At 44.1% G+C, this 72,089-nt stretch overlaps 2 protein-coding genes across 2 annotated transcripts; one reads left to right on the top strand and one right to left on the bottom strand.

The window, feature by feature from the left end:
* Positions 1 to 1,047: 1,047 nt before the first annotated feature.
* LOC110505824 (synaptosomal-associated protein 23) lies at positions 1,048 to 21,006 on the bottom strand. Its single transcript, XM_021585279.3, has 8 exons — positions 20,495 to 21,006; positions 15,847 to 15,961; positions 8,650 to 8,691; positions 6,915 to 6,963; positions 6,617 to 6,734; positions 3,529 to 3,696; positions 2,225 to 2,369; positions 1,048 to 1,861 (listed from the first exon to the last, which is right to left on the bottom strand). The coding sequence occupies exons 2-8, from the start codon at positions 15,901 to 15,903 to the stop codon at positions 1,799 to 1,801; spliced, it is 642 nt and encodes a 213-aa protein (XP_021440954.2). The 5' UTR covers positions 15,904 to 15,961; positions 20,495 to 21,006; the 3' UTR covers positions 1,048 to 1,798.
* Positions 21,007 to 31,714: 10,708 nt separating this feature from the next.
* rin3 (Ras and Rab interactor 3) lies at positions 31,715 to 56,069 on the top strand. Its single transcript, XM_036962474.2, has 14 exons — positions 31,715 to 32,296; positions 40,363 to 41,677; positions 41,927 to 42,041; positions 44,125 to 44,197; positions 44,553 to 44,644; positions 45,675 to 46,843; positions 47,085 to 47,248; positions 47,459 to 47,613; positions 50,236 to 50,432; positions 50,567 to 50,678; positions 51,006 to 51,140; positions 51,288 to 51,451; positions 52,330 to 52,463; positions 53,228 to 56,069. The coding sequence occupies exons 1-14, from the start codon at positions 32,253 to 32,255 to the stop codon at positions 53,535 to 53,537; spliced, it is 4,179 nt and encodes a 1,392-aa protein (XP_036818369.2). The 5' UTR covers positions 31,715 to 32,252; the 3' UTR covers positions 53,538 to 56,069.
* Positions 56,070 to 72,089: the final 16,020 nt, after the last annotated feature.

Here is a 72,089-nt window from a genome sequence, read left to right as displayed (position 1 = left end):
GATGCAGTTGCTGAATTGACATTACAGTTGGTAACCCTGAAATGTTATTTCACTCTGGTGTTGAAGCAACAGACTCTAGACAGAAGTATAACATAGCTAGCATAAACTACTAATATTATGACAATCTAGATTAGTCCAAATGTCACTTTGGTTAATGTCCAGCCTTAGATCACAGTTTCTTTCAGTCTAAACCAAAACATACCTGAATGCAGAACAACAACACTTAACATAGTTTTTTCTTACAAATATTTAATGAAGAAACATATGGGACATTTCTGGATGAATAAGAGGATAAATTGAATCATAGCGTGGAAGATCCACCATAGAGATCTAAATTCAAAAGTAATTGCCGATTGAGCCGACATATGCAGTGTTTGCCGAGACTGCATTTACGGTAAACGCGGGAAAATTACGCTAAAGCGCCGGTCTTCGACGTAACGGATTGAATCCATGCCTACATTACTGACAGACAGAAGAGATGATTTGGGGACCAGGCTGTTAAAACACAGGAATCTTTCCAAGACAAAGGCACTTAACGTCTCTCAGGTGAAAACGTGGCAGTTCAAATAGAAAGGAGTGAAATAACAATGAGGGGGAGGTACAGCATCTGATCCACTGGTGGCAGAGAGGTAGCCTGGTCCCAGATCGGTTTGTATTCTTGACAACTCCATTGCTCATTCATTGTCAAGCCAATGAGGGTCAAGAGCAGAGATTCCATCCAAACCGCGGTAGGTCAGCCTTATTGTGCGCTTGACATAAAAATATTTAAAAAATGAGGTTAAAACATTGCCTTTAAATGTGCATAGTTGACAAAGCATGATCGAATTGAATCCCAGCCAAAGAGTTGACATGATAGCACAAACTGACTGGCACTCAGGCTAGCAGAGGTAAATCTAACAGTGACACGATCTTTGGTTAATGATTAGTTGTTACTCTAAGGAAAACATGTTTTCATCATTCAGTGTGTTATAGCTGGAACCCAGGCCATACAAACCCATTCAAGAAGTTTGTTAAGTATAAAACAGATATTAGATCGTTCAAACATTATTTCAATTCAAAGGGTATAGGTCCTAACTTTATTCACAAGTCATTTGTACTTTATAAGAATAATTAAATATGCACATTTCAAACAATAACAGTAGTTACAAGAGCCAAATGACATGATATGAAGAGCTGTTGTCTCATAACTTTTCCCTGCATATGCCTGAGGTGCATACAGCTGCTGTGACACCCCATGACCACCAGGGGGCTACAGATGGTGAGAATCTGATGTTCCAGGTCATATTTTCGGCAGCCACACTGCACATATTAGGGGACAGCTCAAAAATAATGGCTGGAATGAGTGGATGGAATGGCATCAAGCACATTGAAACCATGTGTTTGATACTATCCCATTACTATGAGCCATCCTCCTCTCAACAGCCTCCACTGCTTATCAGGGACTGAATTAATATATATAAACCATCTTACATCAGCACTCCTACTCAGAGGCTTTCTGAATATGGGCACAGATCTCACAACGCCTGAAAAAGTGATTCACTGTGTCACATATTTGGGATGGGACCCAGGCAAGGAACTTTGAACTAGTCATAAAAAGGTAGAAGAGAGTGTTGTGTGAGCATATTTACATCATTACAGAAAAGGCACGAGTGGTAGGTGTTGGTTCATGGGTTTTGTCCTGGTTGATTTACTTTGTTCTCAAGGAGAGAGAGAGAGAGAGAGAGTGTGTTTATGTACATGGAAGCTGAGGCAGAGATTCAAGGTGGATGATTTGAAAATCGGGAGCAGGTACGTAGGTCTACTTGAGGAGCTTGTTGGCTCGCTGGTTGGCTTCATCGATACGTGCTTTGTTTCTGTCCGCCTGAGGGGGGGGAGACAACACACACACCAGGTGAGTGGTGGCTCAATATCAACATGACTCTTTCTTAGTGAAACAGAAGGCCGTCTGACAGTAGAGCCCTATGTTAGGCATCCTCGTGTACGGTACACAAGACAAATATACTGTACCACACCCAAGAAAAAGCTACTGGTCACAAAGACCTTCGTCAGAGCATACTAGAAGCACAAGCATTTCGCTACACTCACATTAACATCTGCTAACCATGTGTATGTGACAAATAAAATTTGATTTGATTTAGTATAAGCCCCACAACATGGTATCATAAGCTCTAGGAGTGTAAGGCAGTGTATGGAGAACACAAGCCCAGCCATGACGACAACCCACCTTTTCTGTGATGCAGTCGATGTGTTTGTTCTGCTTGTCTAGCTCAGAGCCCATGTCACTGGCCATGTTCTTCAGGTTCCCTATGATGCTGCCCACCTGATCCAGGTTCTCCTCCATCTCATCCTCCCGAGCATCGTTGGTAATCCTGGGGGAGTTAAGGGGCCACATGATCGCACATATCTACTATTCTCACACAGTGTCAAAACACAATCATGAGACTATTTGCCCTTGCTTGATAACCCTAACCGTGTGGTGTTTTCAGATCTGAAAGGACTGGGTAAGTAGAAGCTATGTTGTGGAGTTTCCACCACATTCCCTCCACCTTACAGATCTGAAAGGACTGGGTAAGTAGAAGCTATGTTGTGGAGTTTCCACCACATTCCCTCCACCTTACAGATCTGAAAGGACTGGGTAAGTAGAAGCTATGTTGTGGAGTTTCCACCACATTCCCTCCACCTTACAGATCTGAAAGGACTGGGTAAGTAGAAGCTATGTTGTGGAGTTTCCACCACATTCCCTCCACCTTACAGATCTGAAAGGACTGGGTAAGTAGAAGCTATGTTGTGGAGTTTCCACCACATTCCCTCCACCTTACAGATCTGAAAGGACTGGGTAAGTAGAAGCTATGTTGTGGAGTTTCCACCACATTCCCTCCACCTTACAGATCTGAAAGGACTGGGTAAGTAGAAGCTATGTTGTGGAGTTTCCACCACATTCCCTCCACCTTACAGATCTGAAAGGACTGGGTAAGTAGAAGCTATGTTGTGGAGTTTCCACCACATTCCCTCCACCTTACAGATCTGAAAGGACTGGGTAAGTAGAAGCTATGTTGTGGAGTTTCCACCACATTCCCTCCACCTTACAGATCTGAAAGGACTGGGTAAGTAGAAGCTATGTTGTGGAGTTTCCACCACATTCCCTCCACCTTACAGATCTGAAAGGACTGGGTAAGTAGAAGCTATGTTGTGGAGTTTCCACCACATTCCCTCCACCTTACAGATCTGAAAGGACTGGGTAAGTAGAAGCTATGTTGTGGAGTTTCCACCACATTCCCTCCACCTTACAGATCTGAAAGGACTGGGTAAGTAGAAGCTATGTTGTGGTGTTTCCACCACATTCCCTCCACCTTACAGATCTGAAAGGACTGGGTAAGTAGAAGCTATGTTGTGGAGTTTCCACCACATTCCCTCCACCTTACAGATCTGCAAACATTTTAAAAAAGGGCAAAGGGAGCAAAAGCAAGTTGGATCAATCTGATCGTTTGTAACTAGGTGTGTATTATACAGTTGACTGGCTTCACCCACCTCTTGATGTAGGGTCCAGAGCCCCCCATGGGCTGCTGCTGGTTGGCTTTTCCGTTATGAATGCCCGGGGGTTGCCTGGACACCACCGAGCCATCCCCTCCCTCTCCTGTACCATCACCTGTTCCCCAGGTACGCTTGTACTTGGAATCATGCTCTATGGATGTCACCCTGAGGGAGAATCAAGTCGGTCCGTTAAATCATTAGTCAGTCCATCATTCAAGTCAATCAATTCAGTCCGTCAATCAGGGGACAACTTCAGGGGAAGAGAGCTTCCACCGGTGCCACGTAGCACCTTCGTAGACAAGGTGACGGGTGGTAACTTTACAAACAAATGCTCAATCATGGCATCACGGGCCATTAAGATTAAGGGTATCATTCTAAATTGAAAAAAAGGGTGTATTTTGTGTTTTTTATTTCACCTTTATTTAACCAGGTAGCTAGTTGAGAACAAGTTCTCATTTGCAACTGCGACCTGGCCAAGATAAAGCATAGCAGTGTGAACAGACAACACAGAGTTAGTTACACATGGAGTAAACAATAAACAAGTCAATAACATAGTAGAAAAAAATAATCTATATACATTGTGTGCAAAATGCATGAGGAGGTAGGCGAATAATTACAATTTTGCAGATTAACACTGGAGTGATAAATGATCAGATGAACATGTGCAGGTAGAGATACTGGTGTGCAAAAGAGCAGAAAAGTAAACAAATATAAACAGTATGGGGATGAGGTAGGTAAATTGGGTTGGGTGGGCTATATACCGATGGACTATGTACAGCTGCAGCGATCGGTTAGCTGCTCAGATAGCAGATGTTTAAAGTTGGTGAGGGAGATAAGTCTCCAACTTCAGATTTTTGCAATTCGTTCCAGTCACAGGCAGCAGAGAACTGGAATGAAAGGCGGCCAAATGAGGTTTTGGCTTTAGGGATGATCAGTGAGATCCACCTGCAGCGCGTGCTACGGGTGGGTGTTGCCATCGTGACCAGTGAACTGAGATAAGGTGGAGCTTTACCTAGCATAGACTTGTAGATGACCTGGAGCCAGTGGGTCTGGCGACGAACATGTAGCGAGGGCCAGCCAACTAGAGCATACAGGTTGCAGTGGTGGGTGGTATAAGGTGCTTTAGTAACAAAACGGATGGCACTGTGATAAACTGCATCCAGTTTGTTGAGTAGAGTATTGGAAGCTATTTTGTAGGTGACATCGCCGAAGTCGAGGATCGGTAGGATAGTCAGTTTTACTAGGGTAAGTTTTGCGGCGTGAGTGAAGGAGGCTTGGTTGCGAAATAGATGATGAGTTGGAGCGCAGAATTATTTATTTATTTCACCTTTATTTAACCAGGTAGGCAAGTTGAGAACAAGTTCTCATTTACAATTGCGACCTGTCCAAGATAAAGCAAAGCAGTTCGACACATACAGAGTTACAAATGGAGTAAAACAAACATACAGTCAATGTTACAGTAGAAAAATAAGTCTATATACAATGTGAGCAAATGAGGTGAGATAAGGGAGGTAAAGGCAAAAAAAGGCCATGGTGGCAAAGTAAATACAATATAGCAAGTAAAACACTGGAATGGTAGATTTGCAGTGGAAGAATGTGCAAAGTAGAAATAAAAATAATGGGGTGCAAAGGAGCAAAATAAATAAATACAGTAGGGGAAGAGGTAGTTGTTTGGGCTAAATTATAGATGGGCTATGTACAGGTGCAGTTATCTGTGAGCTGCTCTGACAGCTGGTGCTTAAAGCTAGTGAGGGAGAAGTGTTTTCCAGTTTGAGTTTTTGTAGTTCATTCCAGTCATTGCCAGCAGAGAACTGGAAGGAGAGGCGGCCAAAGGAAGAATTGGTTTTGGGGGTGACCAGAGAGATATACCTGCTGGAGCGCGTGCTACAGGTGGGAGCTGCTATGGTGACCAGCAGCCAAGAAGTGCTCAGTATATGTGGGAACTCCTTCAAGACTGTTGTAAAAGCATTCCAGGTGATGCTGGTTGAGAGAATACCAAGAGTGTGCAAAGCTGTCATCAAGGCAAAGGGTGGCTACCTTGAAAAATCTCAAATATATTTTGATTTGCTTAACACTTCTTTGGTTACTAAATGGTTCCATGTGTTATTTCATAGTTTTGATGTCTTCGCTATTATTATACAATGTAGAAGATAGTAAAAATAAACCCTAGAATGAGTAGGTGTGTCCATCATTTTCACTGGTCCGGATGTACTACTAAATCTCATTGATAAATTATTAGATACACAAGTTTTTGAAATAGATAGGTCACTATAATTCTAGGGCCACCCGCGAGTGATGGTCACATGGGAACTGTTGGAATACCCGCCCAACATAATATAATAATAACATAATAATTGAATTGTTTCCACAAGGTCATGTGAGGTGAAATGTTTTTTTTAAATTTTCATTTAATTTTACCCCCTTTTCGTGGTATCCAATAGTTACTATCTTGTCTCATCGCTACAAATCCCGTACGGGCTCGGGAGAGACGAAGGTCGAAAGCCACGCGTCCTTGGAAACACAACCCAACCAAGCCGCATTGCTTCTTAACACATTGGCTTCCGGGTTGGATACGCGCTGTGTCGGAGGAAACACCGTGCACCTGGCGACCAGGTTAGCGTGCACTGCGCCGGGCCGCCACAGGAGTCGCTAGTGCGCAATAAGACAAGGATATCCCTAGCGGCCAAACCCTCCCTAACCCGGAGGAAGCTAGGCTAATTGTGGGTCGCCCCATGGACCTCCCGGTCGCGGCCGGCTGTGACAGAGCCTGGGCTCGAATCTGTCTGGTGGAACAGCTAGCACTGCGATGCGGTGCCTTAGACCACAGCGCCAACCGGGAGGCCCATGAGCACGTTGTTTTGACCTCATGTCACTAAAGCGGTAAATTGGAAGCATAAACAGAGAGCGGGCCTTCTTGTTCTTTACAAGATAGAAATGTAAACATTCTAAGAAACAGAATCAACATTACAAGAACAAAGTACAACACAGAAAGTCACATGACTCATTTCCAGAAGTGAGAGAGAGAAAAAAAAACTGACGTGCTACGCTTGTGTTATAGTTTGGTGGTAAGAGGGGTGTCCAGTACCTGTCACAGGGGCAGACACAGAGGCCACAGCACTTGGACAGGTCAGTCAGGTTCTTCTCAGCCTTCCTCATGTCCTCGTTGATCTGGTCCATACCCTCCTCTGTACGTCTCAGTTGCTCTGTCATGCAACCAGGACAAAACAGCAAAGACCCATCTCAGGGAAATGAAACACTAAAACCATATTAATTGATTTATTTAAACCAAGTTACAAAACTGGTTTTAACAATAAGATGTTCTGTAAAAAAAAAAAAAGATGTCATTCTTAAGAGCTGGTGCTCTGTAGTGAACTCCGACTCACCTCCCTGTTGGTCCAGCATGTCGATGGTGTTGACACCAGTCTCCCTGGTCTGAACACAGGTCAAGCACCACATTAGGAATTCAAAGACCACAATGCAGCTAACTTCAGCAACACAGAAATATGCTGAAGTAAAATATAAAACACAACATGTAAAGTGTTGGTCCCATGAGCTGAAATAAAACATCCCAGACCTTTTCCAAACACACAAAAGAAATCTCAAAAATTTTGTGCACAAATTTGTTTACATCCCTGTTAGTGAGGATTTCTCCTTTGCCAAGATAATCCATCCACCTGACAGGCATATCAAGAAGCTGATTGAACAGCATGATCACTACACAGGGGCGGCAGGGTAGCCTAGTGGTTAGAGTGTTGGACTAGTAACCGGAAGGTTGCGAGTTCAAACCCCCGAGCTGACAAGGTACAAATCTGTCGTTCTGCCCCTGAACAGGCAGTTAACCCACTGTTCCCAGGCCGTCATTGAAAATAAGAATTTGTTCTTAACTGACTTGCCTGGTTAAATAAAGGTAAAATAAAAATAAATAAAAAGGTGCACCTTGTGCTGGGGACAATAAAAGGCCACTAAAATGTGCAGTTGTCTCCCACCACAATGCTACAAATCTCAAGTTGAGGGAGTGTGCAATTGGCATGCTGACTGCAGGAATGTCCAACAGAGCTGTTGCCAGTGAATTTCTCTACCATAAGCCACCACCACCCTCATTTTAGAGAATTTGGCTTGTACGTACAACCAGCCTCACAACCACGTGTAACCATGCCAGCCCAGGACCTCCACATCCGGCTTCTTCACCTGCGGGATCGTCTGAGACGAGCCACCCGGACATCTGATGGGATGTGCAAATCCACAGTTTCAAGGTTTCTGACAGTTTGTGCAGAAATTCATCTCAGAGAAGCTAATCTGCGTGCTCTTTGTCCTCAAGAGTCTTGACCTGACTGTAGTTTGATGTCGTAACCAAATTCACAGGGGACAAAGACACAACTTCGATGGCCACTGGCACGCTGGAGAAGTGTGCTCTTCATGGATCAATCACAGTTTCAACTGTACCGGACAGATAGCAGACAGCGTGTATGGTGAAGTTTGGGCGAGTGGTTTGCTGATGTCAACGTTGTGAACAGAGAACCCCACCGCCACCATGGGGCAATGTATGGGCAGGCATTAGCTACGAACAATGAACACAATTGCATTTTATCGACAGCAATTTGAATGCACAGCGATACTGTGACGAGGCCCAGTGTTGTGCCATTCCTCCGCCACCATCACCTCACGTTCCAGAATGAAAATGCACGGCTCCATATCGCAAGGATCTGTACACAATTCCTGGAAGCTGAAAATGTCCCAGTTCTTCCATGGTATACATACTCACCAGACATGTCACCCATTGAGCATGTTTGGGATGTGCTGGATCGTCGCACAGCCATTGAAGAGTGGGACAACATTCCACAGGCCCCAGTCAACAGCTTGATCCTGCTGCAGACCAGATACTGACTGGTTCTGATCCACAGGCCTTACCTTTCATGCATTTGTATTCCCAGTCATGTGAAATCCATAGCTTAGGGCTTAATTCATTTACTTAAATTGACTGATTTCCTTACATGAACTAACTCCGTGAAATATTTGAAATTGCTAAAATATTTTTGTTCAGTGCACTTCTTTCTGTATGTATTGACAGAGGGCTTGTGTTGGGCTAGACTGTTAGAGCAATAACAACGTTTGTCTCACCTCCTCGGCCATCTGTAGCATCCGCCTGGTGCACTCCAAGGACTGTAGAGGACAAAATAGACACAATAAGGTCTTATTGTAAGGTACCACTAGGTAATAGGCTCAGCCAGAAGAGGACTGCCTGGTTCCTCTCTAGGCTTCTTCCTAGGTTCCTGTTTTTCTAGAGTTTTTCCCTGTGATTCTACATCTGCATTGTTTGCTCTTTTGGGAGTTTTAGGCTGTGTTAAAAACTTATTGACAACTGTTGATGTAAAAAAGTGCTTTATAAAATATATAAAATACATTTGATTGATAGCGCAATAGAGTGTTACTTAGCCTGTAGAACATGACAGCTGAACAGACACAAATGATAGACACCTTACAGAGTCCTTTATCCTTGTTTTGATTGAGTCTTTCAGGGGTACAGACATACACGAAAAAAAGGCTCTAGACTAGAGCCTAGGTAATTTGAAATGCTTCTTGGGTAGTACTCAATTCCCAGGACAGGCGCAAAGCCTATTGTGAATTGTTCTAATTTTAAAATCTGTTAGGTGAGCCCGACACATGGTTCTCTATTTAACAGGCCCACAGAGACTCAGATCTTAAGTAGTTGACATATGGCTGAACTGTGCCTGGTCAGGTAGATTAACCATCTCCCACAGAGCAGCAGCACCGTCCCACAGAGCAGCAGCACAGACCCATAGAGCAGCAGCACAGTCCCACAGAGCAGCAGCACAGACCCACAGAGCAGCAGCACAGACCCACAGAGCAGCAGCACAGTCCCACAGAGCAACAGCACCATCCCACAGAGCAGCAGCACAGACCCATAGAGCAGCAGCACAGACCCATAGAGCAGCAGCACAGTCCCACAGAGCAGCAGCACAGACCCATAGAGCAGCAGCACAGTCCCACAGAGCAGCAGCACAGACCCACAGAGCAGCAGCACAGACCCACAGAGCAGCAGTACAGTCCCACAGAGCAGCAGCACAGACCCACAGAGCAGCAGCACAGTCCCACAGAGCAACAGCACCATCCCACAGAGCAGCAGCACAGACCCATAGAGCAGCAGCACAGACCCATAGAGCAGCAGCACAGTCCCACAGAGCAGCAGCACAGACCCATAGAGCAGCAGCACAGTCCCACAGAGCAGCAGCACAGACCCACAGAGCAGCATCACAGACCCACAGAGCAGCAGTACAGTCCCACAGAGCAGCAGCACAGACCCACAGAGCAGCAGCACAGACCCACAGAGCAGCAGCACAGTCCCACAGAGCAGCAGCACAGTCCCACAGAGCAACAGCACCATCCCACAGAGCAGCAGCACAGTCCCACAGAGCAGCAGCACAGTCCCACAGAGCAACAGCACCATCCCACAGAGCAACAGCACCGTCCCACAGAGCAGCAGCACAGTCCCACAGAGCAGCAGCACCAGGTCACATGACAACGTTATGATGGAATGCAGTCAGTGCAGGCGAGTCAGGTGAGACGCCCTATTAATAACATGACTGAAAGGCGTAGCCTACAGCAGAGAAGGTAGAGGGGGAAATGATTACTCGGGGCATGACGACGTAATCAGCATGAACTGTTATACCATATCACCTCAACATAGAGTTGAAAATGATTAACCCCCTCGGACACATTTCTAAGCCTGCTTTGTGTCCGAACCATTCATACCCATCTCTATCTGTGTGTGTGAAGGGTTCCTCCCAGGATCATTTAAGGTGGTTCTGATTATTGAGGGGGGTGTCCCAGAGGGGGGCTGTGCTCCCGTTTGGGTTGAACACCTGTAACTGACTGTTCCTAAAATCTAGAGCCTTAAATGATAATCACCATTTTTCAAATGGTCAACCGAACAGGGACCATGAGAGCCAGGCAAGAGTCATTCACAGTGAGTGTGTCACCAGGTCTTGAATTTCATGAATCCCCCCCCCCAAGAGATGCCCAATCCAAATCCACCAGGGCACCACAAGGCCATTAACCAAAATAGACCATTAAGTTGATTCCAAAAATCAAAACAACCAAAACAACCAGCAATTGAATCAACACATGCTAGAAATATGGTACTGTTAACAGTTGATGTTACTCTTCAATAACACAGACCCCAAAGCATATCGGGGGGGGGGGGGGGGGGGGGGGGAGAGAACAAATCATGATGGGTGGTAGATGGTAGCTGCATGCTCCCCTGTCCTCATTGATTCTGAACAAAGTAACAGGATGTCATTTAACCCCCCACCCTTTCCTGTGGTTGACCAATTAGAGGTCCTTGCAGTACAACTGGGTCAATGGCCAAATAAGTTCTGCTCCTGACTCAACATGCAGACGATTCAGGACTGACAGCTTTACAGACCAATGGAAATAGTTGTTTTTCAGTTCATCGTTAATTCTAGTCCTCTAGTCCCCTGCATTGTTTATTTATCGTCGACATATTATTACAGTCCCAAATACTAAACTTTTCACTACTTCAATACATTTGGACTATGTAAAAAAGTGCTGTAATTTCTAAAACGATTCACCCGATATGGGTGAACATAGCCTCAAATGAAAGCTGACAGGCGGCACTAACCGCAGCGTCATTCTATCTTTTCAAATTCAAAGTGCTGGACTACAGAGCCAAATTAAGAAGAAAAAACACAGTACCAGTCAAAAGTAGATTCAATTTGATTTGTATTCGTCACATGCGCCAAATACAACAGCTGTACAGACAGTTTGTTAACAAGACATTTGTGGAGTGGTTGAAAAACGAGTTTTAATGACGCCAACCTAAGCGTATGTAAACTTCCCACTTCAACTGTATCATACAGTGCATTCAGAAAGTATTCTGACCCCTTGACTTTCCACATTGTTAATGTGGACCCCATCAATCTACACACAATACCCCATAATGACAAATCAAAAACAGTTTTTAAAAAATACACACTGCTCAAAAAAATAAAGGGAACACTAACACATCCTAGATCTGAATGAATTAAATATTCTTATTAAATACTTTCTTTACATAGTTGAATGTGCTGACAACAAAATCACACACAAATTATCAATGGAAATAAAATTTATCAACCCATGGAGGTCTGGATTTGGAGTCACACTCAAAATTAAAGTGGAAAAACCACACTACAGGCTGATCCAACTTTGATGTAATGTCCTTAAAACAAGTCAAAATGGAGGCTCAGTAGTGTCTGTGGCCTCCACGTGCCTGTATGACCTCCCTACAATGCCTGGGCATGCTCCTGATGAGGTGGCGGATGGTCTCCTGAGGGATCTCCTCCCAGACCTGGACTAAAGCATCTGCCAACTCCTGGACAGTCTGTGGTGCAACGTGGCGTTGGTGGATGGAGCGAGACATGATGTCCCAGATGTGCTCAAATGGATTCAGGTCTGGGGAACGGGCGGGCCAGTCCATAGCATCAATGCCTTCCTCTTGCAGGAACTGCTGACACACTCCAGCCACATGAGTGTCTAGCATTGTCTTGCATTAGGAGGAACCCAGGGCCAACTGCACCAGCATATGGTCTCACAAGGGGTGATCTCATCTCGGTACATAATGGCAGTCAGGCTACCTCTGGTGAGCACATGGAGGGCTGTGCGGCTCCCCAAAGAAATGCCACCCCACACCATGACTGACCCACCGCCAAACCAGTCATGCTGGAGGATGTTGCAGGCAGCAGAACGTTCTCCACGGCGTCTCCAGACTCTGTCACATGTGCTCAGTGTGAACCTGCTTTCATCTGTGAAGAGCACAGGGCGCCAGTGGCGAATTTGCCAATCTTGGTGTTCTCTGGCAAATGCCAAACTGCATGGTGTTGGGCTGTAAGCACAACCCCCACCTGTGGACATCGGGCCCTCATACCACCCTCATGGAGTCTGTTTCTGACCGTTTGAGCAGACACATGCACATTTGTGACCTGCTGGAGGTCATTTTGCAGGGCTCTGGCAGTGCTCCTCCTGTTCCTCCTTGCACAAAGGCGGAGGTAGCGGTCCTGCTGCTGGGTTGTTGCCCTCCTACGGCCTCCTCCACGTCTCCTGATGTACTGGCCTGTCTCCTGGTAGCACCTCCATGCTCTGGACACTACGCTGACAGACACAGCAAACCTTCTTGCCACAGCTCGCATTGATGTGCCACCCTGGATGAGCTGCACTTCCTGAGCCTCTTGTGTGGGTTGTAGACTCCGTCTCATGCTACCACTAGAGTGAAAGCACCGCCAGCATTCAAAAGTGACCAAAACATCAGCCAGGAAGCATAGGAACTGAGAAGTGGAACTGCAGAACCACTCCTTTATTGGGGGGTGTCTTGCTAATTGCTTATAATTTCCACCTGTTGTCTATTCCATTTGCACAACAGCATGTGAAATGTATTGTCAATCAGTGTTGCTTCCTAGGTGGACAGTTTGATTTCACAGAAGTGTGATTGACTTGGAGTTACATTGTGTGTTTAAGTGTTCCCTTTATTTTTTTGAGCAGTGTATGTATGTATGTATGTATGTATGTATGTATGTATGTATGTATGTATGTATGTATGTATGTATGTATGTATGTATGTATATATATATATATATATATATATATATATATATATATTTTGTTTTACATAATTATTCAGACCCTTTACTCTGTACTTTGTTGGAGCACCTTTGGCAGCGATTCTTCTTGGGCAAGCTTGGCACATCGGTATTTGGGGGGTTTCTCCCATTCTTCTCTGCAGATTCTCTCAAGCTCTGTCAGGTTGGATGGGGAGCGTCGCTGCACAGCTATTTTCATGTCTCAAGAGATGTTCGATCGGGTTCAAGTCCGGGCTCTGGCTGGGCCACTCAAGGACATTGAGACTTGTCCTGAAGCCACTCTTATGTTGTCATGGCTGTGTGCTTAGGGTCGTTGTCCTGTTGGAAGGTGAACCTTCGCCCCAGTCTGAGGTCCTGAGTGCTCTGGAGCAGGCTTTCATCAAGGATCTCTGTGCTTTGCTCCGTTCATCTTCTCGATCCTGACTAGTCTCCCCACAGCATGATGCTGCCACCACCATGCTTCACTGTAGGGATGGTGCCCGTTTACCTCCAGTTGTGACGCTTGGCATTCAGGCCAAAGAGTTACATTTTGGTTTCAACAGACCAGATAATCTTGTTTCTCATGGTCTGAGAGTCCTTTAGGTGCCTTTTGGCAAAACTTCAGCGGGCTGTCATGTGCCTTTTACTGAAGAGTGGCTTCCGTCTGGCCACTCTACCATAAAGGCCTGATTTGCTGAGTGCTGCAGAGATGGTTCTCCTTCCTAAAGTTTATCCCATCTCCACAGAGGAACTCTAGAGCTCTGTCAGAATGACCATTGGGTTTTTGGTCACCTTCCTGACCAAGGTCCTTCTCCCCCTATTGCTCAGTTCGGCCGGGCGAACAGTTCTAGGAAGTCTATCAATATTTTAAGTTAAACGTTCTCATCGGTTGCATCAGATGCAACTGTACATAAAAAATGTGTATGAATTTGGGTTCTATCATCCTACAACTATCCCAGAGTCTGTTTGGAATATTTCTCACACAGAACGACAAGCCACAAGGTGGCACAGCCCCCCTCAGATTATTTGGGGAGAACCCTGATGTGTGGTACATTAGGCAGGTTACTATGACAGTTTACCCCATGCCATGTTGGACTAAACCCAGTACATAGGTATCAGTCGGTCAAGTCAGGCAGCAAGGAGAGAAAGAGACAGACAAACAGGTAGGTAAGAGATACAGATAAATCAAAATGGCGGGGGTCACTGTCATTTCAATCTGTTTTCATTGGGAAACCAGTGTTTCTAAGGGACTTGCTTGCAGTTCCTACCGCTTCCACCAGTCTTTAGAAATTGGTTGAGGTTTTTCCTTTGTGTAATGAAGAAGTACGGCCATCTTGAATGAGAGTCACTTGAAGTGGACTGTCTGAGAGAGGCACGTGACCAGAAAAGTAGTGTCAGTTTGTTTTCTTTTTGTATTGAACACAGATCATCCCGTCTTCAATTTTATCGATGATTTACGTTTAAAAATACCTAAAGTTGTATTACAAAAGTAGTTTGAAATGTTTTGGCAATGTTTACAGGTAACTTTTGAGATATTTTGAAGTGACGTTGGAACGCGCCAAATAAATTGACATTTTGGATATATATGGATGGAATTAATCGAACAAAAGGACCATTTGTGATGTTTATGGGACATATTGGAGTGCCAACAAAAGAAGCTCGTCAAAGGTAAGGCATGATTTATATTTTATTTCTGCGTTTTGTGTCGCGCCTGCAGGGTTGAAATATGCTACTCTCTCATTGTTTGCTGTTGTGCTATCATCAGATAATAGCATCTTATGCTTTCGCCGAAAAGCCTTTTTGAAATCTGACATTTTGGCTGGATTCACAACGAGTGTAGCTTTAGTTTGCTATCTTGCATGTGTGATTTAATGAACGTTTGATTTTTATAGTAATTTATTGGAATTTGGCGCTCTGCATTTTCCCTGGCTTTTGGCCAAGTGGGACGCAAGCGTCCCAGAGAGATTAACAGAACAGTACACAAACTTAGATCTGAATAAATTATTTTCTTAGATGTGCTCAGCAAAGCGTAAGATACAGTGCCTTGCGAAAGTATTCGGCCCCCTTGAACTTTGCAACCTTTTGCCACATTTCAGGCTTCAAACATAATGGCCAAGTCAAAGTCCAGACCTGAATCCAATCGAGAATCTGTGGAAAGAACTGAAAACTGCTGTTCACAAATGCTCTCCATCCAACCTCACTGAGCTCGAGCTGTTTTGCAAAGAGGAATGGGAAAAAATGTCAGTCTCTCGATGTGCAAAACTGATAGAGACATACCCCAAGCGACTTACAGCTGTAATCGCAGCAAAAGGTGGCGCTACAAAGTATTAACTTAAGGGGGCTGAATAATTTTGCACGCCCAATTTTTCAGTTTTTGATTTGTTAAAAAAGTTTGAAATATCCAATAAATGTTGTTCCACTTCATGATTGTGTCCCACTTGTTGTTGATTCTTCACAAAAAAATACAGTTTTATATATTTATGTTTGAAGCCTGAAATGTGGCAAAAGGTCGCAAAGTTCAAGGGGGGCGAATACTTTCGCAAGGCACTGTATTTTCCCCCATCAACGTGTTACTGCTTCTCTATAGGAGTTGACACAGGAGCGAAGCTAATACTGCCACATAACACTTCCCCCATTCCCAGCATTCCTATAGTGTCTCCATGGATACGGGTGGCAGCTGTACCTCATCGGTCACTTGGTTGGCCCTCACGGTGATCTCTTCCGCTGACATATCCGCCATTTTACTGCTGTCGAAGTTGGAGGCTCCTCCTGTCACACCAAGCTCTACACTCTGAGGCCTGGGGGAGAGAGGGGTGGCCGGATAGAAGGGCCGAGAGAGAAGGGTTCAAGGGGAGAGAAGGGTTCATAAGTTAAGTTTCAAGAATACAGATATCCATTTGAACATGACTGAAAGGTACCATTGAACTTTGCGGACAGAATCAACATACTATGTAACTTTACAAAAAAACAATGGTTCAACTTTCGTCTCAACAAAGTGGGAAAATTAGATTCCTTTCCTGGCAGCAGAGGGGTCTATGGGGTTTGAATGTTGTGTGGAAAAGGAAACAAAAAAAGTTGACCGACGGACAAATGAGCAGCATTTTTCTGTGCCTACAGACAGCAGTAGGCTAGTTCCTTGTCAGTACCATAATGGCTTGGTGTCATTATGCAGACAGCACGGTTACAATGAGGAGGCTGGTGATAAGGAGAGGCTGATAGAGAAATGAAGATGTGTTTGAAACATCATTAACATGCCAGTCAGGAACACACAGCACTGAATGATGAAACGCTTGGTGTGGACAAGCTGCACCAGATTCTCCACCATGACAGAGTGTTTTTAGACACGTTTCAGTGTGTCCAATATCTAAAACTAGCATACGGCTTAGAATGTAGTGATGGGGGCAAACAATTATACAGTTTGTCAACTATTTACCGTCAAAAATGTAGCCTAAGTCCCAATATTATTCATATTTCTCCAGTTGGCTGTACCTGCACCAAAACTCCAGTATTTTTCCTCCACAGCTTGTTCGCCATCTCCTTTTTAAACGAGAAGCCAATTTGTTTTACACTTATTTCCATAACTGATCAAAACTCGTTTTCTCATGGCTCTCTCTAGTCCCTCTGCAGTAGACATATGGTGAGCAATACGTTCGAAACATCATATCGCAATAAACTCACAGTATTGAATATTTAAGTTGTGTATATTGTTTAATTTGATGAAATTATTTTATTTCAAGTAATCATCTCTATAGAGCTGCTGCCTATGCGGTCTGACAAAAGTCACTATTTTAGTAGTTCAAAGTATACTAACCAAAATATAAAATGTAACAATTTCAAAGATCGATGTCCTTATATGAATTGTACAGTTAATTGAAAGAACTGTATTAGGTCCTAATCTATGGATTTCACATGACTGGGCAGGACTGCAGCCATGGGTGGTCCTGGGAAGATATAGGACCAGCCACTGGGGAGCCAGGCCCACCCACTGGGGAGCCAGGCCCACAAAAGAGCTTGAAAAACAGACAGAATGCTGTTTAACCTCTTGAGACTAGGGGGAAGTATTTTGATGTTTGGATAAAAAACGTACCCATGAAACTGCCCATTTCTCAGGCCCAGAAGCTAGAATATGCATATAATTGGCAGATTAGGATAGAAAACACTAAAGTTTCCAAAACTGTCAAAATATTGTCTGTGAGTATAATAGAACTGATATTGCAGGCGAAAACCTGAGGAAAATCCAACCAGGAAGTGCTGTTTTTCTGAAACCTCTGTTCCATTGCATGCCTTCCCTCAATTTAAAGGGATATCAACCAGATTCCTTTCCCTATGGCTTCCACATGGTGTGAACAGTCTTTAGGCATAGTTTCAGGCTTTTATTCTGAAAAATGAGCGAGAATGATCACATTGCGTCAGTGGATAGCTGTGTGTCTGTAGCTGTGTGTCTGTGTGTGTGTGTGTGTGTGTGGGGGGGGGGATAAATGAACTCTAGACCAACTTTACTCCACACACAGAGACACAAAGCTCTCCCCCGCCCTCCATTTGGCAAATTGCCATAGTTCTATCCTCCCGATTCCAGCTTACAAGCAAAAACTAAAGCAGGATGTACCAGTGACTCACTCAATACGGAAGTGGTCAGATGATACGCTACAGGACTGTTTTGCTAGCACAGACTGGAATATGTTCCAGGATTCATCCAATGACATTGAGTATACCACCTCAGTCACCCACCTTCATCAATAAGTGCAATGACAACGTCGTCCCCACAGTGACCATCCCAACCAGAAGACATGGATTACAGGCAACATCCGCACCGAGCTAAAGCCTAAAGCTGCCGCTTTCACAGAGCGGGACACCAATCTGGACGCTTATAAGAATTCCTGCTATGCCCACAGACGAACCATCAAAACAGGCAATGCAGCAATATAGGAGTAAGATTGAATCAGACTACATCAGATGTGGCTGGGTTTGCAAGCTAGTTTGGACTACAAAAGAGAAACCCAGCCGTGAGTTACCCAGTGTTGTGAGCCTACCAGGCGGCCTAATGACTTTTGTGCTTGCGTCATGGCAAGCAACACTGAAGCATGCATGAGAGCCTCAGCTGTTCCGGTCAACTGTGTAATCACGCTCTCTGTAGCTGATGTGAGCAAGACCATTAAACAGGTCAACATTCACAACGCCGCGGGGCCAGACGTATTTCCAGGACGTGTGCTCAGAGGAAGCACGGACCAACAGGCAAGTGTCTCCTCTGACGTTTTTAGCAGATGACCATAGTCCCTGTGCCCAGGAAAGCAAAAGTAACCTGCCTAAATGACTACCTCCCTATAGCACTCATGTCAGTAGCCATGAAGTGCTTTGAAAGGCTGGCCATGGCTCACATCAACACTATTATCCCACAAACATTCCAATTCGCATACCGCCCCAACAGATCCACTGATAATGTCATCTCAATCGCACTCAACACTGCCCTTTCCCACCTGGACAATAGGAACACCTATGTGAGAATGCTGTTCATTGACTACAGCTCAGCTGTACCAACACAGTCGTGAAGAGAGTACACAAAACCTATTCACCCTCAGGAGACTGAAAAGATTTAGCATGGGTCCTCAGAACTGAATGTGTTCAACTGAAGTGCGTTTTCCGCATTTAATCCAACCCCTCAGAGGGCCCGGGGAACCGCCTTGCTCAGGGGCAGAACGACAGATTTTTACCTTGTCAGCCTGTATATAGCCTCGCTATTGTTATTTTACTGCTGCTCTTTAATTATTCTGTTACTTTTTTGGTGTGGGGGGGGGGGGGGGTGTATTTTTCTTACAACTGCATTGTTGGTTAAGGGCTTGTAAGTAAGCATTTCACTGTAAGGTCTACCTACATCTGTTGTATTCGTCGCATGTGACAAATACAATTTGATAATGAAATTGTGTATGGATTTTTGTATGTTTTCCAGATACATGGATCAAGAGGGACAACACCTTTACAACCAGTTCCTGATGTCAGTCCCTGATGGCAAGGCAGACACCGTCATTGCCGCCATCAAGGAGATGCTCCATCAAAAAGATACCAACAGAGAAATTGTACGGCCTGGGCACTGATGCGGTTGCAGTGATGACTGGTAAGGACTACAAAGCTTTAGAATTAACTTATTTAAAAAAATATATATATATATACAGCATGTCTGGAGATAAATTGGATGCGCGCTGTGTTAAAATAAGCAGTGCGGCTTGGTTGGGTTGTGTTTCGGAGGACGCGTGGCTTTCGACCTTTGTCTCCCCGAGCCGGTATGGGAGTTGTAGCGATGAGACAAGATAGTAACTACTAACAATTGGATACCACGAAAAGGGTGAGAAAAGGGGGTCATTATTAAAAAAAAAAAAAGCTGTGTCGTTGGCTAGCTCCTTAACAGTGTATTGATGAGAGCGCACATGTTCTATGCCATGGATGTATCCAAATAAATTACACTAGAAAACAGCTTAAACACCGACTGGGTCGCGTCTCTGGCAACCCAACCAATAGAACGAATGACCAGCCAGCTTGGGTAGCACCCCAATACTTATGTCGGGACTATATCTTGTGGTAGGATGAAATAGTATGAATAAATCATCCAAAATAACGTTAATGAAAATTTGTCAATCATTATTTGTTATATGTTGGTAACCCGTTGTATAAACGTGATAATGACCTCGAAGCCGGTGTTTGGAGGATATGTTGGCAAAGTTTGCCAGGCCTCGACTTGATCTCGGGCCTAACACCCGTGCCAATATCCTACAAACCCGGCTTCGAGGGCATTATCACTTCAATACCACAGCCTTTCGTGCCTTACTGCTTAAATACATAACCCTCAAAGTGGCTGTGCCGACATTGTATGAGTTAGCTAAGTAGCTGGATATGCTGGACGTCAGTTGGCAAGAAGTTTACAAGTTCAGTAGCGAACTCGTTTATTGTAACAAGAGCGAGCAAGGTGATCGCAGACAGACTAACAACACCCAACCAATGAGTTGTTAGCTAGCCTAGATAGCTGGCGAAGTTAAACTAAAATTGGTGAAAAAGTTGTCGAGGGTAACCTGTAATACAGAACTGAGTTGCAATACCTTGAAAACATTGTTAACAAAGTTTACTTGCACTGGACTAACTTAGTTATTTCGTATGACGTAAATAAAAAGTTATTCCTGTAAAGTTTTTTTGTACTGTTGGCTAGCTCAAGGTGCCACTATGCGAGCAGTGGACGCTAGTTCCTCTTCAACACAACTCAGTCGCATAAAACTCCCCGTCAGATGATAATTTGACTGATGAACACATACTGAAAGACGGTTGTCTTCTGAATGACAGCTACTTACTGCTAAGCTTCTCAAATAGAAAGGACTCCTCTTTTTGGTTATCTGTACGTGATATTTGCAATTTCTGAAATTCCTTTAGATGGTGTCGACGAAGCGCATATCCTGTTTCCACAAGTGGAGGAAAGCGATTTTGCGCATGCGTTGGAGCGCACCTAAAACAACAGCGTTTCTGTAGCCTTCTTCCCACACAGCAGAAGTTGTGGTTATTGTTTTGACCTTTGATCACAAGTTGATTATATACCAAATAAATCTTATATTCCTGTCAGTTGAACTTAATATGAAACATCAATTTTCTAAAAAAAATTGTCAGTCAACTAATTTCTACCACTTCTCTCAAAAAATATATATACTTTTGAGCCCTTATGAACGAAGCCTTAATGCGTTGGCATTTGTATTTCGGAATGCCAAGGAAATGAATGCATTTTTAATCAAGTTCCTCCTTCTGTTCTTCAAGAGTGCATTGATGGGAAAAGTAAGTAAGTGGTGAGCTATCTCATGAATTAATATGATGTATTTAGGTGAGTGGACACCTGCAGGGTGGGCAACTCCAGTCCTCGAGGGCCTGATTGGTTAAAATATGTAATAATTAAGTAAGCTTTATGCAACATATTTTTGTGTGAACCCGTTACACCTCTTTGTTTGTCTGAAATCTAAGAAAACCCCACCATACATAAAAAAAAAAAACATTTGTGGTGGCTGTTATCCTCATTGTTTTTCTTCCAGTCCCACACACCACCCATATTCAAAGAGCACCGTATACCAAAAGTCCCCATGGCCTTATAGATTTTATCCATTTGAGTGCACATAGTTTTTTTTACTCTAATATTCTTCTCTATATATTTCCCATATTGCAATTCTTTCTGGAAAATCTATCCCTGGCCTTTTGCTCTATTTAAAAACCTGCACATTTGATTTTATTTACTGTAGTGGCGCAGTGGTCTAAAACACTGCATCTCAGTGCAAGAGGTGTCACAGTACCTGGTAAGAAGGCTACATCACATTCGGTTGTGATTGGGAGTTCCGTAGGGCGGTGCACAATTGGCCGAGTGTTGGCCGGGGTAGGCCATCATTGTAAATAAGAGTTTGTTCTTAACTGACTTGCTGCCTAGTTAAATAAAAACAAAAGTACTGTTGGCTACTTACCTACATAACCCATTAGAGGGTGCTAAATGACCTTATAACGAACCTGGTAAGCACATTGCTCTTTCTGGTGGTGGGTAACAAATGGAATGCCTTTAAGTTGCCCTTAAAAGGATTGATTACCTGTATTGGAGAAACACTGAATATCATTCACGGTTGTGAATTAGGTAGAGTAAACTGATAGTTCAGGTATAGGCTATATGTTATTAATTGCAAATGTTTGCCACTGTCAGTCTTCATTAAAAGTTGAATCAAAACATGAAAGGAATGACAGATGAACTGCATTCCATGACTAACAACAAAAACAACTTTTCATGTTCAACTTCGAGAAGCCATTCTACCCGGTTTGGCTGTTCCATAGAAAGCAGTAGTTATAGATTATATGTTACTTGTTACTTCTTGATAATTACTGAGTCATTATATTCACTCTATTATGTCATGCTTAATAATGCCAGCCAGCCAGTCACAGAACTCGTGATTCTACAATCACCAAACCTTTAGACAGCAGTATTCTCATCCTGTTCTGCTGAGTCCTGCTGCTGAGTGCATTCATTTGGCACCAAATGGAAGAAAAGGGACTAAAACAGTGAGGGACTACCTGGACATGTCCAATAAGAATAGTGTATTTTAATTTTCTGTTGCACAACATTTTAAAACATTTGCCATTGCACTGTAAAAAAAAAATATATATATTGTACAATTGTAAGGTTACCAGCTGCAATAGGATTGTGAGTTTGGTCAACATTTTTACACAACATTTTTGTTGAGCAAAGGCACAATCCTATTGCAGCTGGTTGCCACACATTTAACTTATATTTTATTTTACAGTGTGCATGCACTACTGAATACAATCCTGACCACAGGGTGACTCTGGGTGGGGCTTCAGGCTTGACTTTCCGCTGAACACGTAGTAGAGAAGTACAGTCAGGAGTGGAAAGTTTAAGCTCAACACTAATAGTTTGGAATGGGAGTTGGCTGTGAGAGTTTGAGGGATGTGAGCTGTTGATGTGATTTTTTTTTCTCTCTCTCTTTACAGTTCTGTATTCCTTTTCTCATGGCCTTCGTGACCAGATCAGCTGATGGTGTGTGTGTCTATGCGTCACAGGAGTTTGGTGGAACCTTTTTTGGGGAGAACGGGCTCGTTCTAATGACTGGAGCAGAATAGATGGAATGGTAACAAATACATCAAACACATGGTTTCCAGGTGTTTGATGCTATTCCATTTGCTTTGTTCCGGACATTATTATGAGCCCCCCCTCCCCCCTCACCAGCCTCCTGTGGTGTGCGTGTTCTTGATAACTACTCCACACACTGTAACAATGGGAGTTAATACACTAAGTAGCTTCCATCGTCTGGCAGGGTCTCTGTTACTCCCCTATCATGGATTAGGGCAATATATCAGGCTTAATTTACGGTAAGGTGCTCTATTTCTGTACAACTTGAGTGTTAGGGCCGGGGGAAAATAGTGCACCTATGTGTTTGCTGTCTACAGAGTTGTTGCACAATCATAGTAGCGGGAAGTAGTTTTGGGGGTGGGGGTGCTGTGATTTTTTTTGCAGAAGGGGTGGGGATGCGCTGAAGAAGTTTATATCAGTCTGCTAATACAGGACTAGTAAAGGCCCAGTGCATCACTTTTCTGCATTTTCTGCATTATTTAATGTATTTGAATGTATTTGAGAGTTTACCAGCATTTGTAATTTGAGTCTGATAATTATCTGTACAAAACAGTTAATCTGATAATACCTGTGGAATATAAAAATACTTGCTTGATATGTTTTTCTTTAAATACTTTTCAAATACAATTAATTTCTATATGAAAACTGAAAGGATATATTAATTACTTTTTAGTAGACACTCTTATCCAGAACAGCTTACAGTAGTGAGTGCACAATGATTCATACTTTTTTGTACTGGTCACCTGTGGGAATCAAACCCACAACACTAGCGTTGCAAGTACTATGCTCTACCAACTGAGCCATCACCACATCACATTCGATCACATCACCACATCATCATCACATCACCACATCATCACATCACCACATCCCCATCACATCACATCATCACATCACATCATCACATCATCACAAACTACCTGACGTCTCAATGTGCTCTTACTGTTACTGTTTTGTGCCTTGTTTTGTAAAGTCTACAGGTACAGGTACAAACCTAGATGACCTCCTTCATACTTTTTTGTACTGGTCACCTGTGGGAATCAAACCCACAACACTAGCGTTGCAAGTACTATGCTCTACCAACTGAGTCATCACCACATCACATTCGATCACATCACCACATCATCATCACATCACATCATCACATCACCACATCCCCATCACATCATCACATCACATCATCACAAACTACCTGACGTCTCAATGTGCTCTATTACTGTTTTGTGCCTTGTTTTGTAAAGTCTACAGGTACAAACCTAGACCTCCCTAATCATTTATATTAAGTGGTTTGTAAGGATGGTAAATTAATACTGCACAAAAAGTGGTTGTTTTCCATGTTATTGATTTAAGATAAATATTCCATTTGATGTGGATGTTTTGAGTCTTTGCCCATAACTTCGCACCTTTTTATGTAAATGTTTGAGTACAGCATTTGGATCTTTCTGGATTCCATTAGTATGAAAATCGGAAAGAAAGGCACAGGGCAAAAACTCTTATAATTCCAACAATTAAATCCTGCAATTAAATCTTAATTACATTTTGTTGTTGTTGTTGCCAGCACTACAGACTTCTATATAGGTCCACTATTTTTTATTTATTTAAATTTTACCCCTTTTTCGTGGTATCCAATTGTTGTAGTAGCTACTATCTTGTCTCATTGCTACAACTCCCGTACGGGCTCGGGAGAGACGAAGGTTGAATCCGATACACAACCCAACCAGCCGTACTGCTTCTTAACACAGCGCGCATCCAACCCGGAAGCCAGCCGCACCAATGTGTCGGAGGCTACATGCACCTGGCAACCTTGGGCGCACTGCACCCGGCCCGCCACAGGAGTCGCTGGTGCGCGATGAGACCCCTACCGACCAATCCCTCCCTAACCCGGACGAAGCTAGGCCAATTGTGCGTCGCCCCACGGACCTCCCGGTCGCGGCCAGTTACGACAGAGCCTGGGCGCGAACCCAGGGACTCTGATGGCACAGCTGGTGCTGCAGTACAGCCCTTAACCACTGCGCCACCCGGGAGGTCGACTATTACTAGTAAAGGACCAGTGCACTACTTTTGTGTTCCCCAATGTTTTTGTTAAAATAATGTTTTTCTTTCTTCAATTCAGGGGGTGCTGTAGCTACTACACAATAAGTATAGTATGTCTCACACACTCTTACCTATCTTTCACACTATCTTTCCTTCTCCCATTTTCTCTCTGTCTTTGTATCTCTGTTTCTGTGTGGATGTCTCAATAAAGAGTGTCAAAAGTCAAGGTCCCCCTTTCTCTCTCTCTCTCGCTCTCTCAAATCCACTGCCCAGCAGGGGTCACACACTCCACTAACAGGAAGCACCTGCTTTGTTACGCTTGGTTGCTTTAGATAAACAAAGAGAGGAAAAGCATTTGTGCAGATTTCGTTTAGATTTTCAATGACTGCTCACTCAAACAGCCAAAGTAATTGCACTGGCTGAAACTCCAAAAAGGTCCATACAATTATTCTATGAAGATTCAAATACAATACTTCTATGGGCAGGTTTGTTGAGAAGTGGGGATTGAGATGAGGAGTGTAGACTGGGTAGCTCGCATCCAAAATGAACTATGGTGTGAAACGGAGCGAATAGAGTAAAATTGAACAATTCAGTTTGAAGGGGGGTAAGAATGCCATTGTGCAGTGTTCACTAGTGAAACCGACCACATGCTATAGAACCCTACATTCCCCGGGTCTGGGTTTGAGGGGAGAGTAAAGCTGGTTCTGGATCTGTTTAAGCACCAAAGGGACTATATGGGGAGGAGGTTAACAGCTAAAACATACATTATTCTTCATACAAACCCAGATCAAGACGTAACACTGTAAAAAAACACATTATTCTACATATGAACCCAGATCAAGACATCATTTATTTTTAGTCTCCAGACTCCTTCCAGAGAAAAGAAGACGGGACCGTTGCGGAACTACGTGTGCATGAAGGAGAGACAGAGAGAACTACTGAGTGTGTGAGAGAGAGAGCACTACCAAGTGTGTGTGTGTGTGTGTGTGTGAGAGAGAGAGAAGAACACTAGACAATATGGAACACAAAGCTTTTACTATCTCATACTGGATAACAACAGGGTTGGAGGTCATCTGCCATTGGTCTAAAGAGCAGGATCCCAGACTTCATCAAAGAAATTGGAAATATAGACATTGTCATCCTACAAGAAACATGGTATAAAGGAGACGAACCCACTGGTTGCCCTCTAGGTTACAGATAGCTGGTAGTCCCATCCACCAAACTACCAGGTGAAACAGGGAAGCGTCTCAGGGGGTATGCTAATTCGGTATATAGCTAACCCACTTTATTAAATTAGTCCAAACAGGAACATTTTACATCTGGCTAGAAATGAATAAGGAAATTATCTCAACAGAGAAAAATGTCTTCATGTGTGCTACCTAAATCAAATCATATTTATTTACAAAGCCTTTCTTACATCAGCTGATATCTCAAAGTGCTGTACAGAAACCCAGCCTAAATCCCCAAACAGCAAGCAATGCAGGTGTAGAAGCACGGTGGCTAGGAAAAACTCCTTAGAAAGGCCAAAACCTAGGAAGAAACCTGAGAGGAAACAGGCTCTGAGGGGTAGCCAGTCCTCTTGTCTGTGCCGGGTGGAGATTAAAACAACATGGCCAAGATGTTCAAATGTTCATAAATGACCAGCATGGTCAAATAATAATAATCACAGTAGTTGTCGAGGGTGCAGCAAGTCAGCACCTCAGGAGTAAATGTCAGTTGGCTTTTCATAGCCGGTCATTAAGAGTATCTCTACCGCTCCTGCTCTCTCTAGAGAGTTGAAAACAGCAGGTCTGGGACAGGTAGCACGTCCGGTGAACAGGTCAGGGTTCCATAGCCGCAAGCAGAACAGTTGAAACTGGAGCAGCAGCAAGGCCAGGTGGACTGGGGACAGCAAGGAGTCATCATGCCAGGTAGTCCTGAGGCATGGTCCTAGGGCTCAGGTCCTCCGAGAGAGAGAAAGAAAGAGAGAATTAGAGAGAGAGCATACTTAATTTCACACAGGACACCGGATAAGACAGGAGAAGTACTCCAGATATAACAGACTCGCCCTAGCCCCTCGACACATAAACTACTGCAGCATAAATACTGGAGGCTGAGACAGGAGAGGTCAGGAAACACTGTGGCCCCATCCAATGATACCCCCGTACAGGGCCAAACAGGCAGCATATAACCCCACCCACTTTGCCAAAGCACAGCCCCCACACCACTAGAGAGATATCGTCAACCACCAACTTACCATCCTGAGACAAGGCCGAGTATAGCCCACAAAGATCTCCGCCATGGCACAACCCAAGGGGGAAGATCACGTCAGTGACTCAACCCACTCAAGTGACGCACCCCTCCTAGGGACGGCATGGAAGAGCACCAGTAAGCCAGTGACTCTGCCCCTGTAATAGGGATAAAGGCAAAGAATCCCAGTGGAGAGAGGGGAACCGGCCAGGCAGAGACAGCAAGGGCGGTTTGTTGCTCCAGAGCCGTTGCTCCATATACTGTACCTATATCCCCCCAATAAAATCCCCATACTTTAACAATGATAGCTTCTCCATCCTAGAGGGGGAGATCAACAATCTCCAGGCCCAGGGACATGTACTACTCTGTGGCAACCTAAATACCAGAACTGGACAAGAACCTGACACCATCAGCACACAGAGGGACAAACACCTGCCTGCAGGTGACAACATTCCCTCCCCCATATTCCCCTCTAGACAAACTACAACAAAAACAGGTCACAACTCCTGCAGCTCTGTCGGACGCTAGGTATGTACATAGTCAATGGTAGGCTTCGAGGGGACTCCTATGGTAGGTACACCTATAGCTCATCTCTTGGCAGTAGTACTGTAGACTACTTTATCACTGACCTCAACCCAGAGTCTCTTGGAGCGTTCACAGTCAGTCGACTGACACCCCTATCAGATCACACCAAAATCATATTCTACTTGAACAGAGCTTTGCTCAATCATGAGCAATCATGAGCCATCAAAGGAACTGAATAATATTAAGAAATGGTATAGATGGAAGGAAAGTAATGTGGAAATCTACAAAATATATATTAGGCAACAACAAATTTAATACCTCCTAGACAATTTCCTGGACAAAATGTTTCTCTGTAATAGTGAAGATGTAAACTTGGCAGTAGAAAACCTAAACAGTATATAAAATATTTGTTTTTCAAGTAGACAATCTAAGAAAGATTAACAACAATGACAAATTGTTTGATGAAGAATGCAAAAACCTAAGAAAGAAATGGAGAAACCTATCCAACCAATAAAATAGAGACCCAGAAAACCAAACGCCTTGACAATGGTGAATCACTAAAACAATACAGAAATACACTACGGAAAAAGAAGGAACAGCACATCAGAAATCAGCTCAATGTAATTGAAGAATCCATAGATTCTAACCACTTCTGGGAAAATGGAAAAACTCTAAACAAACAACAACAAAGAGTTATTTATCCAAAATGGAGATGTATGGATAAACCACTTCTCTAATCTTTTTGGCTCCATAACAAAGAACAAACAGCAAAACATATACCTGATCAATTACAAATCTTAGAATCAACTATTAAAGACTACCAAAGACTACCAGGACCCACTGGATTCTCCAATTACATCCAATGAACTTCAGGACAAAATACAAACCCTCCAACCCAAAAAGGCCTGTGGGGTTGATGGCATCCTAAATGAAATGATAAAATATACAGACCACAAATTCCAATTGGCTATACTTAAACTCTTTAACATCATCCTCAACTCTAGCATATTTCCCAATATTTGGAACCAAAGACTGATCACCCCAATCCATAAAAGTGGAGACAAATTTAACCCCAATATCTACCGTGGGATTTGCGTCAACAGCAACCTTGGGAAAATCCTCTGCGTTATCATTAACAGCAGACCCATACATTTCCTCAGTGAAAACAATGCACTCAGCAAATGTCAAATTTGATTTTTACCAAATGACTGTACGGCAGAGCACTTATTGACCTTGCAGACCCTAATTGGCAAACAAACAGGCCAAAACAAAGGCAAAGTCTTTTCATGGTTTGTGGGGTGAGACAGGGCTGTGGGGTGAGACAGGGTTTGTGATGTTTCCACAGGGCTGTGGGGTGAGACAGGGACGTAGCTTAAGCCCCATCCTCTTCAACATATATATCAATGAATTGGCGAGGGTACTAGAATGGTCTGCAGCACCCGGCTTCAACCTACTAGAATCTGAAGTCAAATGTCTACTGTTTGCTAATGATTGTGGATTTCAGGAAACAGCAGAGGGAGCACCCCCCTATCTACATCGACGGGACAGTAGTGGAGAGGGTAGTAAGTTTTAAGTTCCTCGGCGTACACATCACAGACAAACTGAATTGGACCACCCACACAGACAACGTTGTGAAGAAGGCGCAGCAGTGCCTCTTCAACCTCAGGAGTCTGAAGAAATTCGGCTTGTCACCAAAAGCACTCCCAAACTTCTACAGATGCACAATCGAGAGCATCCTGTTGGGCTGTATCACAGGGTATAGGTACGGCAACTGCTCCGCCCACAATCGTAAGGCTCTCCAGAGGGCAGTGAGGTCTGCACAATGCATCACCGGGTGCAAACTACCTGCCCTCCAGGACACCTACACCACCCGATGTCACAGGAAGGCCATAAAGATCATCAAGGACAACAACCATCCGAGCCACTGCCTGCTCACCCCGCTATCATCCAGAAGGCGAGGTCAGAACAGGTGCATCAAAGCAGGGACCGAGAGACTGAAAAACAGCTTCTATCTCAAGGCCATCAGACAGTTAAACAGCCACCACCAACATTGAGTAGCTGCTGACAACATACTAACTCAACTCCAGCTCACTTTAATAATGGAAAATGATGTAAAAAATGTATCACTAGCCACTTTAAACAATGCCACTTAATATAATGTTTACATACCCAACATTACTCATCTCATATGTATATTTATATACTGTACTCTATATCATCTACGGCATCTTGCCATCTTTATGTAATACATGTATCACTAGCCACTATAAACTATGCCACTTTTATGTTTACATACCCTACATTACTCATCTCATATGTATATACTGTACTCGATACCATCTACTGCATCTTGCCTATGCCGCTCTGTACCATCACTCATTCATATATCTTTTTGTACATATTCTTTATCCCTTCACACTTGTGTGTATAAGGTAGTAGTTGTGGAATTGTTAGGTTAGATTACACGTTGGTTATTACTGCATTGTCGGAACTAGAAGCACAAGCATTTCGCTACACTCGCATTAACATCTGCTAACCATGTGTGTGACAAATTCAATTAGATTTGATTTGATTTGATCTGGTGCTTCTCTCCCCAACCAAGGAGGGCCTACAGCAGCATCTATACCTTCTGCACAGATTCTGTCAGACCTGGGCCCTGACAGTAAATCCCAGTAAGACAAAATGAATGATGTTCCAAAAAAGGTCTAGTTTCTAGGACCACGAATACGAATTCCATCTAGACACCATTGCCCTAGAGCACACAAAAAAATATACATACCCCGGCCTAAACATCAGCGCCACAGGTAACTTTCACAAAGCTGTGAACGATCTGAGAGACAAGGTAAGGGCCTTCTACAACATCGAAAGGAACATACAATTCTGGCAAAATATACTTGAATCAGTTATAGAACACATTGCCCTATATGGGTGTGAGGTCTGGGGTCCACTCCCCAACCAATTATTCACAAAATGGGACAAACACCAAACTGAGACTCTGCATGCAGAATTCTGCAAAAATATCTTCTGTGTACAACATAAAACAACAAATAATGCAGGCAGAGCACCCGCTAATGATCAAAATCCAGAAAAGAGACGTTAAATTCTTCAACCACCTAAAAGAAAGCGATTCCCAAACCTTCCACAACAAAGCCATCGCCTACAGAGAGATGAACCTGGAGAAGAGTCCCCTAAGCAAGCTGGTCTTGGGGCTCTGTTCACAAACACAAACAGACCCCACAGAGCCCCAGGACAGCAACACAATTAGACCAAACCAAATCATGAGAAAACAAAAAAATAATTACTTGACACATTGGAAAGAATTAACAAAAAACCTGAGCAAACTAGAATCCTATTTGGATCTAAACAGAGAGTACACAGTGGCATAATACCTGACCACTGTGACTGACCCAAACTTAAGGAAAGCTTTGACTATGTATAGACTCAGTGAGCATAGCCTTGCTATTGAGAAAGGCTGCAGTAGGCAGACCTGGAGAGAAGACAAGCTATGTTCACACTGCCCACAAAATTAGGTGGAAACTGAGATGCACTTTCTAACCTCCTGCCAAATGTATGACCATATTAGAGGTACATATTTCCCTCAGACTACACAGATCCACAAAGAATTAGAAAAACAAACCCAATTTTGATCAACTCCCATATCTACTGGGTGAAATACCACAGTGTGCCGCCACAGCAGCAATATTTGTGACCTGTTGCACAAGAAAAGGGCAACCAGTGAAGAACAAACACCATTGTAAATACAACCCATATTTATATTTATTTATTTTCCCTTTTGTACTTTAACCATTTGCACATCTTTACAACACTGTATATATATATATAGATAATATGACATTTGAAATGTCTTTATTCTTTACACTCTTCTGTGAGTGTAATGTTTACTGTTCATTTGTATTGTTTATTTCACTTTTGTATATTATCTACTTCACTTGCTTGGGTAATGTTAACATATGTTTCCCATGCCAATGAAGCCCCTTGAATTGAATTGAATTGAGAGAGAGAGAGAGAGAGAGAGAGAGGAGGGAGAGAGAGAGAATAACTGCCAAGTGTGTTAGTGAGAGAGAGAGAGAGAGAGAGAGAGAGAGAGAGAGAGAGAATAACTGCCAAGTGTGTTAGAGAGAGAGAGAGAGAGAAAGAATAACTACCAAGTGTGTTAGTGAGAGAGAGAAGTGGGACAAGAAGAGGAGAAAGAGAGGGAGGGTTTGAACCGTTTTTTTAGGAGATCTGTGATCTTCTTGGCAGACCTGAAGGCTAGCTGTGTGAAGGGGGAAGGAGTGGAGGAGAGGAGGGCGGCAGGCTGACCACACTGGTCTACCTCTTCCTGAAAGCAACTCCGCTCAGAGAGACAGGAAGTAGAGACACAGAAAGAGGGGAGGGGGAAAGAAAGAGTCACAGAGAGAGAGAATACTTTTCCTGTCACCAAACTTTTTGAAAACTGCGGGACTAGAGTGTGAAAAATAAAGATAGAGAGAAACACAGTGTGAGATAGAAAAAGGAGATTGAGAACAAATCCAAGGACATGGAGGAGTTCTCAGGCTACCATCATGGATTGTTCCAGTGGAGTTGTGTGTGACTGACAGAGGGGGTTGCTTTGAAGACGGACATTAGGAAAGAGTTTGAGTCCGAACGACAGAATGATAAAAACAGCTGTTCTCTCTCAGGAGACCGCATCTACTGGGTATGAAGAAACAAACTCTGTACCAACCATAGAAATATAATATCTAGAATGGGCTTAGAGCCTCTAACTGTTCCACGCCAGCGGTGGCAGAAAATATTTTTGTATCTCAGATTGTTATGAAAATTCTCACATAGAAACTTAATAGGGAGGAAGAATGTTTTAAATGTTTTTTTTACATTTGTATCACAAACCGTTTTTGAGAAAAATCATTATGAAAGTGGCCATTTTAGGTCCTTTTTAGACACATGTCTCCTGTAAGACCCTATGATCTGTCAACCGTACATGATACAGACATAGGGTCTGACAGTATAATGACTCCAAGATGTTGTCTGTATCATGTACGGTTGACAGATCATAGGATCTGACAGTATAATGACTCCAAGACGTTGTCTGTATCATGTACGGTTGACAGATCATAGGATCTGACAGTATAATGACTCCAAGACGTTGTCTGTATCATGTACGGTTGACAGATCATAGGATCTGACAGTATAATGACTCCAAGACGTTGTCTGTATCATGTACGGTTGACAGATCATAGGATCTGACAGTATAATGACTCCAAGACGTTGTCTGTATCATGTACAGTTGACAGATCATAGGATCTGACAGGAGACATGTGTCTAAAAAGGACCTAAAATGGCCACTTTCATAATGATTTTTCTCAAAAATGGTTTGTGACACAAATATAAAAAGCATGTCCAACATCCTTCCTCCTAATGAAGTTTACATGTGAGAATTTCCAGATCAACCTGAGATACCGAAAAGATTTCCTTCTCCCACTGTCATGGAATTGTCCGTTAGTTCTGTGGCTCTAACTCTGTACTAAAAGGTCAGTTGGGTCTGGTATGTAAAAACAAACAACTGGACAGGAGTTTAGTCTGTGTAACTCTGGGCTCAAGGTCTCTAAACCAAAGATAAGGCCTTCTACTTCAGCAACCTTTTTTGATTATATTCTTTATTTTTTTTAACAATCCTAACTTTTGCAAGCTTATGCCAAACATAACTCACCCTTGGCAAGATGATAGTTCCAAAGCAAACAGTATTAATCTTGCACGAGCCATGGTTTGTGTGAGCCGGAAGGGATCACAAGAGCCAATCTTCTGTTTCTGTAGTGAGACGTGAGTCAGCTTGTTGTACACTGAGTATACAAACATTAAAAACAGCTGCTTTTTCCATGACATAGACTGACCAGTTGAATCCAGGTGAAAGCTATGATCCCTTATTCATGTCACTTGTTAAATCCACTTCAATCAATGTAGATGCAGGGGAGGAGGCAGGAAAAATATTTTAAAATCTTGAGACAATTGAGACATGGATTGTGTATGTGTGCCATTCAGAGGGTGAATGGGCAAGACAATAAATGTAAGTGCCTTTGAACGGGGTCTGGTAGTAGGTGCCAGGCGCACCGGTTTGTGTCAAGAACTTCAACGCTGCTGGGTTTTTTATGCTCAACAGTTTCCTGTGTGTATCAAGAATGGTCCACCACCCAAAGGACATCCAGCCAACTTGACACAACTGTGGGAAGCTTTGGAGTCAACATGGGCCAGTATCCCTGTGGAACGCTTTCAACACCTTGTCATTGCCTCAATGAAGGGGGGTGGGGGGTGGGGGTGGGAGGGATGCAACTCAGTATTAGGAAAGTATTCTTACTGTTTAGTATACTCAGTGTATATCTACACCCCCTGGATGCTAATCTATCACAGGGCCTTACACCCAATCTATCTCCCTACTGCTGAGTGCCAAACAGGGATACACCAGGTCCCATTTTTACAGTCTTTGGTATGACTCGGCCGCGGATCCAACTCCCATCCTTCCAAACTCAGGGAGGCCATTGACTTGGTCTTCAGAGTAAATAGTATATTTACCCCCAAGCTATATTGCACAGAAAATGTCAAATTGGGTTGAGATCCCCCTGCCAGGACTGGGTAGAAATGAAAGCAAGGAGAAAGCAGCTTCAGAGGAAAATCGATTTTTAGATCAACTGAATCTGCTGAGAATGGGGGAAAATGTTCCAAACTGGAAAGGAATGAGACCGGTATATATGATGGAGGGCCCTGTGTTTTGGGATGTCACATCACATGGCCTTGATTTTTACCTTCATCTGAAGCCTTTTCCAGAAATGAGGATGGTGGTGGATCATCTGACACAAAAACAAAAGGGGACAGTTTGTTGAAAAGGCTTTAAATAGAGGTCCAGGTCAGGTGACAATCCAGGTCAGGTGACATAATTATCCAAAACACATGGCCCTACATATGAGTCATGGTTTACAAGCTTTTTCATGATCTCTCTCTCTCTCTCTCTCTCTCTCTCTCTCTCTCTCTCTCTCACTCTCTCTGTGTCTCTCTCTCTCTCTCTTTCTTTCTCTCTCTCTCCCTGTCTCTCTCTCTCTTTCTTTCTCTCTCTCTCTCCCTCTCTCTCTCTCTCTCTCTCTCTCTCTCTCTCTCCCCGTCTCTCTCTCTCTCTCTCCATCTCTCTCTCTCTCTCTTTCTTTCTCTCTCTCGCCCCGTATCTCTCTCTCTCTCTTTCTTTCTCTCCCTCTCTGTCTCTCTCTCTTTCTTTCTCTCTCTCTCCCCGTCTCTCTCTCTCTCTCTCCCTTTCTTTCTCTCCCTCTCTGTCTCTCTCTCTCTTTCTTTATCTTTCCCTCTCTCTCTCCCTCTCTCTCTCTCTCCATCTCTCTCTCTCTCTCCCTCCCTCTCTCTCGCTCTCTCTCTCTCTCGCTCTCTCTCCATCTCCCCCTCTCTCTCTCTCTCTCTCTCGCTCTCTCTCCTTCTCTCTCCCTCTCTCTTTCTCTCTCCCTCTCTCTTTCTCTCTCTCTCCCTCTCTCTCTCTCTCTCTCTCTCTCTTTCTCTCTATCTATCCCTCACTATCTTTCTCTCAGTTCAATTAAATTCAAATTAGCTTTATTGGCTTGACGTAACAATGTACATTTTGCCAAAGGTTACTTTGAATATTTACAAAATGAAAAATAATGAGAATCCAAATTGTAAATGGGACAGTAGTAACAATAATAACCAAGGGTCAAAATAACCATACATTGAACAATAACAATAAGCATACAATAGAGGACATGTGCTGGTTGATTGGTCTGTCAGACCAATAGGCATTTAACCTCTGAATTGTGGAGACTAACACCAGGGGCTGAGGATTTTTCTAGAATAGTGGCCAATTCGTTGATGTAAATATTTAAGCGTGCAGGGCTCAGATACATTGCAACCCTTGCAAAGGCCCCGCCCCTGGTTAAAGAATTCTGTTATTTTCTTGCCAATTTTAATACTGCACGTATTGCCAGTATACATTGATTTAATTATGTCATATGTTTTACCCCCTACTCCACTTTCAATAACTTTGTAGAACAGTCCTGTGTGCCAAATAGAATCAAATGCTTTTTGGAAGTCGACAAAGCAAGCGTATATGTAACGGTTTCCCTCCTCTTCTGACGAGGAGTATGAAGGATCGGACCAATGTTCATGTTATTTATTGGAACAGAAACACTAAACAAAATAACAAAGAGAGTGCCATGAAAACGAAACAGTCCTGTAAAGGTGCAGCAACACAAAACAGAAAACAACTACCCACAACCCATAGTAGGAAAACAGGCTGCCTAAGTATGGTTCTCAATCAGGGACAACGATAAACAGCTGCTTCTGATTGGGAACCATACCAGGCCAAACACAGAAATACAAAAACATAGAACAACACATAGAATGCCCACCCCAACTCACGCCCTTACCAAACTAAAATAGAGACATAAAAAAGGAACTAAGGTCCCAGGACGTGACAGTATATTTTGGTATTATTTTGGTGAGCATGTTTATCTATCAGGGTGTGTAGGGTGTAAATACGATCAGTCGTGCAATGTTTTGGTATAAATCCAATTGGACTTTTACTCAAGACATTGTGCTTATTAAGGAAGTTTAGAACTCTTACATTTATAATACTACAAAAAAACTTCCACTGGTTACTGTTCACACAAATGCCTCTGTAATTGTTAGGGTCAAATTTGTCTCAGTTTTTTAAAGACTGGGTTTATGAGTCCTTGATTCCAGATTTCAGGGAAATAACCTACACTCAGGATCAAATTAAACAGTTTTAATATAGCCAATTGACATTTTGCACTAGTGAGTTTGAGCATCTCATTTAGGATGCCATCAGGTCCACATGCTTTTTAGATTTGAGGGCCTGAAGTTTCTTAGAGAGCTCCTGGTCAGTAATAGTTTAGTTTCTTATAGAGCTCCTGGTCAGTAATAGTTTAGTTTCTTATAGAGCTCCTGGTCAGTAATAGTTTAGTTTCTTATAGAGCTCCTGGTCAGTAATTGGGGAGTCCAATGGATTTTGATTGTCCCTTATAGCTTTTTCTAATCCATTCAACTTCTCATGAATCAGACATTGTTCTGCGTTTGTGTCAGTTTGAATGGTGTTGTAGAGTGTTTTAAAATGGGTTGTCCATATGTCACCATTTTGTATCGCTAATTCCTCTAGATTTTTTTTTATTTTTAGGTTTTCCCAATTTTGAAAGAGAAGTTGTTTGTGTTTATGTACTCCTCAATTATTGTCAGCTGCTTGCTGTTGTACTGTGCTTTTTTGGTTCTGAGTGTTACGTTTATAGAGTTGTAAAAGTCTCACAGTAATGAAGGCGTAATTCACCATTATTTGGGTTCTGTGCTTTTGGTTGGAGGTGTTCTAAGTTTGTTCCTTATAATTTTACAATCTGCATCAAACCAGTTGTCATCTGTGGTTTTTTAGTTTAGTTTTTTTAAATTTAATTTCAATTGTGCTTCTTTTGCCATTTGCCTGAATATATAGTTGATGTTTTTTTTACTGTTAGATTGATGCCTTCTTTACTGTGAGTGAATGTGGTATCCAGAAAGTTATCTAAGAGTGTCTGGATATTTTGGTTCCAGGTTGCTTTCTGGTTTTCTTCTGTGCTGTTTTGGGCCCATCTGTATGAATGTCTGATGTTGTACAGCTGACTGGGCTGTGAATGTCTGATGTTGTACAGCTTACTGGGCTGTGAATGTCTGATGTTGTACAGCTTACTGGGCTGTGAATGTCTGATGTTGTACAGCTTACTGGGCTGTGAATGTCTGATGTTGTACAGCTTACTGGGCTGTGAATGTCTGATGTTGTACAGCTTACTGGGCTGTGAATGTCTGATGTTGTACAGCTTACTGGGCTGTGAATGTCTGATGTTGTACAGCTTACTGGGCTGTGAATGTCTGATGTTGTACAGCTTACTGGGCTGTGAATGTCTGATGTTGTACAGCTTACTGGGCTGTGAATGTCTGATGTTGTACAGCTTACTGGGCTGTGAATGTCTGATGTTGTACAGCTTACTGGGCTGTGAATGTCTGATGTTGTACAGCTTACTGGGCTGTGAATGTCTGATGTTGTACAGCTTACTGGGCTGTGAATGTCTGATGTTGTACAGCTTACTGGGCTGTGAATGTCTGGTTGTTTCCATGTCTGTTCTTTTGAGGAACAACGTCATTTGATCAGACAGGGGTATTAGTGGCTTGACAGTGAATGAGCTGAGAGAGAAAGGGTCAATGTCTGTAATCATATAGTCTACTGAACTGTGGCCAAGAGGTGAGCAGTAGGTGAATCTCCCCAAAGAGTCACCCGTAACCTACCATTGACAAAGTACAGACCCAGGCTTCTACAGAGCTGCAACAGATCCCTTCCGTTGTTGTTGACGGTGCTGTCACTGTTGTTTCTATGGGGGAGATTAAGACAGTTAGAAACAGTATGGCCTGTATTTTTAGTTATCACTTAGATTTTGTAGTTTGGATTTGTACCAAAGGATCAGTCCTCCACAGTCTCTGCCTCTATTGACAGAGCTGTGTTGTTTTTTTGCCATCATTGTAAGCCTGCAACAAACACACTTTACATTACATTTATTAAACATAATAATGAGTGTGAGATTTTCTCACAACCCGGCTCGTGGGAAGTGACAAAGAACTCTTATAGGACCAGGGCACAAATAATAATATAATAATAATCAATCATTTTGCTCTTTATTTAACCATCTTACATATGAAACCTTATTTGTTCATCAAAGATTGGGAAATACTCACCACAGGTTAATGAGAAGGGTGTTCTTGAAAGGATGCACATAAATCTGCAGTGTTGGGTTGTATTGGAGAGAGTCTCATTCTTAAATAGTCTTCCACACACAGTCTGTGCCTGTATTTATTTTTCATGCTAGTGAGGGCCGAGAATCCACTCTCACATAGGTACTTGGTTGCAATGGGCATCAGTGTCTTAACAGCGTGATTTGCCAAGACAGGATACTCAGAGCGCAGCCCAATCCAGAAATCTGGCAGTGGCTTCTGGTTAAATAACATTTTCACAGAACCGCTTGATGCAATTTCGATGAGGCTCTCTTGTTCAGATATCGGTAAGTGGACTGGAAGCAGGGCATGAAAGGGATAACGAATCCAGTTGTTTGTGTCATTCGTTTCGGGAAAGTACCTGTGTAATTGCTCACCCAAATCACTCAGGTGCTTCGCTATATCACATTTGACATTGTCTGTAAGCTTGAGTTCATTTGAACACAAACAATCATACAATGATGGAAATACCTGTGTGTTGTCCTTGTTAATGCAGACAGAAAAGAGCTCCAACTTCTTAATCATAGCCTCAATTTTGTCCCGCACATTGAATATAGCTGCGGAGAGTCACTGTAATCCTAGATTCAGATCATTCAGGCGAGAAAAAACATCACCCAGATAGGCCAGTCGTGTGAGAAACTCGTCATCATGCAAACAGTCAGACAAGTGAAAATTATGGTCAGTAAAGAAAACTTTAACTTTAAAAACGAGTCAATTCTTTTCCCCTTGAAAAGCAGCGCACTTCTGTATGTTGTAAAAGCGTTACATGGTCACTACCCATATCATTGCATAATGCAGAAAATACATGAGTGTTGCTTTAACAAAGTTAATCATTTTCACTGTAGTGTCCAAAACGTCGTTCAAGCTGTCAGGCATTCCCTTGGCAAGTGGTGTCGGGAGCAACTGTTTGCACACGCGTTACCACTCCACTATGTCTCCCTGTTATGGTTTTTGCGCCATCAGTACAGATACCAACACATCTTGACCAAAGTCCATTTGATGTCACAAAGCTGTCCAGTACTTAAAAAATATCATCTCCTGTTGTCCTGGTTTCCAATGGATTGCAGAAGAGGATGTCTTCCTTAATTGACCCCCCCATAAACGTAACGGACATATACTAGGAGCTGTGCCAGGCCCGCCACGTTGACTCATCCAGCTGTAACACATAGAATTCACTGGCTTGTATGTGAAGCAGTAATCGTTTCAAAACATCTCCTGCCATGTCACTGATGCGTCATGAAACAGTGTTGTTTGATGAAGGACTTGTCGGGAAAGGTTTTTTGGGCCTTTTCCCCCAGCATTGTCCCAACCATATCCACAGCATCAGGAAGAATTAAGTCCTCCACAATAGTATGGGTCTTGCCTGTCCTAGCCACGCTGTAGCTCACCATATAAGACGCTTCTAGCCCCTTCTTATTAATGGTATCTGTTGCTTTTATACATGTCTTACTACTCGAAAGTTGTCTTTATTCTCGCTCAAAAAACTCCTGTGGCTTATTATTCAAATTGTCATGTTTCTTTTTTAAATGTCTGCGCAAGAGTGAAGGTTTCCTGTGAGAGAGTAACGGTTAATGTGATTGGATGTTCATCATTCATTCATTATTTGACTAGGCTACCTGTATTTGACATTGTGTTGTTATTTTGTTGAACACTAGAAAAAAAAACTCACCCAAATGTATAGCCCCGTTGGAAAATATAAATGTACTGTTTGAAAATATTTTCTTTTATTTTTTAAAATGTGAATCACATTTTTATTTGGCATACCCCTGATGGCATTGCGCGTGCCTCAGTTTGGGAATACCTGCTCCAGGGCAAAGGTGTCTAGGTGGAATTTGTATTTGTGGTCCTGACAGCTGGACCTTTTTTTCTAACAACATTATTTTAGTCTTTCTCTCTCTCTCTCTCTCTCTCTCTTTCCTATCTTTCTCTCATATCTCTCGTCTCTCTCTATAGGGTGAATGCTGAGCCATGCTCCCCACCTAGACCCCCCCTCACCCCTGCCTTATCTTCAGGATCAACAGTACTATTCCCCCCTCCCAGACCTGCCCTCTCCTCAGGACCACCCCTGATGGCTCCTCCGACTCTCCCCTCCAAACCCTCCCCAGCCCCTGACCCAACTCCCCATGACCCAACTGACCCAACTCCACCTGTCTACCTGGACTCCTCCCCCCTCCTCCCTTCACCCCTCATACCCTCCTCACCCTCCTCACCCACACCGCCCCTCCATTCAGCTTCTGAACCACTCCCTTCTCAAATTGACTTGGCCGTTGATGCCACTGACGCAACTGATGTCCCCAATGCCGCTGTCCCTAAGGAATGCACTCCCCTCTTATCCCTAGTCCTTGATGTCCCGGCTATCTCTACTTCCACCCTTGTCACATCACTACCCCCTCAAGTCTTAGAGACCTCCACTCCCCCACTCCCCACACCCCTGGTACCTGATGTCCCAGAGAGATCTACTCCTCCCCTCCCCACACCAGTACCCCCTCCAGTCTTAGAGACCTCAACTCCCCCACTCCCAACACCCCTGGTACCTGATGTCCCAGAGAGATCTACTCCTCCCCTCCCCACACCAGTACACCCTCAAGTCTCAGAGCCCTCTACACCCCACCTTCCTGACATCCTGGATGTCTCTGCTCCTCCCCTCCCCCTACATATGTCCTCTTCAGTCCCAGAGCTCTCCTCTTCAGAACTAACCCTACCAGCACCTTCATCTCAGCCGGTCCCAAAGCCCTCATCTATGCTCATCTCTGCTCCCACTGTAACTTCCATCTCAAAACCCTCCTCACTTCCTATCTCTTCTCCCCACGTACCTCCTATAGCAAAACCCCCTCTGTCCACTCCCCCCATTCATCCTCTCTCAAAACCCTCCGTACCTCCGTCTCCCCGTGTTCCTCCTTTCTCAAAGATCTCCTCACCCCCTCTTCCTAGACCCCCAGCACCTCGAAAACTCTCTGGTCCACCCCAGCCGAGACCCCCCATACCTCACCCTCACTCGAAAGCCAAACCCTCCTCTCCAGCTCTCCCCAGACCCCCACTTCCATCCATGAAGTCCTCCTCTTCCCCTCTACCCTCCCCACTAGTCCCTCTAGCTCCCATGCCCGCCCCAGCTTCGGCCTCATCGACAGCCCCATCTCCAACCCAAGCCACAGCCCCACGACCTAGCATCAGTATCCTGGAGAAACTGATCAAAACTTGCCCGGTGTGGTTGCAGCTGGGTATGGCCCAGGAGAGGACCACACTCATGCTGAAGAAAGAAATCCCTGGGGTGAACTAACATGTTCTTTACATAAACACATAGGCACATGATGTATCTGTGGTCGACTGTGGTCGACTGTTCTGCAGCCGAACAACTGTGATGTAGCTGTACAAATCGTTCACACACTCATTCATTGGTCACATACTCATCAAAAATGCTTACAAAACACATGTAGGGGCAGCCATCTTTGAAAAATGTCCTCATGTATATTTGTTGTATGATAATAGATATTAAAAGCATTACTTTGTGTACCAACAGATATTTTTAGTGCGTAAAAGCCACGACCAGAAATCCATGGTGCTGTCAGTATGTGTATCTGACAAGCAGGAGGAGCTTCAGGTCCAGGACATTCTGATTAAGGAGGAGAAGTCACGTGAGTATCCTAACCAGAGAAGGTCTATATAGGGTTAGGATAAATCCAGGCTTGTAACTGGATCTATCCTAACCCCAAGTCTCAACAGTCTCCCACTGAAATGTCTGTGTCCTGTCCTCAGACCCTGGTGAACAGTCTGTGGTAAAAAGGTATTGGGACTATCTGTGTCACAGCCATCGGTCCTGCTACGCCATCCATCAATCCACACAATCCACACAATCCATCAATCCACACACAGAACACATGATGCTAGCCCATCCATCAAACCACACACAGAACACATGATACTACCCCATCCATCACACCACACACAGAACATATGATGCTAGCTCATCCATCAAACCACACACAGAACACATGATGCTAGCCCATCCATCTACACTCACAGAACACAAGATGCTAGCCTATCCATCACACCACACACAGAACACATGATGCTAGCCCATCCATCAAACCACACACAGAACACATGATGCTAGCCCATCCATCTACACTCACAGAACACAAGATGCTAGCCTATCCATCACACCACACACAGAACACATGATGCTAGCCCATCCATCTACACTCACATAACACAAGATGCTAGCCTATCCATCACACCACACACAGAACACATGATGCTACCCCATCCATCACACCACACACAGAACACATGATGCTAGCCCATCTAGCCACACACACAGAACACATGATGCTAGCCCATCTATCCACACACCTTGAACACATGATGCTACCCCATCCATCACACCACACACAGAACACATGATGCTAGCCCATCTAGCCACATACACAGAACACATGATGCTAGCCCATCTAACCACATACACAGAACACATGATGCTAGCCCATCCATCACACCACACACAGAACACATGATGATACCCCATCCATCACAACACACACAGAACACGTGATGCTACTCCATCCACCAATCCACACACAGAACACATGATGCTAGCCCATCTAGCCACATACACAGAACACATGATGCTAGCCCATCCATCCACACACACAGAACACATGATGCTAGCCCATCCATCCACATACACAGAACACATGATGCTAGCCCATCTAGCCACATACACAGAACACATGATGCTAGCCCATCCATCCACACACACAGAACACATGATGCTAGCCCATCCATCCACACACACAGAACACAAGATGCTAGCCCATCCATCTACACACACAGAACACATGATGCTAGTCTATCCATCTACACACACAGAACACATGATGCTAGTCTATCCATCTACACACACAGAACACATGATGCTAGTCCATCTATCCACACACACAGAACACATGATGCTAGCCCATCCATCTACACACACAGAACACATGATGCTAGTCTATCCATCTACACACACAGAACACATGATGCTAGCCCATCCATCAAACCACACACAGAACACATGATGCTAGCCCATCCATCCACACAGACAGAACACATGATGCTAGCCCATCCATCTACACACACAGAACACATGATGCTAGTCTATCCATCTACATACACAACACATGATGCCAGTCCATCTATCCACACAGCTGCTCTATGTGACAAGCTCTATGTATAACTCCTGTGGGGGGGAAGGGTGGGTGAGGGTGATGTGTGACCACAAGCTTCCTGTCCTACAGGACTTCCTGCTACTTTGAGCTCACCAGGCCCTGGTCGCAGCATAGGGATGTGTGTGTGTGTGTGTGTGTGTGTGAGTGTGTGTGAGTGTGTGTGTGTGTGTGTGTGTGTGTGTGTGTGTGTGTGTGTGTGTGTGTGTGTGTGTGTGTGTGTGTGTGTGTGTGTGTGTGTGTGTGTGTGTGTGTGTGTGTGTGTGAGTGAGAGAGAGAGAGAGAGAGAGAGAGAGAGAGAGAGAGAGAGAGAGAGAGAGAGAGAGAGAGAGAGAGAGAGAGAGAGAGAGAGAATCTGTTGAAAAGTATGTTTGCAGTTTCATCTCTTGAATCATTTGTGTAACCTCTCGGTCCCAATCTATCTCTACTGCATGACTAAGAGGACATTCTGATGTAGAATGTCAGTATTCATATAATTTTGTGTTATAACACCCTCTCCCTCCTCCACCAGTGATGTACCTGGAAGGGTCTGTTCTGGTCTTTGACAACATCTTCAAACTCATGGCCTTCTACTGTGTCAGCCGGTAAGACAAGACTATTATGCAGATTCTACAGGTGTAGGATCTTCATTTGAGCCAGTTTGATACAGCAGGAAAATAATCCTGCAGCAACAGCAAGTGTGAATTATTATGTGATTATTCATGGTCATTTTAGTAGGGGTTGATACATTTTTCTTAAGGAAAAATCAAGCCTGAAATTTCGAAGTGGAAATTAGAAACTTTAGAATCCTTTTTCACCCTCAAATACACTACAAGTTTTAAATGCCCTGAATTACAGGAACCTTCTCCTGCAACAGGCTGATCAAATGAAGATCCTACATCTCGCCCTTGAAAATATTTTTATAATAAATTATTAATGATGTGATTAATTATCTTCCAGGGATATTCTACCCTTCACCCTGAGGTTGCCTCAGGTCATCGTCCAGGCAACCAAGTACGAAGATATAGAGATGATATCGACATTAGGCTCAGGTAGGTAGTGGGACATTCTGAACACCTCTGTAGCATGCCATTATATCACTTTTATGCAAAGTTGACTAGAGTAAGACCCTGTGAGTGAAATGGAGGTGAAGTGTCTCAACAGTGTGAGTGAGTGTGTGGACACGCACAAGTACAGTGTGTGTGTGTGTATGTGTATGTGTGTGTGTGTGTGTGTGTGTGTGTGTGTGTGTGTGTGTGTGTGTGTGTGTGTGTGTGTGTGTGTGTGTGTCGTTGTGTGTGTGTGTGCGTGCTATATGGGCTAGCTTCCTCCTTTAATAGCTATGAAACAAGACCCTCCCAATTAGTCATAGAACAAAGATCCATTTATAGTCTAATGTATTTAGTTCCTCTCTGCATTGTGAATACTGATCGCTCATCATCAACCAGTTGTCTTTGATAAAGCTTGTTAGTTTGTGAAAATAAAAGTATAATTATCTGACGATAATAGTGTCAGAGTTCAGCCCTAGTGATGGTAGACTGGTAGCTCTTTCTGATGGTAGACTGGTAACTCTTCCTGATGGTAGACTGGTAACTCTTCCTGATGGTAGACTGGTAACTCTTTCTGATGATAGAATGGTAGCTCTTCCTGATGGTAGACTGGTAACCCTTCCTGATGGTAGACTGGTAACTCTTCCTGATGGTAGACTGGTAACTCTTCCTGATGATAGACTGGTAACTCTTCCTGATGATAGACTGGTAACTCTTCCTGATGGTAGACTGGTAGCTCTTTCTGATGGTAGACTGGTAACTCTTCCTGATGATAGACTGGTAACTCTTCCTGATGATAGACTGGTAGCTCTTCCTGATGGTAGACTGGTAACTCTTCTGATGGTAGACTGGTAACTCCTTCTGATGGTAGACTGGTAACTCTTTCTGATGGTAGACTGGTAGCTCTTCCTGATGCTAGACTGGTAACTCTTTCTTTCACACCTCTATGAAAAAGATCGCCAGCACACAGAAATTAAGCATTACCTTGAAATGTTCTCAGTAATCACAAAGACCTATTTCTTTCTCCTTGCAGATTTCTGGGGTTCTCAGCTTCACAGCTCCTCAGAAATGGTAAAACGTGATGACCAGGGTCAGGGCCACAACAGTTCGTCCTGTGAGATCCAGCTGTCCACCAGGAATAGTAATGACCGTCTGTGGTACATCAACCCCATCTTCATCGAGGAGTACTGCAGCAGCCTGGAGGCCTCCACCCTCGTCCCAGCTCCCATCCACAGGAGCCAGAGTCTGAACACCCCAGGCCCGGGGCAGGTGCAGGTACCCCCCAAGTTCAAACGCCCTCCACCCAGGCCCCCAAATGTCCCAGAGGGCTTGATTCTGTCACAGTTGGCTAAGCAGGGTGCCAGAGGGGAAAGTGTCTCCCCCAGGTCTCCACCCCCACCGCGAACAGTAATAGCCAAGGCAGCAGGTCAGAAAGCGGAAGGAGACAGCAGCAAAGACACTGAGGAGGGAGAGGGAGCTGCTTCTCAACTCATCTCAGAGAAAGAGGTGTCAGTTACTGTTACTGACTCAGTAGCAGCTACTCAGCCTCTACAGCCACTGTCACCGCACGGAGCAACAGCAGGACAGAAACACCCAGCACCCCGACCACCCCCACACAGGATACCACTTGTACCCCTTCGGCGGAAACCCTCAGAGAACCGTCCCTCAATCCCAGGACAGGAGGGCGGTGTTGGTCCAGTGCCTGTTGCTTCACTGGTCTGCATCGATGACACCACTAACATGGCAGAGGAGAAGATAGGAGTGGAATCCCATGCCGGTGAGACAGAGACACTGCAGAACAAAGGGACATCAGGGGCTTCAAACATTAGTGAGGTTGTTACCGTGGCTATAGCCCCGCGGACGAAGAGGGCCTCACATCCAGTCCCGCCTCCCAGGAAGAAGAAACCCTCTCAGTTAACGCCCCCCAGACCTCTCTCCCGAAACGTGATAAGCGGAGGACTTCTGTCAATCAATTCATCATCGGATACCCCCCAGAACTCCAGCACCCCCTCGCCTGCCTCGAGGCCCACCTCCATCCCCGTGGGTGAGGCCAGGGGGACAGATGTGTCCTTGTACTCCCCTGATGGGGAGGCTGTCTTCCCTGCCCTGGAACATGACTCCTACTCTACCAGCAGTACAGAGGAGGAGGCTGACACTGTGGCCAGCGGGGCTGTAGGGACCGGTGGGACCAACAACACCAAGGTTCATATATCTTTCATTGATTTATTTCACCTTTATTTCACCAGGAAGTCCCCTTGACTTCCCATTTAACGTTTTTATGAACTGTATAACTAACATCATACAGTAACCTAACTAAAAGCTTAACTTCTGTACCTATTCAATTGCTGCTGTGACTTTGTTACTGTATGTGAATCTGTATGACATTTTCCTGTAACATAATCAAAATAAACACTTATCATTAAAAATCAATAATAACCTCCAGGTGTCGATGAAGAGGACCCCTACCATCATGCTGGACCGAGCCAAGCACCGCCTCTCCAGCGTGTTCACTAACTTCATGAACACCGACCACAAGCTCCAGAAGAGAATCCTAGAGCTGTCTAGGGATGGGAGCTCCTACTTTGGCACCCTGGTGAAGGACTACAGGTAGAAGATCCGTTCAACACAGACGTCTCAGAATCGCTTAGTTGATGGTTGCTAGGGCTGATTGGGGCCACACATATTTTGACTCACAACTGAATCTTGTTCATATCTCTGTCTAATGGAAAATGTCATTTACATTTGTTCAATGTCCCTAATTTTGTAATTGATTTGGACACCCTTGATGTACTAATCAATGAATGTATCTGACCCCAGGGTGTATATCCTGGAGACCATGGGGAAGCACAGCTCCAGCACTGAGCTGCTGCAGGAGATCAGGCAGATGATGACCCAGCTGAAGAGTTACCTCATCCAGAGCACTGAGCTACAGAATCTACTGGAGCCCAACATCTACACAGAGGACAAATTGGGTGAGATATACAGTCTAATTAGAGGCTAGATACAGTAACATAGTCTAGCAGTTGTAATCTTAGAGTTACTGCAGTTAGTAGAGCACAGCGTTGCAACGGAAGGATTCTGGGTTCGATTCCCTGGGCATGCTTAATTCTCCTTGACATACTCAACATGCATCTGTCAATACACAGCGTTAGACACACCATTTTCAAGACTCTTTACATACTTCTTCAAAATACTGAGTTCCTTTTGCTCTTTATTTTGAGACCCCCCCCCCAAAAAAGTGACATTTTATTTGGCTGATACAGTTTCTACTTGGCCGTGGCTATGTACATAACTTACTAACAGTAAAAATACATTCCACTATCAGACTCTTTTATCCAAAGATACTTACAGTCACGTGTAACGTACACATTAACACTGTCTTTCACATGAATGCTTCAGTTCGCACTAATCTTCAAATGAACATGCGGAACATATTCAGTGTCCAACATCACATTTGGCAAAGAGGATGTTCCCCTTATTTACTGTCAAACAGGAGACAGTTGTATATCACAGTCTTCGCTGTGTGCATTGGAAATGAGACTTTCTAGTGACACCTGTGAAATTGCAACAGGGACAGACAACATAATTGTTTATGAGGGTTGTCACTGTTAACATTTGATGGTTGAATTGTGTTTAATATCAAACTTATTTGGCCTCCACTGTGAATGCTGGATGTCAGGTTTTCTTGCATATAAATGCAGTATATATGCAAGTGAGGATAATATTCTTACTGAATGAATAAGCCGACATACACTACATGACCAAAAGTATGTGGACACCTGCTCGTCGAACATCTCATTCCAATATCATGGGCATTAATATGGAGTTGGTCCCCCCTTTGCTGCTACAACAGCCTCTCTTCTGGAAAGGCTTTTCACTAGATGTTTGCTGTGGGGACTTGCTTCCATTCAGCCACAAGAGCATCAGTGAGGTCGAGCACATTGATGCTGGGCGATCAGGCCTGCCTCGCAGTCAGCGTTCCAAATCATCCCAAAGGTGAGGTAAGGGCTCTGTGCAGGCCAGTCAAGTTCTTCCAGATCGATCTCGGCAAACAATTTCTGTACGGACCTCGCTTTGTGCACGAGGGCATTGTCATGCTGAAACAGGAAAGGGCCTTTCCCAAACTGTTGGCACAAAGTTGGAAGCACAGAATCGTCTAGAATATCATTGTATGCTCTAGCGTTAAGATTTCCCTTCACTGGAACTAGGGGGCCTGAACCATCAAAAACATCTCCAGACCATCCTTCTCCACCAACCTCTACAGTTGGCGCTACGCATTCGGGCAGGTATCATTCTCCTTGCCTCTGCCAAACCCAGATTAGTCTGTCGGACTGCCAGATGGTGAAACATGATTCATCACTCCAGAGAACACATTTCCACTGCTCCAGAGTCCAATGGCGCCGAGCTTTACACCACTCCAGCCGGCGCTTGGCATTGCGCATGGTGATCTTAGGCTTGTGTGCGGCTGCTTCGCCATGAAAACCCATTTCATGATGCTCCAGACGAAAAGTTATTGTGCTGACGTTGCTTCCAGTGGTAGTTTTGAACTCGATAGTGAGTGTTGCAACCAAAGATTTTTACGCGTTTCAGCACTCAATGGTCCCGTTCTGTTAGCTTGTGTGGCCTACCATTTCATGCTGAGCTGTTGTTGCTCCTAGACATTGCCACTTCACAATAACAGCACTTACAGTTGACTGGGGCAGCTCTAGCATGGCAGAAATGTGCATGGCTGTGTACACCTGTCAGCAACGGGTGTGGCTGAAATAGCCAAATCCCCTCATTTGAAGGGATGTCCACATGCTTTTGTATATATAGTGTAGCCGGCTGTGGTGGATTGAGACACACCCCATGCAAAAACCTCTCTAGATTAAAGATAAACTCCACCCAAAAACTATATTTCGATATATGTTTCATTAGTTCATTGTTGACAGAGTCCCAAATGTTTGCTTGTCAGCAATCAAGTTTTCAAGATATGTAACTTTGAAAATACAGAAATCATCCCTGTATGATGCATTTTGCATCATTTGATGGGGATTTTTTTTTATTATGTTACTTAAATGGACGCATGGCGTCAATAGACTCTGGATTATTATCAACTGGGTGGTTTGAGCCCTGAATGCTGATTGGCTGACAGCCGTGGTATATCAGACCATATGACAAAACATTTATTTTTACTGCTCTAATTACATTGGAAACCAGTTTATAATAGCAATAAGGCACCTCGGGGGTTTTTGGTATATGGCCAATATTCCACGGCTAAGGGCTGTATCCAGGTGTCACGTCGTACATAAGAACGTCCCATAGTTGTGGTATATTGGCCATAAAAACTAAATATAAATATAAATATAAATATAAATACTGTACATATTCAAGTGGGGATAATATTCAGACTAAATGAATAAACATTTGGTTATCTTTTGTCCATAAAGAACTATAACTGCAGGCAGAAATGCATTAGTCAGAGTGAGTAGAGTAGACAGGGAATCTAAGATAAAGTCAAATCAATACGTAGCTGCCTGCAACAAGCTCTCTTCTCAACTAGAAATGGTGCCCACTGATTTCTAACCCGTGTGTTTTGTCGTGCTCCTCTCCAGAGGTGATTATTGAGGCTGCCCTGTGTAAGGCTATGCTGAAGCCTCTGAGGGAGGCTGTGTATTCAGGCCTGAAAGACATCCACGCCAGGGACGGCTGCCTGAAGAGACTGAGGGAGAACCAGAGTGTCGTCCTGGGTACCACAACCACAGAACTGGGGATCACCACCAGCGTCCCAGAGACCCCTGTCATGGAGAAGGTAGACAGTAATGGGCTGCATCTGAAATGGTACCTTAATGGTTCCTATGTAGTGCTTTACTGTTGACCGGGGCACTCCCGTCAGGAATTAACAAAGTACATCTTTCCATCCATCCATCCGTCCATCTATCTTAGATCCAGCTGAAGTTGATGACCCTCCACCAGGAATACTCCCCTCAGAAGAAGATTGATCTGCTCCTTAAGACCTGCAAGATCATCTATGAATCCATGTCTATAGGCTGTCCATGTGAGGAGCTGTCTTTGTCGCTGGGCAGATTTTGGATTATAATGTTGTTTGTTAGCATAAGAGTAGTCTCACGATGCCATCCTCCCAAGTCTCTTTTTAATTAGGACTCCACTATCTCCAAACAAAAGTCAGGAAGCATGAAAATCAGGGCTAGTTTACGAGCGCAGATTGACTTTGATAATGATTGACTATTACTGCCGGACGACACCAGTGTCTACAAATACCTGACTGAGAGGGGAGATTGAAGTTGATGTTGATTGATCATTACTGCCTCACAAATACCTGACTGTCAGGTGAACTGACTAAGATGGTGGTTGACGTTTCCAGCAGGGAGAGCCCATGGTGCAGATGATTTCCTCCCGGTGCTGATGTACGTCCTGGCCAGGAGCAACATGGCCTTCCTGCTACTGGATGTAGAGTATATGATGGAGCTGATGGACCCTGCACTGCAGCTAGGAGAGGGTAGGGACAAACTAAATTCGATCCATGCACACACAAGTAAACACACACATACAAACTCACACATAACAGCACTGACGCACACATAGTACCTGTGTTATATGCAGTGTATGTGCCTCATGATGATGACTATCTTGTCTGTGTCACCAGGCTCCTACTACCTGACGACTACGTATGGAGTGTTGGAGCACATAAAGAACTATGAGAAGCAGGTGGTGACACGGCAACTCAGTCTGGAGATCCAGAACTCTATCCACCGCTGGGAGAAGAGACGCACCCTGAACAAAGCCAGCGTGTCACGTTCATGTGTTCAGGTCAGTACCACTAGGGTAGCACACACAGAGGGTTAGGGTTAGGTATAAGGGTTAGGGATAAGGGTTGGGGTTAAGGCTAGAGTTAGGATTAGGGTTAGGGATAAGGGTTGGGTTTAAGGACAGAGTTAGGATTAGGGTTAGGGATAAGGCTTAGGGATCAGGGTTGGGGTTAAGGCCAGAGTTAGGATTAGGGTTAGGGATATGGGTGAGGGAGAAGGGTTAGGGATAATGGTTAAGGATAAGGGTTAGGGTTAGGGATAAGGGTTAACGATAAAGATTAAGGGTTAAGGTTTAAGGGTTAAGGGTTAGGGATAAGGTTTAAGGGTTAAGGGTTAAAGCTAGGTTAGGGTTAGGGTTAAGGCTAGGTTAGGGATATAGCTAGAGCTGGGGTTAGGGTTAAAGTTAGGGTTAGGGTTAGGGTTAAGGCTAGGGTTAAGGGTTAGGTTAGGGATATAGCTAGAGCTAGGGTTAGGGTTAGGGATATAGCTAGAGCTGGGGTTAGGGTTAGGTTAGGGATAGGGATAGGAATAGGGACAGGGTTAGGGTTAGGGATATAGCTAGAGCTATGGTTTGGGTTAGGGATATAGCTAGAGCTATGGTTAGGGTTAGTGTTAGGGATATAGCTAGAGCTATGGTTAGGTTTAGGGATAGGGTTAGGGATAGGGTTAGGGTTAGAAAGGAGACCCCCGTGAACTAGGCCCGGTAGTCCAGTCAGGCTGGACTCTGAGTAATAGAATATAAAATGTCACTGCAGTATTTTGATATTTGATCATTATGACTATATCAGTATTCTTTGAAATTGTATTGTCATTATGTTGACAGTAAAATAAATTGTCATATAATATTTCATGTCCTCTTTCTGCGCTGTCCCGTTGTAGGACTTCATCAACGTGTCATTCCTGGAGGCGGGATGCAACACTAAGACCCTGAGGGTCCGCCCCAACACCACAGCCCAGGACCTGTGTGCCCAGTGTGCTGACAAGTTTGAGGTGGCAGAGCCAGAGTCCTACAGGTACAATTTCCTGCCGTTGTGCCCTTGAATAAGGCACTTAACCACTCCAAAACGTCTCTCTCCATCCACGGGCGTTGCTCCGTGGCTGATCCTGTGCATGCCAATATCTTTATGCTGACCCTGTCTCACAAAATGAAAATAAAGTATTTATTGCATTCTATTCTATTTTGTTCTGTTATATTCTGTTGTATTTTGTTCTGTTATATTCTGTTGTATTCTGTTCTGTTGTATTCTGTTCTGTTGTATTCTGTTGTATTCTATTCTATTTTATTCTGTTCTATTATATTCTGTTGTATTCTGTTCTATTCTATTCCATTCTATTCAATTTGATTCTGACCCTGTCTCACAAAATGAAAATAAAGTATTTATTGCATTCTATTCTATTTTGTTCTGTTATATTCTGTTGTATTTTGTTCTGTTCTATTATATTATATTCTGTTCTGTTCCATTCTGTTCTGTTGTATTATGTTGTATTGTGTTGTGTTCTATTCTATTCCATTCTATTATGTTCTGTTCTATTCTGTTCTGTTCTATTCTGTTGATTACTGTTCTATTCGGTTATATTCTATTCTGTTATATTGCTCTATTCTATTCTGTTCTATTCTGTTCTATCATATTATGCTGTATTCTGTTCTGTTCTATTCTGTTCTGTTCTATTCTATTATGTTGTATTCTCTTCTGTTCTGTTCTATTCTAATCTGTTCTGTTCTGTTCTATTCTGTTCAATTATATTCTGTTCTATTCCATTCTATTCTATTTTACAGCCTGAGTGTGCTGGTGGAGGGCCACCACCAACTCCTGGCCCCTGAGGAGTTCCCCCTCCCCATCAAGTCCAGTCTCCACCACAGTCAGCCCCTCAAGGAGTACTGCTTTGTCTACCGGCCTGGAAGGACAGAGTCAGAAGGACAGGAGGCAGAATCCCAGGAGGCAGAATCCCAGGAGGCAGAATCCCAGGAGGCAGAAGGACAGGAGGCAGAAGGACAGGAGGCAGAAGGACAGAAGGTGGAGAGCAAGGAGCCAGCTCCCGCAGCCGAGCCAGAGCCTGAGAAGGAGGAGAGTCTGATCGAGATATGATGAGATCAGTGTGCGGGTGCGTGGGTGTGTGCGTGCGTACATGCATGTGTGGGACAAAGGATCAAGGAGCTGCTCAAGTGAATACAATGGCTTCTGCCTCAATCATTACAGCCATTTTAAATGAGATATTGGTTTTTGCCTTATACACAACCATATTGACAATGTTTAGGCCTGCCCTTGACAACGTGGATACATTCTGAAAGAAGAGAACCTCCATCATCTCCTCACCTTGATCTTCAGGTCTAAATATCAAATCACACAACAGGAGACTCAAGTTTACTTTAGCTTCCATACAGATGTGCTCTATCTTAATTTGATCTGTTTCTCACAGCAGGACAGTAATCCTGCAGCAACAGGCAATGTGAATTATTATGTGTATTATAATGAATGGATATTTTTGTAGAAAAGTGACACACTTTTCATTAGGGAAAATCAAGTCTAAAATGTTTAGTGGAAATTACAAACTTTAGAAGCCTTTGAAAAAAATGTAATACACTACAAGTTTGCACTTCCTGCTGCGCAGGAACAGAGTGATCAAATTAAGAGAGCACATCTGTATGGCTTCTATTGTAAGTCATATTGCTCAGTGAAGAAGACCTACCACCGGCAACTCATGTAGGACTGGTTCATACTTCAGACTTTGAATATCATACAGGGGATCCACACAAGATCACTTCAACTTGTATATTACTTCTATGAGAACTAGCGCTGTGAGCCCTGCTTCCTCTTTCTGCAAAGTTGGCCAAAGCTACAGAGATAAAGAGGATATCGAAAGGGCATAATAGGCTGTATAATTAAACTGTAATGGATCCGGATAAGGAGTCTCTGCCTGCATCCCAAATGGCACATTATTCCCTATGTAGTGCACTACTTTTGACCAGGGCCCATAGTCTGGTCAAAAGTAATGCACTATGTAGGGAATAGGGTGTTATTTGGGACACAGTCCATGTATCCTGTGCGGACGGTGTTCATTTTCATATTTAACAGATTTGCTTCTGCCACAGTTCAGATTGACAATCAGCTGTTCATTGGTTTTGTTAATCGAATTTAGCATGACAATATCCTTGCCAATAATTATGTCACTGGGTTTATATGCTCAAGAAAGACTCTGCGACTCTCTGTACTGTAAATCAATTTTTGCTGTGCTGGTTTGTATACTCTTGTAGCTGTGCTGTGGCCACATTACATTGGTGTCCTGTAAGAACCTTTGAAGTCTCATTCTAGAGGGGTTCTGCTACAATGCCATTCATTTTAAGTTCAAATCCAAGTCTACCAGGCACTGATGGTGTACAGCAACATTATACTGTAATTACATTATATAGCATTATGGCTTTGATACTTTTTTTCACATTGATGAGTTGATTGTTTTGTTTTTAAAAGGTGAAATGTGAAATGGTTTATGTGGATGTATTAAGAGATGAAACCCAGTAAAACATTGTTTTTTTAATCATTTCATAAATTCCAATATTTCCCATTTTAAATATTTGGGAGTAAATATATTTCCTTTCTTTGTTAAAACCATTGCCAGAACTTTAACAGAACTCTTAAAATCAATTCAATCTGCCTCAGTAGATAGAATAATATCCCAGTTGCTTTAACCAGCAGAATATCTATTGTCAAAATGAATATATTGCCACGGCTGAATTTCTATAGTTCAATGCTTCCCATGTCTCCCCCTTCTGGATATTGGGATACAGTTCATGGTGAGGTTATGAAATGTTTAGTATATGGCAAGTTATGGCAAAATTAACAAACTTGCAAAGAGGGAAAGACGTAGCAGGACCCAAGTTTCAATTGTATTTCCAGGCACTAGCATTTTGCCCCATCCTGTTTGTTTAGAAATGATTATTCTGCCCCCTGGCTGAGTACAGAAATACATACTGCCCTGGAGGACCAAGTCGTCACTAATATATCCCTAAAACCAGGGATCCTCAACTAGATTAAGCTGCGGACAGATCTTTTTATTTTTCTTGAACGATGGTCGGGGCCAGGAGACATAATTGAAAATAATTTGTACACTGCTAATTGACCGCAAGAAGCCCAAACATATCTAATATTTGACTAAAACATAATCATTTCAAACCTTACTTACATTTGCATTAGTGCTGAGCTATTTAACCAAAATATCAATTATTTTACGGCTTTTGAACAACTATTTGAATTTGTTTGTTTTTTTCTTCTGTGAGCTCAATGCACAGTTTCTCTAGAGATAAATCAGGTCCAGCCGGAACTCTGCGATGTAGTAGGGAGTTGTAGTTTCCAACAGGCCAGTATTGTCACATCTTCTCCTGCTCCTCCCTTCTGGCATACGATGTCGCCGACCAACGGTCCTGGGATTCATCATTACGCGCACCTGTTAATCATTATGACTCACTCCTGGACTTCATTACCTTCATCATTTCCTCCCCTTTATATGTCACTCTCTTATGTTCATTCACCAGTTGGTATTATTCTTGTGTACCGGTGTGTAGCTACATGGAATTGTCTCGTTCCTGGTTTTGTTGTTTTATTAAACGTTTCACCTGCACCTGCTTCCCCGACTCACAGCTCCATTATTACACGTATTCTACATGGTTTAGCGAATAAAACGTGGTAATTAACTACAATGACCATAATCCATTGCTGCTCTACCTGTCCGGTCTGTCTTTCTTTTAGGCTGCTACGGAAGAGATAATGCGCGATCATGAGGGGATATAGAGAGCAAATGTTGCTTAGCTAGGTATCTCTACCGAAAAATACATGATCAAAGGGGTTTATAGTTGGTATGCAACAATCATAAAAGTATGCCTTATTTACTTTGAAGAACTACAAAATATTGTTTTTGTCAGACAGCAGAGATGAGATTATGACTTGGAATTAAATAATAAAGTAATTAAATAAAACAAATGCATAACACAACAACTACTGGTCCTACCGGTACTAGATGGGCATACCTACTGAGTGTATAGTAAGACAGAGAGGCGCTATTTCGCTCTCTTGGAGTCTTTCTCTGGTGAGATAGTTTCAGCCACTTGCTAATTGTAAGACGGTGCCTACAGACATGGAACCTCTGCTTGTATTTCTTACATTATTAGCCCAGGACGTTTTTGCTGTTGTTGTGCTATTACATACAGCTGGAAATAACTTTTGGATATCAGAGCGGAGATAACTCACCAGCATTATGACCAGGAATACAACTTTCCCCAATTAAATTCTTTGTCCGTACACCCCAGGACAATTGAACTCATCCCAGAGGCTTCTCCAAGTCACCGCCGGCAGAGAAGAGGTATTCGGAGTGGACTTCTAATCTGACTCAGGAGGCATGCACACCATCCACCACTTCAGAGTAACGTTCAGTCTCTGGACAATAAAGTAGATGAGCTCAGGGCGAGGATCTCCTTTCAGAGAGACATCAGGAACTGTACATGACTCTGCTTCATGGAATAATGGTTCTCTCCGGATATACTGTCCCTGTCCATACAGCCAGCTGGGTTCTCAGTACATCATACAGACAGGAAGAAAGAAGGGAAGAAAGGCGGTGGTGTATGTTTCATTATTAACTACTGTTGGTGTGATTGTGATAACATATAGAAACTCCTTTTGTTCACCTGACCTAGAATACCTCACAATCAAATGCCGACCATATTATCTCCCAAGATAATTCTCTTCCGTTATTGTCACAGCCCCATATATGCCCCCTCAAACTGATACCACGACAGCCCTCAAGGAACTTCACTAGACTTTATACAAACTGTAAACCGTATATCCTGAGGCTGCATTTATCGTAGCTGGCGATTTTAACAAAGAAAATTTGAGGCAAAGGCTACCAAAATTCTAGAAGCATATCGACTGTAGTACTTGCGCTGGAAAAACACTCAACCATTGTTATTCCAACTTCATGCATACAAAGCCCTTCCCCACCCTCCTTTTGGCAAATCTGACCACGACTCCATTTTGCTCCACCCTTCCTATAGTCAGAAACTCAAACAGGAAGTACCCGTGCTAAGGACTATTCAATGCTGGTCTGACCATTTGGAATCCACGCTTCAAGATTGTTTTTTTTTTTACACGGACTGGGATATGTTCCGGGTAGTTTCCGAGAATAATATTGAGGTGTACACTGAGACGGTTACTGATTTCATCAAGAAGTGTATAAGAGATGTTGTACCCACTGTGACTATTAAAACCTTCCCTAACTAGAAACCGTGGATAGATGGCAGGATTCACGCAAAACAGAATGTGCAAACTACTGCACTTAACCATGGCAAGATGACTGGGAATATGGCAGAATACAAACAGAGTAGGCACTCCCTCCACAAGGCAATCAAACAGGTAAAACTTACATATTGAGACAAAGTGGAGTCACAATTCAACAGCTCAGACACGAGACGTATGTCGCAGGGTCTACAGACTACAAAAGGAAAACCAGCCTAGGACACCAACGTCTTGCTTCCGGACTAGCTAAACACCTTATTTTCCTGCTATGAGGATAACACAGTGCCACAGACATGACCAGCTACCGAGGACTGTGGGCTCTCTGACGTGAATAAGACATTTAAACGTGTTAACCCTCGCAAGGCTGCCTGCCCAGACGGCATCCCTAGCCGCATCCCCAGAGCATGCGCAGACCAGCTGGCTGATGTATTTACGGACATCTTCAATCTCTCCCTATCCCAGTCTGCTGTCCCCACATGCTTCAAGATGGCCACCATTGTTCCTGTACCCAAGAATGTAAAGGTAACTGAACTGAATGACTATCGCTTCTTAGCACTTACTTCTGCCATCATGAAGTGCTTGACAGGCTAGTCAAGGATCGTATCACCTCCACCTTACCTGTCATCCTAGACCCACTTCAATTTGCTTAGCGCCCAAATAGGTCCACAGATGACGCAATCGCCATCACACTGCACACTGCCCTATCCTATCTGGACAAGAGGAATACCTATGTAAGAATGCTATTCATTGACTATAGCTCCGCATTCAACACCATAATACCCTCCAAGCTTGTAATTAAGCTTGAGGCCCTGGGTCTGAACCCTGCCCTGTGCAATTTGGTCCTGGACTTCCAGATGGGCCGCCCCTAGGCGGTGAAGATAGGGATCAACATCTCCACTTCACTGATCCTCAACACTGGGGCCCCACAAGGATGTGTGTTCAGCCCCCAGGAAACAACAGAGGGAGCACCCTCCTATCCACATCGACGGGACAGCAGTGGAGAAGTTTTAAGTTCCTCAGTGTAGATATCACTGGCAAAATGAAATGGTCCACCCACACAGACAGTGTAGTGAAGAAGGAGCACAACCTCATGAGGTTGAAGAAATTTGGCTTGGCACCAATAACCCTCACAAACTTTTACAGATGCACAATTGAGAGCATCCTGTTGGGCTGTATCACCACCTGGTACGGCAACTGCACCACACACAACCACAGGGCTCTCAAGAGGGTGGTGCGGTTTGCACAACATATCACCAGGGGTAAACTACCTGCCCCCCTGGACACCTGGACACCTACAGCACCTGATGTCACAGGAAGGCCAAAAAGATGATCAAGGACAACAACCACCCAAGCCACTGCCATTTCTAATCTGTCTGCCCTGCGGCCTTGTGAATGTTGACATGTTTAAAGGTCTTACATCAGCTGCGGAGAGCGTGATCACACTGTTGTCCGGAACAGCTGATGCTCTTATGCATGTTTCAGTGTTACTTGCCTCGAAGTGAGCATAGAAGTTGTTTAGCTCATCTGGTAGGCTCGTGTCACTGGGCAGCTCTCGGCTGTGCTTCCCTTTGTAGTCTGTAATAGTTTGCAAGCCCTGCCACATCTGACGAGCGTTGGAGCCGGTATAGTACAATTCTATCTTAGTCCTGTATTGACGCTTTGCCTGTTTGATGGTTTGTCGGAGGGCATAGCGGGATTTCTTATAAGCTTCTGGGTTAGAGTCCCGCTCCTTGAAAGTGGCATCTCTATCCTTTAGCTCAGTGCGAATGTTGCCTGTAATCCATAGCTTCTGATTGGGGTATGTACGTACAGTCACTGTGGGGACGCCGTCCTCGATGCACTTATTGATAAAGCCAGTGACTGATGTGGTGTACTTATCAATGCCATTGGAAGAATCCCGGAACACATTCCGGTCTGTGCTAGCAAAACAGTACTGTAGTTTAGCATCAGCTTTATCTGACCACTTTGTTATAGGCCGAGTCACTGTTACTTCCTGCTTTAATGGTCAGATTTGCGAAATGGACGGCGAGGGAGAGCTTTGTACGCGTCTCTATGTGTGGAGTAAAGGTGGTCTAGAGTTTTTTTTCTCCCTCTGGTTGCACATTTAACATGCAGATAGAAATTAGTTAAAACTGATTTAAGATTCCCTGCATTAAAGTTCCCGGCCACTAGGAACGCTGCCTCTGGATGAGCGTTTTCCTGTTTGCTTATGGCGGAATACAGCTTGTTGAGTGAGGTTTTAGTGCCAACCTTGGTCTGTGGTGGTATGTAGACAGCTATGAGAAATACAGATGAAATCTCTATAAGTGTAGATAGTGTCGTCTACAGCTCATCATGAGATACTCTACCTCAGGCGAGCAAAACCCTGAGACTTCCTTAGATATCGTACACCAGCTATTGTTTACAAATATGCATAGGACCCCGCCTCGTGTCTTACCAGAGGCTGCTGTTCTGTCCTGCCGACGGAGTGTATAACCCGCCAGCTGTATGTTCTTCATGTAGTCGTTCAGCCACAACTCGGTAAAACATCATATGATACAGTTTTTAATGTCCTGTTGGTAGGATTAAACTAAAAAGTATTTAGTCAGCCACCAATTGTGCAAGTTCTCCCACTTAAAAGGATGACAGAGGCCTGTAATTTTCATCATAGGTACACTTCAACTATGACAGACAAAATGAAAAAAAAAAAATCCAGAAAATCACATTGTAGGATTTTTAATGGTGACTGACTAAATACTTTTTTGCCCCACTGTACATGCACTGTACACGATTGAACGTTAGCTAGCAGAACGGAAGGCAAGGGCAGATTGTCCACTCACTGCCTGATCCTCACAAGGCATCTTGATCTCTTTCCGCGAAACCTACGTTTCTTTTCCAGCGAATCACGAGGATCTGGGCCTGTTCGGGTGTCCGTAGTATATCCCTCGCATCCGACTCATTGAAGAGGAACTCCTCGTCCAATTTGAGGTGAGTAATCACATTTCTGATGTCCAGAAGCTCTTAGTCATAAGAGACCGTAGCAGCAACATTATGTACAAAACAATTTACGAACAAGGTGAAAAAACAAACAAAATAGCATGTTTGGTTAAGAGCTGATAACACGGCAGCCCTCCCCTCCGGTGCCATCATTACCAGTATTTGATTTCATTTGAAGGAACGTTGGCGGGTGCACAGTTCTCTGTTAGGTTGCTAGAATTTTTTGGGATGAACGTGCGAAGGTCAACTGTTTTGTCAAGTGGTTTGATTGACAATCAGATGAAAACTTTATATTTCCTGTTTTTATGTTTATTTTTATTTTTGAGTGGCAGCCAGCAGGAAAATGTGAACTGAGTATGAGATTGTATGAGTTTGTGTCGTGTACCTGTACCCCCCACCCCACCCCCCCGTCTCTACCAATGAAAGAAAAGGATAATATTTTCACAAAATCCCTAGTTTAAGAAAACATATCTGAATGATGTGAAATGTTGAGTTACTAAAGGAGACAAGATCAGGAGATAGCATGTTATTTGTGTTGGTGAGTGTATGCGTGATTTCTTTCTTTCTGTTTGTGATGTTTTTGGGCTACAAAGAAATGAGGGGGTGTTCTGTTTGTCTGTCAGATGGCGAGAGGGAGAGATGAAGATAGGGAGATGGCGAGAGGGAGAGATGGCTAGAGGGAGAGATGGCTAGAGGGAGAGATGGTGAGAGGGAGATATGGCGACAGGGAGAGATGGCTAGAGGGAGAGATGGTGAGAGGGAGAGATGGCGAGAGGGAGAGATGGCGAGAGGGAGAGATGACGAGAGGGAGAGATGGCTAGAGGGAGAGATGGCTAGAGGGAGAGATGGTGAGAGGGAGAGATGGCAAGAGGGAGAGATGGCTAGAGGGAGAGATGGCTAGAGGGAGAGATGGCGAGAGGGAGAGATGGCTAGAGGGAGAGATGGCGAGAGGGACAGATGGCTAGAGGGAGAGATGGCTAGAGGGAGAGATGGCTAGAGGGAGAGATGGCGACAGGGAGAGATGGCTAGAGGGAGAGATGGCGACAGGGAGAAATGGCTAGAGGGAGAGATGGTGAGAGGGAGAGATGGCGAGAGGGAGAGATGGCTGGAGGGGGAGATGGCTAAAGGAAGAGATGGCGACAGGGAGAGATGGCTAGAGGGAAAGATGGTGAGAGGGAGAGATGGCAAGAGGGAGAGATGGCTAGAGGGATAGATGGTGAGAGGGAGAGATGGCAAGAGGGAGAGATGGCTAGAGGGAGAGATGGTCAGAGGGAGAGATGGCTGGAGGGGGATATGGCTAAAGGAAGAGATGGCGACAGGGAGAGATGGCTAGAGGGAGAGATGGTGAGAGGGAGAGATGGTGAGAGGGAGAGATGGCAAGAGGGAGAGATGGCTAGAGGGAGAGATGGTGAGAGGGAGAGATGGTGAGAGGGAGAGATGGTGAGAGGGAGAGATGGCTAGAGGGAGAGATGATGAGAGAGAGAGATGGAAAGAGGGAGAGATGGCTAGAGGGAGAGATGGCTAAAGGAAGAGATGGCGAAAGGGAGAGATGGCTAGAGGGAGAGATGGCAAGAGGGAGAGATGGCTAGAGGGAGAGATGGCTAAAGGAAGATATGGCGACAGGGAGAGATGGCGACAGGGAGAGATGGTTAAAGGAAGAGATGGCGACAGGGAGAGATGGATAGAGGGAGAGATGGTGAGAGGGAGAGATGGCAAGAGGGAGAGATGGCTAGAGGGAGAGATGGTGAGAGGGAGAGATGGCAAGAGGGAGAGATGGCTAGAGGGAGAGATGGCGACAGGGAGAGATGGGTAGAGGGAGAGATGGCTAAAGGAAGATATGGCGACAGGGAGAGATGGCGACAGGGAGAGATGGCTAAAGGAAGAGATGGCGACAGGGAGAGATGGCTAGAGGGAGAGATGGTGAGAGGGAGAGATGGCTAGAAGGAAAGATGGCTAGAGGGAGAGATGGTGAGAGGGAGAGATGGCAAGAGGGAGAGATGGCTAGAGGGAGAGATGGCTAAAGGGAGAGATGGCGACAGGGAGAAATGGCGACAGGGAGAGATGGTGAGAGGGAGAGATGGCAGGAGGGAGAGATGGCTAGAGGGAGAGATGGCTAGAGGGAGAGATGGCGACAGGGAGAGATGGCTAGAGGGAGAGATGGTGAGAGGGAGAGATGGCGAGAGGGAGAGATGGCTGGAGGGAGAGATGGCTAGAGGGAGAGATGGCGAGAGAGAGAGATGGCGAGAGGGAGAGATGGTTAGAGGGAGAGATGGCTAGAGGGAGAGATGGCTAGAGGGAGAGATGGCTAGAGGGAGAGATGGTGAGAGGGAGAGATGGCAAGAGGGAGAGATGGCGACAGGGAGAGATGACTAGAGGGAGAGATGGCGACAGGGAGAGATGGCGACAGGGAGAGATGGCTAAAGGGAGAGATGGTGAGAGGGAGAGATGGTTAGAGGGAGAGATGGCGAGAGGGAGAGATGGCTAGAGCAGTAGAGCAGTAGAGCATATGAGTATCATTAGAGGGTGAACAGTAGAGCATGTGAGTATCATTGGAGGGTGAGCAGTAGAGAATATGAGTATCATTAGAGGGTGAGCAGTAGAGCATATGAGTATCATTAGAGGGTGAGCTGTAGACCATATGAGTATCATTAGAGGGTGAGCAGTAGAGCATATGAGTATCATTTGAGGGTGAGCAGGAGATCATATGAGTATCATTAGAGGGTGAGCAGTAGAGCATATGAGTATAATTAGCGGGTGAGCTGTAGACCATATGAGTATCATTAGAGGGTGAGCAGTAGAGCATATGAGTATCATTAGAGGGTGAGCTGTAGACCATATGAGCAGTAGAGCATATGAGTATCATTAGAGGGTGAGCAGTAGAGCATATGAGTATCATTAGAGGGTGAGCAGGAGAGCATATGAGTATCATTAGAGGGTGAGCAGTAGAGCATATGAGTATAATTAGAGGGTGAGCTGTAGACCATATGAGTATCATTGGAGGGTGAGCAGTAGAGCATATGAGTATCATTAGAGATTGAGCTGTAGACCATATGAGTATCATTAGAGGGTGAGCTGTAGACCATATAAGTATCATTATAGGGTGAGCAGTAGACTATATGAGTATCATTAGAGGGTGAGCTGTAGACCATATGAGAATCATTAGAGGGTGAGCTGTAGACCATATTATAATTATTAGAGGGTGAGCAGTAGAGCATATGATAATCATTAGAGGGTGAGCTGTAGACCATATTAGAATTATTATAGGGTGAGCAGTAGAGCATCTGAGTTTCATTAGAGGGTGAGCAGTAGAGCATATGAGTATAATTAGAGGGTGAGCAGTAGACCATATGAGTATCATTGGAGGGTGAGCAGTAGAGCATATGAGTATCATTAGAGGGTGAGCTGTAGACCATATTAGAATTATTAGAGGGTGAGATGTAGACAATATGAGTATCATTAGAGGGTGAGCTGTAGACCATATGAGAATCATTAGAAGGTGAGCAGTAGAGCATATGAGTATCATTAGAGGGTGAGCAGTAGAGCATATGAGTATCATTAGAGGGTGAGCTGTAGACCATATGAGCAGTAGAGCATATGAGTATCATTAGAGGGTGAGCAGTAGAGCATATGAGTATCATTAGAGGGTGAACAGTAGAGCATATGAATATCATTCTATATACTTTCGGCCCGTCATTGGACACTGTGCTATCTAACCTCCAAACAAGCTTCAATGCCATACAACACTCCTTCCGTGGCCTCCGACTGCTCTTAAACGCTAGTAAAACCAAATGCATGCTTTTCAACCGATCGCTGCCTGCACCCGCATGCCCGCCTAGCATCACCACCCTGGATGGTTCCGACCTAGAATATGTGGACATCTATAAGTACCTAGGTGTCTGGCTAGACTGCAAACTCTCCTTCCAGACTCATATCAAACATCTCCAATCGAAAATCAAATCAAGAGTCGGCTTTCTATTCCGCAACAAAGCCTCCTTCACTCACGCCGCCAAGCTTACCCTAGTAAAACTGACTATCCTACCGATCCTCGACTTCGGCGATGTCATCTACAAAATGGCTTCCAACACTCTACTCAGCAAACTGGATGCAGTCTATCACAGTGCCATCCGTTTTGTCACTAAAGCACCTTATACCACCCACCACTGCGACTTGTATGCTCTAGTCGGCTGGCCCTCGCTACATATTCGTCGCCAGACCCACTGGCTCCAGGTCATCTACAAGTCCATGCTAGGTAAAGCTCCGCCTTATCTCAGCTCACTGGTCACGATGGCAACACCCATCCGTAGCACGCGCTCCAGCAGGTGTATCTCACTGATCATCCCTAAAGCCAACACCTCATTTGGCCGCCTTTCGTTCCAGTACTCTGCTGCCTGTGACTGGAACGAATTGCAAAAATCGCTGAAGTTGGAGACTTTTATCTCCCTCGCCAACTTCAAACATCAGCTATCTGAGCAGCTAATCGATCGCTGCAGCTGTACATAGTCTATTGGTAAATAGCCCACCCATTTTCACCTACCTCATCCCCATACTGTTTTTATTTATTTACTTTTCTGCTCTTTTGCACACCAATATCTCTACCTGTACATGACCATCTGATCATTTATCACTCCAGTGTTAATCTGCAAAATTGTAATTATTCGCCTACCTCCTCATGCCTTTTGCACACATTGTATATAGACTCCCCCTTTGTTTTCTACTGTGTTATTGACTTGTTAATTGTTTACTCCATGTGTAACTCTGTGTTGTCTGCTCATACTGCTATGCTTTATCTTGGCCAGGTCGCAGTTGCAAATGAGAACTTGTTCTCAACTAGCCTACCTGGTTAAATAAAGGTGAAATAAATAAATAAAAATAAAATCATTAGAGGGTGAGCTGTAGACCATATGAGTATCATTGGAGGGTGAGCTGTAGACCATATGAGTATCATTAGAGGGTGAGCTGTAGACCATATGAGTATCATTAGAGGGTGAACAGTAGAGCATATGAATATCATTAGAGGGTGAGCTGTAAACCATATGAGTATCAGTAAAGGGTGAGCTGTAGACCATATGAGTATCAGTAGAGGGTGAGCAGTAGAGCATATGAGTATTATTAGAGGGTGAGATGGCTAGAGGGAGAGATGGCTAGAGGGAGAGATGGCGACAGGGAGAGATGGCTAGAGGGAGAGATGGTGAGAGGGAGAGATGGCGAGAGGGAGAGATGGCTGGAGGGAGAGATGGCTAGAGGGAGAGATGGCGAGAGAGAGAGATGGCGAGAGGGAGAGATGGTTAGAGGGAGAGATGGCTAGAGGGAGAGATGGCTAGAGGGAGAGATGGCTAGAGGGAGAGATGGTGAGAGGGAGAGATGGCAAGAGGGAGAGATGGCGACAGGGAGAGATGACTAGAGGGAGAGATGGCGACAGGGAGAGATGGCGACAGGGAGAGATGGCTAAAGGGAGAGATGGTGAGAGGGAGAGATGGTTAGAGGGAGAGATGGCGAGAGGGAGAGATGGCTAGAGCAGTAGAGCAGTAGAGCATATGAGTATCATTAGAGGGTGAACAGTAGAGCATGTGAGTATCATTGGAGGGTGAGCAGTAGAGAATATGAGTATCATTAGAGGGTGAGCAGTAGAGCATATGAGTATCATTAGAGGGTGAGCTGTAGACCATATGAGTATCATTAGAGGGTGAGCAGTAGAGCATATGAGTATCATTTGAGGGTGAGCAGGAGATCATATGAGTATCATTAGAGGGTGAGCAGTAGAGCATATGAGTATAATTAGCGGGTGAGCTGTAGACCATATGAGTATCATTAGAGGGTGAGCAGTAGAGCATATGAGTATCATTAGAGGGTGAGCTGTAGACCATATGAGCAGTAGAGCATATGAGTATCATTAGAGGGTGAGCAGTAGAGCATATGAGTATCATTAGAGGGTGAACAGTAGAGCATATGAATATCATTCTATATACTTTCGGCCCGTCATTGGACACTGTGCTATCTAACCTCCAAACAAGCTTCAATGCCATACAACACTCCTTCCGTGGCCTCCGACTGCTCTTAAACGCTAGTAAAACCAAATGCATGCTTTTCAACCGATCGCTGCCTGCACCCGCATGCCCGCCTAGCATCACCACCCTGGATGGTTCCGACCTAGAATATGTGGACATCTATAAGTACCTAGGTGTCTGGCTAGACTGCAAACTCTCCTTCCAGACTCATATCAAACATCTCCAATCGAAAATCAAATCAAGAGTTGGCTTTCTATTCCGCAACAAAGCCTCCTTCACTCACGCCGCCAAGCTTACTCTAGTAAAACTGACTATCCTACCGATCCTCGACTTCGGCGATGTCATCTACAAAATGGCTTCCAACACTCTACTCAGCAAACTGGATGCAGTCTATCACAGTGCCATCCGTTTTGTCACTAAAGCACCTTATACCACCCACCACTGCGACTTGTATGCTCTAGTCGGCTGGCCCTCGCTACATATTCGTCGCCAGACCCACTGGCTCCAGGTCATCTACAAGTCCATGCTAGGTAAAGCTCCGCCTTATCTCAGCTCACTGGTCACGATGGCAACACCCATCCGTAGCACGCGCTCCAGCAGGTGTATCTCACTGATCATCCCTAAAGCCAACACCTCATTTGGCCGCCTTTCGTTCCAGTACTCTGCTGCCTGTGACTGGAACGAATTGCAAAAATCGCTGAAGTTGGAGACTTTTATCTCCCTCGCCAACTTCAAACATCAGCTATCTGAGCAGCTAATCGATCGCTGCAGCTGTACATAGTCTATTGGTAAATAGCCCACCCATTTTCACCTACCTCATCCCCATACTGTTTTTATTTATTTACTTTTCTGCTCTTTTGCACACCAATATCTCTACCTGTACATGACCATCTGATCATTTATCACTCCAGTGTTAATCTGCAAAATTGTAATTATTCGCCTACCTCCTCATGCCTTTTGCACACATTGTATATAGACTCCCCCTTTGTTTTCTACTGTGTTATTGACTTGTTAATTGTTTACTCCATGTGTAACTCTGTGTTGTCTGCTCATACTGCTATGCTTTATCTTGGCCAGGTCGCAGTTGCAAATGAGAACTTGTTCTCAACTAGCCTACCTGGTTAAATAAAGGTGAAATAAATAAATAAAAATAAAATCATTAGAGGGTGAGCTGTAGACCATATGAGTATCATTGGAGGGTGAGCTGTAGACCATATGAGTATCATTAGAGGGTGAGCTGTAGACCATATGAGTATCATTAGAGGGTGAACAGTAGAGCATATGAATATCATTAGAGGGTGAGCTGTAAACCATATGAGTATCAGTAAAGGGTGAGCTGTAGACCATATGAGTATCAGTAGAGGGTGAGCAGTAGAGCATATGAGTATTATTAGAGGGTGAGATGGCTAGAGGGAGAGATGGCTAGAGGGAGAGATGGCGACAGGGAGAGATGGCTAGAGGGAGAGATGGTGAGAGGGAGAGATGGCGAGAGGGAGAGATGGCTGGAGGGAGAGATGGCTAGAGGGAGAGATGGCGAGAGAGAGAGATGGCGAGAGGGAGAGATGGTTAGAGGGAGAGATGGCTAGAGGGAGAGATGGCTAGAGGGAGAGATGGCTAGAGGGAGAGATGGTGAGAGGGAGAGATGGCAAGAGGGAGAGATGGCGACAGGGAGAGATGACTAGAGGGAGAGATGGCGACAGGGAGAGATGGCGACAGGGAGAGATGGCTAAAGGGAGAGATGGTGAGAGGGAGAGATGGTTAGAGGGAGAGATGGCGAGAGGGAGAGATGGCTAGAGCAGTAGAGCAGTAGAGCATATGAGTATCATTAGAGGGTGAACAGTAGAGCATGTGAGTATCATTGGAGGGTGAGCAGTAGAGAATATGAGTATCATTAGAGGGTGAGCAGTAGAGCATATGAGTATCATTAGAGGGTGAGCTGTAGACCATATGAGTATCATTAGAGGGTGAGCAGTAGAGCATATGAGTATCATTTGAGGGTGAGCAGGAGATCATATGAGTATCATTAGAGGGTGAGCAGTAGAGCATATGAGTATAATTAGCGGGTGAGCTGTAGACCATATGAGTATCATTAGAGGGTGAGCAGTAGAGCATATGAGTATCATTAGAGGGTGAGCTGTAGACCATATGAGCAGTAGAGCATATGAGTATCATTAGAGGGTGAGCAGTAGAGCATATGAGTATCATTAGAGGGTGAGCAGTAGAGCATATGAGTATCATTAGAGGGTGAGCAGGAGAGCATATGAGTATCATTAGAGGGTGAGCAGTAGAGCATATGAGTATAATTAGAGGGTGAGCTGTAGACCATATGAGTATCATTGGAGGGTGAGCAGTAGAGCATATGAGTATCATTAGAGATTGAGCTGTAGACCATATGAGTATCATTAGAGGGTGAGCTGTAGACCATATAAGTATCATTATAGGGTGAGCAGTAGACTATATGAGTATCATTAGAGGGTGAGCTGTAGACCATATGAGAATCATTAGAGGGTGAGCTGTAGACCATATTATAATTATTAGAGGGTGAGCAGTAGAGCATATGATAATCATTAGAGGGTGAGCTGTAGACCATATTAGAATTATTATAGGGTGAGCAGTAGAGCATCTGAGTTTCATTAGAGGGTGAGCAGTAGAGCATATGAGTATAATTAGAGGGTGAGCAGTAGACCATATGAGTATCATTGGAGGGTGAGCAGTAGAGCATATGAGTATCATTAGAGGGTGAGCTGTAGACCATATTAGAATTATTAGAGGGTGAGATGTAGACAATATGAGTATCATTAGAGGGTGAGCTGTAGACCATATGAGAATCATTAGAAGGTGAGCAGTAGAGCATATGAGTATCATTAGAGGGTGAGCAGTAGAGCATATGAGTATCATTAGAGGGTGAGCTGTAGACCATATGAGCAGTAGAGCATATGAGTATCATTAGAGGGTGAGCAGTAGAGCATATGAGTATCATTAGAGGGTGAACAGTAGAGCATATGAATATCATTCTATATACTTTCGGCCCGTCATTGGACACTGTGCTATCTAACCTCCAAACAAGCTTCAATGCCATACAACACTCCTTCCGTGGCCTCCGACTGCTCTTAAACGCTAGTAAAACCAAATGCATGCTTTTCAACCGATCGCTGCCTGCACCCGCATGCCCGCCTAGCATCACCACCCTGGATGGTTCCGACCTAGAATATGTGGACATCTATAAGTACCTAGGTGTCTGGCTAGACTGCAAACTCTCCTTCCAGACTCATATCAAACATCTCCAATCGAAAATCAAATCAAGAGTCGGCTTTCTATTCCGCAACAAAGCCTCCTTCACTCACGCCGCCAAGCTTACCCTAGTAAAACTGACTATCCTACCGATCCTCGACTTCGGCGATGTCATCTACAAAATGGCTTCCAACACTCTACTCAGCAAACTGGATGCAGTCTATCACAGTGCCATCCGTTTTGTCACTAAAGCACCTTATACCACCCACCACTGCGACTTGTATGCTCTAGTCGGCTGGCCCTCGCTACATATTCGTCGCCAGACCCACTGGCTCCAGGTCATCTACAAGTCCATGCTAGGTAAAGCTCCGCCTTATCTCAGCTCACTGGTCACGATGGCAACACCCATCCGTAGCACGCGCTCCAGCAGGTGTATCTCACTGATCATCCCTAAAGCCAACACCTCATTTGGCCGCCTTTCGTTCCAGTACTCTGCTGCCTGTGACTGGAACGAATTGCAAAAATCGCTGAAGTTGGAGACTTTTATCTCCCTCGCCAACTTCAAACATCAGCTATCTGAGCAGCTAATCGATCGCTGCAGCTGTACATAGTCTATTGGTAAATAGCCCACCCATTTTCACCTACCTCATCCCCATACTGTTTTTATTTATTTACTTTTCTGCTCTTTTGCACACCAATATCTCTACCTGTACATGACCATCTGATCATTTATCACTCCAGTGTTAATCTGCAAAATTGTAATTATTCGCCTACCTCCTCATGCCTTTTGCACACATTGTATATAGACTCCCCCTTTGTTTTCTACTGTGTTATTGACTTGTTAATTGTTTACTCCATGTGTAACTCTGTGTTGTCTGCTCATACTGCTATGCTTTATCTTGGCCAGGTCGCAGTTGCAAATGAGAACTTGTTCTCAACTAGCCTACCTGGTTAAATAAAGGTGAAATAAATAAATAAAAATAAAATCATTAGAGGGTGAGCTGTAGACCATATGAGTATCATTAGAGATTGAGCTGTAGACCATATGAGTATCATTAGAGGGTGAGCTGTAGACCATATAAGTATCATTATAGGGTGAGCAGTAGACTATATGAGTATCATTAGAGGGTGAGCTGTAGACCATATGAGAATCATTAGAGGGTGAGCTGTAGACCATATTATAATTATTAGAGGGTGAGCAGTAGAGCATATGATAATCATTAGAGGGTGAGCTGTAGACCATATTAGAATTATTATAGGGTGAGCAGTAGAGCATCTGAGTTTCATTAGAGGGTGAGCAGTAGAGCATATGAGTATAATTAGAGGGTGAGCAGTAGACCATATGAGTATCATTGGAGGGTGAGCAGTAGAGCATATGAGTATCATTAGAGGGTGAGCTGTAGACCATATTAGAATTATTAGAGGGTGAGATGTAGACAATATGAGTATCATTAGAGGGTGAGCTGTAGACCATATGAGAATCATTAGAAGGTGAGCAGTAGAGCATATGAGTATCATTAGAGGGTGAGCAGTAGAGCATATGAGTATCATTAGAGGGTGAGCTGTAGACCATATGAGCAGTAGAGCATATGAGTATCATTAGAGGGTGAGCAGTAGAGCATATGAGTATCATTAGAGGGTGAACAGTAGAGCATATGAATATCATTCTATATACTTTCGGCCCGTCATTGGACACTGTGCTATCTAACCTCCAAACAAGCTTCAATGCCATACAACACTCCTTCCGTGGCCTCCGACTGCTCTTAAACGCTAGTAAAACCAAATGCATGCTTTTCAACCGATCGCTGCCTGCACCCGCATGCCCGCCTAGCATCACCACCCTGGATGGTTCCGACCTAGAATATGTGGACATCTATAAGTACCTAGGTGTCTGGCTAGACTGCAAACTCTCCTTCCAGACTCATATCAAACATCTCCAATCGAAAATCAAATCAAGAGTCGGCTTTCTATTCCGCAACAAAGCCTCCTTCACTCACGCCGCCAAGCTTACCCTAGTAAAACTGACTATCCTACCGATCCTCGACTTCGGCGATGTCATCTACAAAATGGCTTCCAACACTCTACTCAGCAAACTGGATGCAGTCTATCACAGTGCCATCCGTTTTGTCACTAAAGCACCTTATAC

This window comes from Oncorhynchus mykiss, chromosome 25, assembly GCF_057628025.1.
Source record: "Oncorhynchus mykiss isolate SJ-2025 chromosome 25, ASM5762802v1, whole genome shotgun sequence".
NCBI lineage: Eukaryota > Metazoa > Chordata > Actinopteri > Salmoniformes > Salmonidae > Oncorhynchus > Oncorhynchus mykiss.
Note: the sequence above shows the minus strand (reverse complement) of the source record. Positions and strands in the feature narration are given on the sequence as shown.

Excerpts from the sequence above, each read along its gene's own strand:
- LOC110505824 (XM_021585279.3), bottom strand. The coding sequence starts at position 15,903 with ATGGCGGATATGTCAGCGGAAGAGATCACCGTGAGGGCCAACCAAGTG. Across the intron at positions 6,735-6,914 it reads CATGCTGGACCAACAGGGAG|AGCAACTGAGACGTACAGAG; the intron begins GTGAGTCGGAGT and ends GTTGCATGACAG. Across the intron at positions 3,697-6,616 it reads TGTGTCTGCCCCTGTGACAG|GGTGACATCCATAGAGCATG; the intron begins GTACTGGACACC and ends ATTCTCCCTCAG.
- rin3 (XM_036962474.2), top strand. The coding sequence starts at position 32,253 with ATGATAAAAACAGCTGTTCTCTCTCAGGAGACCGCATCTACTGG. Across the intron at positions 46,844-47,084 it reads GTGGGACCAACAACACCAAG|GTGTCGATGAAGAGGACCCC; the intron begins GTTCATATATCT and ends AATAACCTCCAG. Across the intron at positions 51,141-51,287 it reads TGCACTGCAGCTAGGAGAGG|GCTCCTACTACCTGACGACT; the intron begins GTAGGGACAAAC and ends CTGTGTCACCAG.